Source organism: Oryx dammah, unplaced genomic scaffold, assembly GCF_014754425.2.
Source record: "Oryx dammah isolate SB20612 unplaced genomic scaffold, SCBI_Odam_1.1 HiC_scaffold_19, whole genome shotgun sequence".
In the NCBI taxonomy this organism is placed as follows: Eukaryota; Metazoa; Chordata; class Mammalia; order Artiodactyla; family Bovidae; genus Oryx; species Oryx dammah.
In genome coordinates this window covers 73,104,405-73,176,493 of record NW_024070203.1, presented here as the reverse complement: position 1 = coordinate 73,176,493, position 72,089 = coordinate 73,104,405, and the positions used below count along the sequence as shown (strand labels likewise).

The following is a 72,089-nucleotide window of genomic DNA, read 5'->3' as shown; positions in this document are numbered from 1 at the left end:
TGAAACAATCTTCTCTGCTCTCTGTGATCCTTTCAGTTACAGTTGGTGTAAAGAATACATGTGTCTCAAAATCTTCAAATTATCGCTTAAAGAATTCAATGTGTAAAATATTTTGACATAATATTTCTTTGTTCTCTTTATTCCCTGGGCTGCAGACTCTAACAAACTGGGATAATCTCAGATGCCTTGATAATTTCAACCAAGTGAGAAAAGAGAAGCAACTCAAAATTACTCTGGTTAGGATAGAGGTGAAAAAATAAATAAAATTAGTAAGAAATACTTAGTTAAGTGAAATTTGGGAATGATAAGTCAGATTGAGACAAATCTTGGGGAGTTGAGGGTGAATTCCGGTTATCCCCACAATGCTGCCTGCCTCAGCAGTTTATGCCCAAGGAAGAACTGAGACCGTCTTTCCTTTCCTTCCCAGACTGAAGAAGATGAGGTTCTTGTACCTTCTTGCTCCTCCCTGAGGTCAGTGCTCTGCCCACACTGAACAGGGTAGAGGGACTATCAGCAGTAACCTAGGCGTTAGATGCCCTGGAGAGCCACAGACATGTGTGAGCTTCGCTCATTAGGTTGGTTTCCAGTGGACGTCCCTTTCTGATTAAACTCCGTTCTATAAGAAAAGATTCAGTGGGTCTCCACCAAGCTGTTCTCTTCCTATAATCCAGGGGTGGCAGACAGAGCATCCCTAAAGCTGCCGCAGAGGCTGAGAGGCAGGCTGAGTCCCAGTGCTCACTGCCCCTAGGCTTAACTCCAGGGCTAACCTCACTGTGATGAGGCTGGGGAGGCGCAGGGGGGCCAGGAGTGGAGGGCTGTGAGGGGTAGTCCATTCCTGCACACTTTCTCAGAGGGCCGGTTGTATTTTAGAGTCAGAAATCTGAGCATGGAAGAAATGGGTGAGCCTTGGAGAAAGGGAAATGAGGATCCTGTGTCTCTGCAAACAGCTGGAAGCTAAGAAAAATCAGACTGCACATACTTACTGACCATGAGGCAATGGGATCTTTTTTTGCCAGCTACCAATACAGGCTGAAAATGTCTTAAATCCAAGAAAATTTCCGACAAAGCAGGGAATCTTCCCTGCCTTTACTCACTATTGCCTGAATCCCTTCAGGGAATATAGTGTGTATCTAATCAGCCTATTAAAAAATACTTTATTTTTATATTTACATATTTTATATATTTACTATTATAAACAGTGCTGCGATGAACATTGGGGTACACGTGTCTCTTTCAATTCTGGTTTCCTCCGTGTGTATGTCCATCAGCAGATGAATGGATAAGAAAGCTGTGGTACATATACTGAATGGAGTATTACTCAGCCATTAAAAAGAATAAATTTGACTCAGTATTACTCAGCCATTAAAAAGAATAAATTTGACTCAGAGTGAAGTAAGCCAGAAAGAAAAACACCAATACAGTATATTAACACATATATATGGAATTTAGAAAGATGGTAATGATAACCCTGTATGCGAGACAGCAAAAGAGACACAGATGTATAGAACAGTCTTTTGGACTCTGTGGGAGAGGGAGAGGGTGAGATGATTTGGGAGAATGGCATTGAAACATGTATAATATCATATACTAAACGAATCGCCAGTTCAGGTTCGATACATGTTACTGGATGCTTGGGGCTGGTGCACTGGGACAACCCAGAGGGATGGTACGGGGAAAGAGGAGGGAGGGGGGTTCAGGATGGGGAACACGTGTATACCTGTGGTGGATTCATGTTGATGTATGGCAAAACCAATACAATATTGTAAATTAATTAACCTCCAATTAAAATAAATAAATTTATATTAAAAAAATAAAATACTTTGAAAGTTCTATATAAGGATTAAGATATAGTATTGTTTTTACATTATTAAAAAATTTATGAGACATAAAATTAATATACAGAAATCTGTTGTGCTTCTATTCACTAAAAGCAAACTATCAGAAAGAGAAATTAAGAAAATAATTCTATTTATAACTGCATCAAGAAGAATGAAATACCTAGGAATAAATTTAATCAATGAGGTAAATGACCTGTACTAGGAAAACTACAAGATGCTGATGAAAGTAATTGAAGATGACACAAACGGATGGAAATACATACACGCTCATGGACTGAGAGAATTAATATTGTTAAGAGGACTATACTATCCAAGGCAATCTATGGATTCAGTGCAATTCCTATCAAAACACCATTGGCAATTTTTATAGAACTAGGACAAATAGTTCTGACATTTTTATGGGAACACAAAGCACCCCAAATAGTCAAAAACAAGCTTGAGCAAGAATAAAGCTGGAGGCATAATACTCCCTGATTTAAAGTTATATTACAAAGCTACAGTAATCAGAACAATACGATATTGTCACAAAAACAGAGGCACAGATCAATGAATAGCATAGAAAGCCCAGAAATAAACCCACACGTATATGGTCAATTAACCTATGACAAAGAAGGCAAGAATAAACAATAGGGAAAAGATAGTCTTTTCAATAAATGGTGTTGGGAAAACTGGATGGCTCCATGCAAGAGTCAAACTGGACTACTTTCTCACACCGCATACAAAAATAAGGTCAAGATGAATTAAAACTTTAAATGTAACACGTGAAACAATAAAATTCCTAAAAGTAAACATAGGTGGTACAATCTTTGACATTTATCTTGGCACTCTATATATGTATTTGGATCTGTTTCCTCAGGCAAAGGAAACAAAAGCAAAACTAAACAAATGGACTACATCAGACTAAAAAGTCTTGCACGGTGCAGGAAACTATCAAAAAAAAAAAAAGAAAGAAAAGGCAGCCTACTGAATGGAAGAAGATATTTGCAAATGATATATCTGATAAGATACTAATATCCAAAATATACAAAAAATCTCATAAAAGTCAACATCAACAAAACAAAAACAGTTTAAAAAATGAGCAGAGGGCCTGAATAGACATTTTCCCCATGAAGACATGTAGATAGCCACAGACACATGAAAAGATGTTCAGCGTCACTAATCGTTGGAGAAACGCAAATCAGAATCATGAAGAGGTATTACCTTACACCTGTCTGAATGGCTATCATCAAAAATAGAACATATTAAAGACTTCCCTGGTGGTGCAGTGGATCAAAATCCACCTGCCAATGCAGGGGACATGGTTTCTATCCCAGGTCTGGGAAGATCCCACATGCCTTGGAGCAACTAAGCCCATGCGCCACAACTACTGAGCCTGTGCTCTGGAGTCCGCGAGCCACAACTATTGAGCCTATGTGCCCCAATGACTGAAACGGCTGAAGCCTAGGCACCTAGAGCCTGCGCTTCCCAACAAGAGAAGCCACCGCAATGAGAAGCCCCAGCCCCACAAGGAAGAGTAGCCCCACTCGCAGCCACTAGAGAAAGCCCATGTGCAGCCAGGAAAGCCCAGGGCAGCCAAGAAAACAAAAAAGAGACAACAAATAACAAATGCTGTCGAGTGCACAGAGAAAAGGGAGTTCTTGTGCGCTGTTGGAGGGAAGGTGAATTGGTGCAGTTACTATGGAAAACAGGATGGCAGTCCCTCAAAAATATAAACTGGAATTACCATACAACCCAGCAATTTCACTTCTGGGTACTTACCTGAAGAAAACACAAACGCTAATTCAAAAATTATATGCACTCCAATTTCTGTGGCAGCAGTATTTACTATGGCCAAGATACAGCAGCAACCTGAGAGTCTATAGATATATGATATATATCTAAGAGTCTATAGATATATGACATATGAATGGATAAATAAGATGTGATATATATATATATATATATATATATCATACACGGTGGCTTCCCTGGTAGTTCAGTCAGTAAAGAATCTGCCTGCAGTGCAGGAGTCCTAGGTTCAGTCGCTGGGTGGGGAAAATCCCCTGGAGAAAGAAATGGCAACCCACTCCAGTATTTTTGCCTGGAAAATTCTAGGGGCAGAGGAGCCTTGCGGGCTACAGTCCATGGGGTTGCAAGAGTTGGACAGAACTTAGCAACTAAACCACCACCATATCATACATATATGGAATGTTACTCAGTCACAAAAAATTAGTCTTGCCATTTGCAACAAAATGGATGCATCTAGAGAATATTATGCTTAGTGAAATAAATCAGATAGAGAAAGACAAATACTACATGAGCTCACTTAAAGGTGGAATCTAAAAAAGCAAAACAAACAAACAAAAAACCCCCAAAGCTAAAACAGACTGATAGATACAGAGGACAAAAGAGTGATTGCTGGAAAGGAAGGGGTTCAGAGGGTGAGTGAAATTGGTGAAAGAGATTAAAGCATAAACCTTCAGCTAAATAAAATAAAATAAACCTTCAGCTATGTAATAAATTAAGTCACAGGAATGTCATATACAGCATAAGGAATATGGTCAATAATATTGTAGTAACTTTGTATGGGAACAGATAATTACTAGACTAATCATGGTGATCAGTTCATAATATATGCAAATATCGGATCACTATGTTATATACCTGAAATTAGCATAATATTGTATATCAATTATATTTCAATATTTTAAAATTTACCTAAGTGATATCATAGTAGATATATTCTGAAACTTTCTATTCAATGACTTGATATTATGGTTGGAGATTTGTATTGAGATCTGGTATATTTTATAAATTATATATTATATTTCACCTGTTTTAATTAACTGTATGGTATTGTAACTATTATTATACCACAGTTTATCCTCTTCTGAGGGACATTTAGTTCCAACTTTTGCTATTTCAATTTTTCACTATTAAAATTCTTTTATTTACATCTTTGTGTTTTCTCCTTGAGCACAAGTGGGAAATTTCCTCTGAGATTTATGCCTAGACATTTTGCAGTACATCTTAACTTTTTTTTCCCTAAAGAGGGAATTCAAATATCTGCCGAGTGCATGGAACAGCTGTTTGGAACAGGTAACTTCATGAATGGGATTTCCCAGGTGGCACGTGGTAAAGAATCTGCCTGCGCATACAGGAGATGCAGGAGACACGGGTTCGATCCCTGGGTTGGGAAGATCGCCTGTAGAAGGGCGTGGAGACCCACTCCAGTATTCTTGCCTGAAAGATTTCATGGAGAGAGGACCTGGCGGGCTGCAGCCCATGGGGTTGCAGAGAGTCGGACACACCGAGTGACTAAGGGACTGCTTGCACACATTGCAATGCATGCACGCAACCTCATAAATATAAATTGCTCACATTGCACAAATACACAACATTCACAACTTAATACAGTGGTCTTTGCAATGTGGGTTACTGGAGATCCTATATTTAGAGGACTATCAGCTTTTTTCCAATGATAATATCTTTACCATCAGAGAACGAAAATTTTTCAATTACTTCTAAAATAAAATTGAGGAAATTCCCTGGTGGTTACAACTCTGTACTCTCATTGCTGGAGGCTGAGTTCGATCCCTTGTTGGGGAACTAAAATCCTTCAAATCTTAATGTGTGGCCAAAAGTAAGGAAAACAAAATTGAAACATGAAGATCACACAATACTTTTAAGTCAACAAGGTCTCCAGATATGAACACATATTGTTGGAGGTCAAGTTCTCCGGAAATTGACACTGAAATGGAATATGGGGTATAAGATGTCTACCAGGGCTTGAAATATAAGCAGAGAAGCAGGACCGGGCAAAAGGAGTTGAACTGTGATGTAGCGCCACAAAGCCTTCAACTCGGTCAAGAGCCTGAATGTGCATATTGCTCATTAGTGACCCGCGACAGAGTGACAGGGCTGGGTTTTTATTTGCTTGCCTTACTAGGTCACTAGAGAAAGGTGTGAACTCAGGCGAGGTGTCTCTCTGCAGCTGTGGTAACCCTGACAACTGGAAGCTGTTCACTGACACCTCTCCCGGCAGTGGGGTAGCGTGTCCAACCTTTCTTGAAGGGAGGTCCTGGGTTATGCATCATCATATCTGCTGTAGTCCACTCCTTGTGCTATGGGATTCGTTCTTCAAGGGCGTTTTCTCAATAGTGGCCTCTCGGTAAGGCGTATTTTTGAGGGATAAATTCTGCCCCCCATCTCTGGCGTTGGTCTCCAGCTACAACTGACTCACATACCTTCCTTCCTTCACTATCTATTTTCGATCTTCCTTTCCCTTGGCCACCACCTCTTCTGGCCTTGGAGTCTTACCCAGTAGCTTGACCTAGACTCTTGTCATTGAGGGGCCTGAGCCCTGCTCACCAATCCCTTCTCAGGCCAGGCTCTTGTACCTGTCCATTTACAGTCATGATTGGGCAATGGAATGCTAAGATATATTCAAGGAGATCATCTGAGTTCTACGCCTATTTCTCCTGTCCATTGTGTAATAGTAGCCTGCTAGGCTCCTTTGTCCATGGGATTCTCCGGGCAAGAATTCTGGAGTGGGTTACTGTTTCCTTCTCCAGGGGATCTTCCCGACCCAGGAATACAACCTGGGTCTCCTACATTGCAGGCAGATTCTTTACCAACTGAGCTATGAGGGAAGCCTAATAATAGTCTTACCCCCTCCTGATGTCCAGGGTCAATTATCTCTGCCAAAATGGTGTCTTCTTGCCTGATAGTACCTGGACACAAGAAACCCAAATTGCCTGGGCAGCATCTGAAGCTTATGATTCAGTGCACTCCTGCTGGGTCCCCTGGAACAAGCAAGTGGTCTTTGGGGCCAAGGACTTCTAACCCTGCAAAGTTTAGGGGTGTGAGGACAGGAAACACAAAGTCCCCCAGAAGCAGTCACTGAGAATGATAGTAAGTGAGGTCATCTGGACTTATTTATTCTTCTTATTGGGGTCACATAGCCAGCTGAAGACTTCGGTTCAAGGTACACATATTTTCTCTGGAGGCCACATCCTCACAGAGAAAACTCTCAGAGTTGACCCTTTAGCCCTGTCTTTAGCAGGCTGTTCCAGGACCATCAGCCTGGCAGTTTCTGGATGGTATGATCCATGGAATCCAGTCATGGCCCCTTTCCACACCTGCCTTCCTGTTGAGTCAGTCTCCTGGTCTGACACCATACTATATGGGATCTGGTGCTGGTGAGTCATACTCTGTAAGTCCTCAAACAAGTGGTGCTGGGTGAGACTCTGCAGGAAGGAAAGGAGAGCTCATACCCAAAACGTATCAGAGCAAACTGCCCACCTTTCCAAAACGGAAGAGGCCTAATGTGGCAAACCTGCCATTCAGGGCCAGTTGGTCTCAATGAGGGACAATGTCACATCAGGGGCTGGTATCAGTCTCTGTTGCAGGCAAATTGGACACTGGATAGTAGCAGCTAGGTCAGTCATGATAAGTGTTGGAAGAACAGTTAGTTCTGGCTTTGCACAGTTCCAATATGCACAAACTTCCTTATCATGACTTAGTTATAGCACATCAGTCCCCCAACAATTTCGTTCAAATTTCAGTTATTACAGTGTATTGTGTGTGCGGTGCTAAGTCAATTCAGACGTGCCTGACTCTTTGCGGCCTCATGGACTGTAGCCTGCCAGGCTCCTCTGTCCATGAGATTCTCCAGGCCAGAATACTTGAGCAGATTGCCATTCCCTCCTCCAGGGGATCTTCCTGACTCAGGAATCGAACCCAGGTCTCCTGCATTGCAGGCAGATTCTTTTCTGTCTGAGCCACCAGGGGAACCCATAACAGTGTATTAATCGTACATAACTGCATAGGGTACAAAGCTCCCTGTTAGCTCTTTGGTTTACAAGTCACTATGTAAATTGATGATGCGTGTCATGATCGGTAATCAATCACATCTCTTCTTTCAAAGTTGGTCGGTGACTGGTCACAGCACATCTTTGTTCAGCTCACACAACATAGCCAAGCATCTAGTTGTGTTTCCTGTTTCTTTGTCAATAAATCCATGTGACAGTTTATAAGAATGAACACTAGAAAGAGGAATTAGCCAACAAAGATGAAATTGCAGCAAAAAAAAAAAATCCAAAAGGGGGTAACAAACTGCAAGTGAAATTTGAATGGAATGAAGGTGTAGAGAAAGCAGTTGACGGTGGGAACTTGGACACACTACCCTTTGGAAGACCTTAGATGGGCAGCAGAGGAACTCTGAGGACAGAGCTAATGACGTAACTGAGAAAGTGGTTGTAGATAAAGACGAAGATGATACAGAGGAGGTGGACCTCCAAAAATCTCATGTTGAAGCAACTCTTGGAAAATGTTCACAGTTTTGAAAGCATAAAGGATCATATGTTGGAAACTGATCCAGAATTAGGAAGATATGCAATTCTCCATAGAGGCATAGACGGGACACTCTCTCCGTATGAAAAATAATGCAACAAGAACATGAGAACTGTCCAAACTATTTTCTGGTAAGTTTACTTAACAAGAATTTTCACTGTTTCTAATATTTTAAGTTGTAGTGTACGAAGCAAATATTAGTTGCCCCGTTGTTTTTCATTCCCCTATAGTAAATCTGTTTTAATATTCCATCTGCAAACTAATTGAAGAACCCCAAAAAGCTAGAAAATGGGCCTAACAGCATCCATCTCATCTGAGACTGAAAAAAAGACACTTATTCATAAATTTTTGGAAAAAAGCCATTCTTCTCTATTACTTAAGATGAATACTTACAAAGAGAATAGACGTTTATGTTTCCTTCTTTTGCAGTCTTCTAGTAAAAAAAAAAATGTCGAATGATTTTTTCCTTTCCAGTTTTGTTGGAAAAGCAGAATCATCCAGTAAGCCCTGTTACTAACATATAGTTAGACTGTACAAAATGAAACACATCCCACATGACTGTCATGAGTTCCTCTGAAAAGCTGAATCATATGTACAAGAGCAATCTACCTCCCCCGGCCCAGAAGAATAACAGAAACATGGAGAACGAGAGGAAGTCTTGCTGCTAGAGACCCAGCAGGAAAGGAGCTTGGAGGCTAGCCATGACCTAGATTCCTATGGTGCTGAAATAATAAAGTGATTTCTGTCAGCCCACAAATGTTTACTTAGCATCTTCAGTGTTGTCTCTAAGGTTGCACGCGGTTCCGAGGGGAAGCTGAGGTATCCATATGGAAACAAAACAGGAAAATCAGAACTCTACACTGTTTCCTTTAAAAGCCTTCTTCATGTTCAAGATCACCCTGGCAGATGCTGTCAGTGTGGTTCTGGGGGTGCTTTCCACCAGCAGCCAGACCTTCTCTGCCATTGCTTTGCCTGTTGCTCCTAAGAGAACCAACTTTCCCTGGTAATTCTGCCCCTGCACAACCCCCAAGAGCAGCCCTCAATCAACGGCTGGCCAGGCCTGGCAATACAAATGTTCCCACCACTTTCCTCTGATGAACAACGCTGAGATGTGACCCAGCCCCTCTTCAAATCACCTCTGCTTTGTGTTACTTCCATACTTGGTCCTCTCTTCTTTCCTGCCCCACTTCCTAACTCTCCTAGTGATTTTTTCCTGAGAACACTCCCTAATGCGTCATTTTCCAATGGGTATTCCTTGTCTCAGAATCTGCTTCCAGGGAAAGCAAAAATGGAAAACCACCAATTCTGTAATAATAAGAATAATTATCATTTAGTTATTATTGTTATTATAATCACACTTTTTTGACCACCTTCTGTGTAGAGATGGGCATCAGGGAACCACAGTTAAAATCTCGGATGCACTACCGACTCATTTGATTTCAGACATGTTATTGAGCCTCTCTTATCTAAATTTCCTCCTTTGTAAAACATGCAAAATAACCTCTCTCTCTCCAGGATATGAAGTGCCTCTTTTTATACGGGTGTGGGTTGGGGCCTGACACTCAGAGAAGCGGGCCAGGTCAGTGCTTTGGTATCTAGTGAGGCTGCAGTCAAACGAGCTGCCCACGTGTTTATCACTGATGCCAGAAACCACAGAGTGAAAAAAATTATTTCCAAACCTGGCTGATCGGTGGGACCAAAGCAATGGCATTTTTTTGTATCTTTCATGGAACTAGAGCCTTGAGAGTTTGTAAGAACCTGTTGACACCCTGGAGAACACAGCTAGGTCAGCTCCCAGAGTGGGTGGGGGTTTTGTAAAGGACACAATGAATGAAGAGCAGAAGAAGGCGAAGGGGAGGGAGTGGAACAGGCACAAAATGGAGCATTTAAGCCTGACAGCAAGGAGGAAAGGCCGCCTGGACCCGAGGCTGAAGATGCCAGAGGAGGATGGGATGGGAGCCGGAAGGCCTGGGGCATAGCTGAGATAGATGGAGCTGGATGGGGACGCAACACAGAAACACACCCAAGGTAGAGAAGCTTCCTCTGAATTTCCAATCGCTTCCTAACTGCCAGGCAATATGGTCAGAGACTTATGGCTAAAAAATTCACAACGCAGCCTGTCTGTGTAGGAAGAGCCTTCCCTGGCCAGCTGCAATGACTAGAATTGCTATGATTAACCAAGTCATTTGATTAAGGCAAGATTTCTTAACCTGAACCCACATTCCAAGGACCTTGAATTCAGGGAGTGCATGAACTTGGAGGAAGGGAAAATTGAATTTTTATTTTCATTCTTGTCTAGCTGAAATTTTAATTTTGAATATCAGGGAAGCCCAATTTTGAATATAGAGAACAAAACTTAGCACTACCTAAGACTTGGTCACCCATAAAAATCATAGATATTTTCATATAATATTACAGTTGCTGTGACTATTTCAAAACACTGTGTATACTCATCCTACTTTGAAATTAAGAATACTCTTAGGACTTCCTTGATGACGCAGTGGATAAGCATTACCTGCCAATGAAGGGAACAGGGTTCAATCTCCGGTCTGAGAAGATTCCACATGCTGTGGAGCAACTAAGCGCGTGCACCGAACAATTGAGCCTGTGCTGGAGAGCCCGTGAGCTGCAGCTACTGACGCCTACTCGCCTAGAGCCTGTGCTCCACTGTAAGAGAAGCCGCTGCAATGAGAAACCCAGGCAACAAAGGAAGTGTAACCTCCACTCGCCACAACAAGAGAAAGCCCGCGCAAAGCAACCACAACCCAGGACAGCCAAAAATTAAAGGAAAAAATGAAGATAAAAAAGAACATGACTAAACCTGCCTCTAGATCTTATTTTCTAATGTATTAATAAAGAAGAACATGTATGTTTTATATTTCACATTTTAAAGCACAGTTTGAGAACAGTTTTTCAATATGATTGGTTTCCTTTTTATTTTATGCATTTGAAACCATTACTCTGTTCTGAAAGGGACTTCCCAGGCGATGCTAGTGGTAAAGAACCCGCCTGCCAGTGCAAGAGAACTAAGAGATGCCAGTTCAAACCATGGGTGGGGAGGATCCCCTGGAAGAGGAAATGGCAACCCACTCCAGCATTCTTGAGTGGAAAATCCCATGGGCAGAGAAGCCTGGAGGGCTACATACAGTCCATGGGGTTGCAAAGAGTCAGACACGACTAAAGTGACTTACCACACTCTTCTGAAGAGGGGTCCATGGAATGAGAAAAAAAAAAAATTAAGGTACTGCAAGTCATAGATAAAAGCTCTCATGAGTGATGGTTATCATTTCAACGTTCATCAGATGAGCTTCATTTCCCAGTGAAGAAACAGTACAAGAGAAAAAGAGAACAATGATGAGCAAAAGAGAAGAGACAGAGGTGCAGCAGAGGACGGATGTTGGTCCCACATCCGGGCCGTCTTCAGCACCCTGGAAGGAAGTTTTAAGAGAAAGCCAGAGGATCTGTTACCACAACAAACAGACAAATGACAACCAGCTTTCTTGATGCCAAGTCATTTTGAATCGAGGGATGTGTCAGTCAAAAGGCAGGTGTTCATTCAAAATACAGATTCTCAGACCTTGAGCTGAGCATGGGGATACAGTGTTTTATTCATGTATTTATTTGACTCTGCTGAGTGTTTGTTGCTGTGTGGACTTTTCCCTAGTTGCAGAGAGCAGGGGCGACACTAACTGCAGTGCACGGGCCTCTCACTGCGGCGGCTTCTCTTGTTTCGGAGCATAGGCTGGAGAGCATTTGGGCTTCAGGAGCACAGGCTCACTTGCCCCGTAGCATGTGGGATCTTCCTGGACTGGGGATCGAACCCATGTCTCCTGCGTTAGCAGGTGGATTCTTTACCACTGAACCAGCAAGGAAGCCCAGATCTGTACTATTTAATAATCATCCCAGGTGATCTGGGGATAAAATGTAAGCTAAGGGTCTTGTCTACATAAAAATGTTGGGACGGAAGAAAATGCTGTGACTTTCCAAGAGTAGCTCATCTGTCCTTGTCATACTAACTTATACTGAATTCCCTGAGAAATGGAGATTGCAATCCCTGTGGCTTATAATCCAGCCCCTTGCTGGGGCAGGCAGTGACTGGGGGCCAAGGCTCTATCTCTAGGAATTTTAAATCCTGTGTCATTCATAAATGTGTGATGCCTTATTTTTCAAAGCAGCACTTTACTTGGACGAAACGAGCTGTTTTAAGTAGGTCTGAGTTCTAACTACTCTTCTCATCTCAGTGAAATATTTACTTATTAACAGATACTTATGTAAATTGTAACAGACACTTATGTAAATCATACTTATGTCCTAACTTTAGTGTAACTGAATGCAGTTCGGAGATTTTGGGGGAAGTGCTGAGAAGTAAATCCACAGTAGGTTTCAAAGAGAGATTTCCATTGTTGATTTCCCAGAGGTGGAATGTAAGGACTATGATGGATTCAGCTTGAAAGCCATGTATTTAACATTCCTCTGCAGTAACTGTCTCTTAAATTGCATTTTGGTTTGAGAAGCAGCAAGAACAAATACAGCATGAAGGGGGAATTTTGTTGTTTATTTTAACGGGGATGAAAATGAAGAGCTTCTGCTCACAAGGAAAGAGGTTTCTCTCGTTAGTCTCCCACATGATTTTGTACCTCTGGTCACATCGGAAAGTTCTTTTTTTTCCTAATGCTGTCTGAGTTCTGCATTTTGGTGCCCAGAACAAGGAAGTGTGGGATATATAAGACACACACATAATAGATATATAAAGAACAAGTGGGCTTCCCTCGTGGCTCAGTGAGTGATAAAGTCAGAGCCTGAACCAGGATAGTGGCTATAAGAACAGAAGGAAGGGGCGTGTGTGAGAGAAATTATGCAAGAGGACTTGTTAGGACTTGGAGCTAGGTGAAAATCATGAAGAAAATAGAGAGGATCTCAAGGTCTTCATCTTGATAAAATTATGGTATCATTTCCAGAAAAAGAAGATGGTTTACAGATGTGAATTGGTGCTTCTGACTTGGAACACATTGCTTTTGATTAGAGTCAAATGTCTAGGTGAAAGTGTCTTCTAGGCAGTTGCAACATGGGAGGAGTAAATGACTTAAACTCTAGCTGAATGGAAGAAATGGAGAAGGGTGTCTTCATTCTTTGGAAAGACCTGTCTTCTGTGGGTAGAGGAGGGAAGGAGCCATTGAAGGAGAGAGAGGGCAAGTTGGATGAGCGAGAAGAAAGTGATGTAATAAGCAAGGGTCAGGTAAGCCTAAAGAGGAGACAGGCTGAAGCCAAGGAATGAGGGATGGTCAAAAAGGGAGAGGACAGGACCTCTCTGGCGGTCCAGTGGTTCCTCTGCACTTCCACTGCAGGAGGTGCAGGTTCAATCCCTGGTCAGGGAAGAGCCCACATGCGGCAGGGTGCGGCAGGAGAAAAAAAAGAGGACACTGTTGGCCACCAGATATTTGTGGGGTCCACTCTCATTCTCCTTACCTTCCTGCTTCCGGATGGCTCATAAGGAGGTCATGTGGGCTTAGGAGAAAGAGGGTGGCTCTGTGGAGTGAAGACTATAGGTCTTACACCTGTATTTTTATTCATAAATAAATCTGATCGTGGCCGGTGGCACCATCCTGGGATAGAGCAAAGTCCACCATTTTGATTTTTCACATCATTGTCAACATCATCGTGAACTGACATTTTCTGAGCAACAGTGAGGATGCTTTGGCTGCAAGTTCAGAAACACATACTCAAACCAGTGTTAACAATAAATTGGAACACTGAGGTGGACAACCAACAGTGAATGCCTGGTTGATCGGTGGCTCAACAAAGCAAGGACCCAAGTTTTTTCCATTCTTTTCCCTGCTATACTCAGTGGAAGCTTTTTCCTCAGGGAAGTAACAAGATAACTGTAGCAGTTCCGGGTATCACAGCAGAAGTCCATGTAACTATTTGGAGGAAAAGAGAGACCCCCTTTTCTTGTCTCTTTCTTCTAACAGTGAGGAAACCTCACAGAAGCTTCCAGCCAACTTCCCCTCATGCCTCACTGGCCAGAATTAGATCACATATAAATTCACAACACGGTCATTGGTGAGGGAAATGGCATTGCCTTCAGAGGCAGGAGACTCATCTCTCACTATTTCCACTGAAACCGTTGGCTATATGGTTGGGTCCCTAAACAAAACTGCTGCTGCTGCTGCTTCAGTCGTGTCTGACTCTGTGCAACCCCATAGATGGCAGCCCACTAGGCTCCCCTGTCCCTGGGATTCTCCAGGCAAGAACACTGGAGTGGTTTGCCATTTCCTTCTCCAAAGCATGAAAGTGAAAAGTGAAAGTGAAGTCGCCTAGTTGTGTCCGACTCTTAGCAACCCCATGGACTGCAGCCCACCAAGCTCCTCTATCCATGGGATTTTCCAGGCAAGAGTACTGGAGTGGGGTGCCACTGTCTTCTCCAAACAAAACTGGATTCTGTTAGAAAGGCGAAAGGAGTTGAATGGGGGGAATGTTATCAGACTCTAGGATTACAAAGAAATGTTTACACATTACAGTGTTGGTCTCATAGTAGGAACCTAAGCATATTGCTGCTGCTGCTGCTAAGTCGCTTCAGTCGTGTCCAACTCTGTGTGACCCCATAGACGGCAGCCCACCAGGCTCCCCCGTCCCTGGGATTCTCCAGGCAAGAATACTGGAGTGGGTTGCCATTTCCTTCTCCAATGCGTGAAAGTGAAGTCGCTCAGTCGTGTCCAACTCTTAGCTACCCCATGGACTGCAGCCCACCAGGCTCCTCCGTCCATGGGATTTTCCAGGCAAGAGTCCTGGAGTGGGGTGCCATTGTCTTCTCCGATGGTTGCATAAAAATTATATAGTAGTACACCCTTAGTCTTAAATGAGTAATAGAGCCAGGCCCTAGAGTTTCAGAAGAAGGACTGCTAATGGGTTCTAGTTCAGTGATTTAGTAAATACAGTATTGAAAGTGTTAGTCTGCCCGACTCTTTGCCACCACATGGACTGTAGCCTGCCAGGATTTTCCAGTTAAGGATATTGGAGTGGCTTACCATTTCCTTCTCCAGGGGATCTTCCCAACCCAGGGATCAAACTAGGGTCTCCTGCACTGCAGGCAGATTCTTTACCAACTGAGCTAGAGGTTCTATTAAAATGCAGATACTCAGGCCACAGCTCCCAGACTTCATATTCAATGTTTTTCGTGGGTCTTTGAATGGGTCATTGGAATTTTCCGCAAGAATCTTAGGAATTTCCAGGACAAGCTCAGTTTGTGTTAGGCAGAGTAGCTCTAAGGGTGTGGTTGAGGTAGGTAGGTAAAGTAAAAAAAAAAAAAAATTTAATGAATCATCAAATTAAACTAGCAGTTTACTTTCTGATATTGTAAGGTGGTTGCTAGGATCCACAGTTCTTATCAAAGAGTCGTATGTACAAAGGGAACTTACGCAAAATTTCCCTGCTTGGCCTAAAATTGACTGATGAGGAAAAGGTGAATTATGTCTTAGCAATTAAACAGTGTTTCCAAGTTTGAAGATATCTGTTTATTTTAGAGTATAATCACAAAGAATTATCAGGGTTCATATTAATAATGAATGGAAAACATCGGCTCATGCTTATCCCTCCCCAACCCCAATTTTTCCACCCTAGATTTCTTTATAATTTATCATACCCAGCAAATTTATAGGTCCTGGGAGAGACTATTCTTTCCTCCTTGATTGAAAAATTTATGTTTATGGAAATAAAATGTTCGTTTGCTACAGCTCTTATTTAACTGTCTAAAGTGAAGAAATGGAATCTGAATTTCAACCAACAGCTTCACTCATTCTTGCTTTCATGTTATCAGTGCCATTTTCATTTATATCCCATGAATATTTATCCCCCTCTGTTAATTCACCCTCTTACTTCTGAGGCGTAGTCACTCCCTTTGCTTGGGGTGTACATGTGTACATGTTACGTATTTTATTTTCTCAAAGAATGCACTGGTATTGACACACCATTTTGGATTGGATATTTGTAAAGCCTAGCTGGAAAATGTATATAATGATCATAATCATTACAAAATTTATAGGTTGCAAGTCTAATTTCAAAATCAGGTTAGGAAATTGATTTTTTTCCGAGGTCATGAAGGTAGTGGAATCAGGAAAGAAAAACAAAGATTTGGTATGCCATGTTGGATTTGGTGGTATCATATAAACTGGATTTGATTTTTTTAGTATTTTTTTTAACCGGTAAGATCACCTCATATCCCTTCATACAGTATTAGCTATATCCTTGTGCTCTGTAAGTAAATCGATGCATTGGGTGTAATACTAATGTCAGGGATTTTTTTTTGATGCAATCTGGTATTTAGTGATATTTTAACTTTTTTTTTTCTTTTGATACTTTAACTTTTGAAGGTGAAAAGTTTTATAAGTTTTAAATGTTTGTGTGAGTAGAAAATAGGTTATGATCATTCACTTGCTTCTTAAGACCCAGCTTGTGTTTAGTTTCTTCTTAAGGATGGTTTTTAATGTGGACCATTTTAAAAGTCTTTATTGAATTTGTTACAATATTGCCTCTGTTGTTTATGTTCTGGTTTTTTGGCTAGGGCTGCATATGGGATCTTAGCTCTTAGATCCCTGACCAGGGATTGAACTCTCAACCTTTGCATTGGAAGGGGCAATCTTAACCATTGGACCATCAGTGAAGTCACATGTGCAGCTTCCGAGGCAGGTGTTTTCTGGAGTTTCAGGGCTCTGTTCTCATCTATGAGACCAACAAGCAGGGAGCGGATGTGACGCCCTCCAGCTCCCCATGCTGAGATTCATGACCACCATCCTGTGCCTGACTGGTAACTATTCCAGTAACTTGGCTGCAGCCTTTTTTGAGATTCAGTCCCCTTGTTTATGTTTCAATTCTATTCATAAATAATAATGATCATTGTAGCTAGCAGTTAGTGGAAAGTCACTGGATGCCAGGGACTTGTTTAAATGCATTATCTCATTTAATTCTCCTAATAAGCCCATTGAGGGGTAATAGATGAGAACACCCCAGAATCATACACAATGGCGAGTGGTAGACCCAGGTCCAACGTACTCATTACATGGAGTCTCTGCCTGATATCCAGTCCCTCTAAGACTGTACTTCACAATCCTCCTTCTTTTTATCCAACTCATGCTTATCCCTCACAGTCACAAAACTTTCATGGCCCCCAAGAGGAGCAGTTATACCAAGAATATTTTGTCAGATGTTAACTCATATTAAAAACATTGTGCCTCCCCACCCCAACAGAGTGATAATAAGATATTAATTGTACTTTTCAAAGCCATCCCCAGCCTGCTTGAGGGTTTCTACTTTGGGATTCAGGTCCCATATCACACATGCCTTTGGGAGCTGTACAGCTCAGAAGCTGAAAACCTACTGCTGAACTTAAGACCAAGAGCCAAGATATCTAAGCAATCTAAATATCCATTGACAGAGGACTGTATAAAGAAGATGTGATTCTATTTATACAGTGGAATATTACTCAGCCATAAAAAAGGATGAAATCATCCACTTGGAATAACGTGGTTGGACCTAGAGATTATCATACTAAGTCAAGTGTGAAGTAAGCCAGATAGAGAATGACAAATATCATATGACCTCACTTATATGTGGAATCCAAAAAAAAAAAAAAAGACACAAATGAACTTACATACAATACATCAATAGACGCACATACATGGGAAAAAAGCTTATGGTCACCAAACAGAAAAGGGAGAGGGGAGATAAATTAGAATTATGGGATTAACATATACACACTACTATACATAAAATAGATAACCAACAAGGACCTAACCTACTATTTAGGAAGGGGACAATTCTCAAATTTTATAATAATATATAATGGAAAAGAATCTGAAAAAAATATATACATATGTATGTATGTATAACTCAATCACTTTGCTCTACACCTGAAATTAACACAACACTGTAAATCAACTATATTTCAGTAAAAATAAATACTAAAAATTACAAAAAAAAAAAAGAGCAAGGGTAATTTTGGACTCACGGGCCTCACTTGGTGGCTCCTGGATTGCCTGTCCCTGTGCTCTACTGAGACGGCTTGCAGTGCATTAAGCACTCCTGATGTGCCCTCCTGACCACAGCACTACCTGAGGGCTCTTCCTATCTCCTCTGGACACCAGGTTCTATCAATTGGCCTACCCTCCGCCCACACCTCAGCTCCTACCGGTTCAATTCTCCCAACAGTCCGCTTTCTCTACCATTTACCCTTAGAATTGACTTACTTCCCTGGGCCTGTAGAGTATCTTCCATTTTCCTTCAGTTAATAGACAAAGACTGACTGATCTGACCACATTCTCTGCAGATACCAGCCTGACCTCTGACCGCAAATATATCTTACACAATTGTTCAAATAAATCATTAGCCCATTTTAGTTCAGTTCAACATATATTTATCAAACAGGAAGCTGTTCCACATATTCGAGGAGTTGAGCTGGTGGAGGGCAGAGGGGGTGGTCAAAAACGTGAGGGGTTTGGGATTTCACCCTGGTTTGCAAGCTAACAAGGTAGCCTGCCATATTTTCATGGATGCTGACATAAGACACAAATCTCTTAGGTTAGTGAAAAAGGACTTTATTACTCCCCACACAGTAAGTGGCATGAGCATACTCATATGTATGTCAGTTCCCCTGCCTCAATTCCTACAGGATGGATGTGGACAGACAGAGCTGGATGCCCAAACACACAGAGGGTTCCATCACAGAGAGGATCCTGAACTTAGAGAACCCATATCTCTCAGACTAGACCGTATGAAAGCTTACCTAGACAAATGTACCAGGGAAGATCCTCTGGAGAAGGAAATGGCAACCCACTCCAGTATTCTTGCCTGGGAAAACCCATGGACAGAGGAGCCTGCCAGGATACATATGGTGTTGCAAGAGTCGGACACGACTGAGCAACTAAACCACCAATAACAGTAAACGATGATGACCATGGTGAAAACTGAGTGTGGGGTTTATAGGAATTCTCTGCTATCGTTACCACCTTTCTGTCAATCTAAAACTATTCTAAAATAAATTGCTTACTTTGCCTTTGCTCTGGAGGGTGGGGGTACTATTAATATCTCTACTTTCTGACACTGTTTGTTATACAAAACACTCTCGAAAAGAGAATCCAGACAAACAGCAGAAACGTGAAGAATCCATGAAGCATTGTCTCTCAGCAATACCCACCCATTGTTTCTACACCATCTTGGTTTCTGGTGAATTTTTCCCATAAATAGCCACTCCACTGGCTGCTCTGATTAACTGACAGAGACTGGGCAACAAATCTGTTCAATTTGTCTCATACAGCATCTTATTAAGGTTACTGTGATCAGGAATCTAGCATCACGAGGAGGCCTTTCTGTAGTATTGTCCTCAGTTATAACCCCCAGGGTCTTAGAATCAACCCATTGAACAAATCCCCCAAACTACCAGGGTCTTAAGAAAAGTCATGGAGCTCTCTCCATAAGTTTCTCTATTTATCTCTCCCCTTGGCCCAAGGCATTAATACAAGCATGGCAGGATTTATTAGCAAGCCTAGAAGCAATCCTATAGACTCTGCCATGGCACAAGGGGAAGAAGTTTAAAGCAGTTCTACCGTCTATAACATCCCTGACCAGTAATCTGAGTCAGGGACAAATTTTGTACTGTTTTTTTCTAGTTGGATGACTTCCACTGGAGGAATAATTGGCCACAAATTGTGCATAAATAATGAGTCAGTTATCCCTTTGGGAAGCTCTTCCATGTAATCAAAGGAAGCTTCATTGAGGGCTCTCAGTTATTTGAGGGCTATGTGGCCTACTAGTGGTATTTCCTTAAATACTTGAAGGTCTCTTGTAATCTCCTATAAGGTGCAAGTCCCTGTGTTTGGGGGAGGAAGTTCAGATAACGCTTGGTTTCCATGCAAGCGTAGCACTGAATAGACAGACTGGCTTACTATTGGCGGCGCCCCTCAGGTCAGACCTCCACTGTTCCAAGGACACAGGTTGGCAGTATCAGCAACACGGCCTCTCTACCAGCTGTTAAATCTTGGCCTTCTCAGGTTGCTTTGAATAATCAGGTCTGGCCTTTGTTTATGGAGGAACTGCCTGATTGCAGTCAGACTAAACTGCTGTTTGTCCCTGTCACCAGGCGGGTGGCAGTTTTTCCACCCCAAGGAATGGCTGAGCAATGGCTGTGGAATGGGGCTGGGGAAGACGTCTAGAGGTGTGGACAGGGGTTTTGTGTGGGAGGTGCAAGAGTTGGGACACCGCTTGCTATTTCAGATAGATGTTTTGGATAAGTTAAGGCAAATGGGGGTCAAACTTCAAACTGTGTTCAGAGCCATCTGGCAGGGGATGGCAGACCCAGCCAGCAGTGATTTAAATCACTGTGCTTCCAAGAGTTTAGCAGGACCATGCTAAGATGTTTTCATTCCGAAAGAAGGCTCCAGGGACAATTCCAAAGGGTTCTTGCTCACCCACCCTGGATGACCTGCTGAGGTCTAAGTTGTTATTTGCAAAGGTGGTAGGTTGCTGTTCTCCTCTCGTCATCACATATTCTGTGTGTCCTATTCCAGTAGCTGTACCTTTGCCTCTCCCCAGTCGTTCCCTCCTCTTACCCAGACCTTTCATCTCTGGGTCAGGCACGAGAGAGAAGGCATTTTATGAACTTACAGTGACTTGATGATGTTCCCACTTTGGCCCATGAGCCACTGTAGAGAGAGTTGATGAGCAGTGTATTGAACCAAATGGTCACTAGCCATATGCTGTCTATCATTGTTGTTTGACAGGCTATGGAAACTTCTGCCTATCCTGGACAAATATTAGTACCAGTCATTACAAAGGGCAGACCTGAGACTAAGCGCCAGAAATGTAGGAAGAGAATACTATAGCAACCATGACCACATTTGGAGTCTTTGAGATGACATAGCCTGCAACCACTTCTCAAGTTTTCCTCATTTACAGGCAATTACAATTCAATCCCTGGTGGCTCAGACAGTAAAGAATCTTCCTGCAATGCAGGAGACCTAGGTTAGATCCCTGGGTCTGAAAGATCCCCCTGGAGGAGAGCATGGCAAACCACTCCAGTATTCTTGCCTGGAGAATCCCATGGATAGGGGAGCCTTGTAAGTGACAGTCCATGGGGTTGCAAAGAGTCAGGCACAACTGAGTGACTAACACAGGCAATTAAGCAGAAGATCATTTATTGCTCAGCAGACCATACAATCTAGCCTACAACTGATTCCCAGAAACTGTACAATTGGGTTTACTATCAATTTCCATGGACTTCTTGCAAATTCCATTAATTGACCTATGCGATGCTCATCCCTTGTTTTCCAAAAAACTCTGTCTTTGATATATCACATCCTTGTCACCAACATTACCAAGAACTGGGAAGGGTTTAAGATTTTACCCAACAAGTTAGCCTGGCCTGTCACGATTTCATGGATGCCGGTAGTGGACACAAAACCCCTGGGTCAGAGACAGAGGATTTTTTAAGTCTTATTTATCTATTGACATATAGTTGATTTAAAATGCTGGTTTCAGGTATACAACAAACTGATTCACTTATATATATGCATATATATATATCCTTACATATATATGCACATATATATTTTTTCAGATTCTTTCTCTTAAAGGTTATTACAAAATATCAAGTATATTTCCCTATACTATAGAATAATTCTTTGTCAGTTATCTATTTTATGTATTGTAATGTATATATATTAATCTGAATCTTCTAAAATTTATCCCTTACCCCCTCCCCCTTTGGTAACTATGTTTGTTTTTCTGTCTGTATATCTATTTGTTTTATATGTAAGTTCACTTGTTTTTTTTTTTAGAATTCCACATATAGGCAACATAATATATTTGTCTTTGTCTGACTTACTTCATTTAGTATGATTATCTCTAGGTCCATCCTTGTGGCTGCAAATGGCATCATTTCATTCTTTTTTATGCCTAAGTAATATTCCACTGAGGAGAAGGCAATGGCACCCCACTCCAGTATTCTTGCCTGGAAAATCCTATGGACGGAGGAGCCTGATAGGCTGCAGTCCATGGGGTCGCTAAGAGTCGGACATGACTGAGCGACTTCACTTTCACCTTTCACTTTCATGCACTGGAGAAGGACATGGCAACCCACTCCAGTGTCCTTGCCTGGAGAATCCCAGGGACGGGGGAGCCTGGTGGGCTGTCGTCTATGGGTTTGCACAGAATCAGACACGACTGAAGTGACTTAGCAGCAGCAATATTCCACTGAATATATGTACGACATGATCTTTATCCATTCACCTGTCAATGGACATTAAGTTGCTTCCATGTCATGAAGAACTGCAGGAACATACATTGTTTGTCAAGAAATTGGGACTCTGAGAATATCCCAGGTCTAGTACTAGGGTTTTCTGCCTCAGGACTACTGACATTTTGGATCAGATGATTCTTTGTTGTGGGGCTGTCCTAAACATTGCAGGATGTTTAGCAGAATCTATGACTTTGGCCCTGATTTCACTAGATACCAGTAGCATCTCATTCCCCACAGGCTATGACAAACAAAAACATCTCCAGACATTGCCAAACGTCCGCTAGTTGAGAACCACTGGTCTAGTGTATCTTATTATTATTATTGGCTATGCTCTGCAGCTTGTGGGGGGATCTTAGTTTCCTGCCCAGGGATTGAACCCAGGCCCTCGTCAGTGAGAGGACAGAATCCTAACCACTGGGCCACCAGGGAATGCCTTAGCATATCCTATTCATTAACCCGAGCATTAAACTCTAAAAATTCCAGATGTATCAAATAATTTTTAATGCTTTACCTTCAGAGTAGGCTTAGTTCAACTAAATCTTTAATGTTGATGATGAAAACAGATATGATGATGTAATGAACATGTTTTACATAAGTATTTTCTTATCTTTTCCCATTATTTCCATCCTTATATGGATGAAAATAGAATGAGCATTTTTTAGGCTTCTCATCTATACTGTCAAATTGCTGACCATAAAAACTGTACCAGTTTACAGAACCACTAGCAGTATAAGAAATTCTGTCTTATCATATTGTCACCAGCATTGGCTATTATGTATATATTCCTGTCTTTGCTAATATAAGTTATTATTCACATTTACTTTTATATATTATTTATTTTGATAAATATTTATATGTATGTTATCTTACTTATATCTTTGAGCACTAGTAAGAGTGTGCATTTCCCCATATGTTTTACTTCAGCCAGTGGTATTTCCTTTTATCTCAATTTTTTGTGCTTTTTGCTCATTTCCCAGTTAGGATCTTATTATTGTTCTTATTAATTTGTCTGTGCACTTTACATAATATAAACTGGATACCATAAATTTTTACCAAAAAAAAAAAAAACAGTTCATGAAAGCATTTGAGTTCATTAAAGGTATGAGCAGATGGCAATGAATTTACATTACAGCAATTAAAGTGATCTCAAATGGGGTTCTAAGCAGACCTAATTTCACAAGTTCTTTATCATGTGGCTTTCTTTCTTCTCTGCTCCCTATGCCTTATGCATTCCTTGCATGCCTTCACCTGCTCCTCCCGTTTCCCTTCCTTTCCAATCTCAATTGGAAACTAGTTTAGACATGGCTTTTGTTTGTCTCCATGTAGCCAAGCTCAGCTTATCTTCAACTCTGCTAGTTTATCTAAGTATTTTCCTAAACAAGGACACTTCCTTTTCTAAGAGGAATATCAGTGCCACCTTTCAATATATTACAGTTGTTGTTGTTCAGTCGCTTAGTCATATCCAACTCTTTGCAACCCCATAGACTGCAGCCTGGCAGGCTTCCCTGTCCTTCATCATCTCCCAGAGCTTGCTCAAACCCATGTTCATTGAGTTGGTGATTCCATACAACCATCTCGTCCTCTGTCATCCCCTTCTCCTCCTGACTTCAGTTCAATTCAGTTCAGTCGCTTGGTCGTGTCCGACTCTTTGTGACCCCATGGACTGCAGCATGCCAGGCCTCCCTGTCCATCACCAACTCCAGGAGTTCACTCAAACTCATGTCCATTGAGTTGGTGATGCTATCCAACTACCTCATCCTTTGTTGTCCCCTTCTCCTCCCGCCATCAGTCTTTCCCAGGATCAGGGTCTTTTATAATGAGTTAGTTCTTCACATCAGGTGGCCAAAGTATTGGAGCTTCAACTTCAGCATCAGTCCTTCCAATAAATATTCAGGATTGATTTTCTTTAGGATTGAATGGTTTGATCTCTCTGTAGTCCAAGGAACTCTCAAGAGTCTTCTCCAACACCACAGTTCAAAAACATTAGTTCCTTGGTGCTCAGCCTTCTTTATGGTCCAACTCTTACATTCCTACATTACCACCAGAAAAACCATAGCTTTGACTATACAGATCTTTGTCGGCAAAGTAATGTCTCTGCTTTTTAATATGCTGTCTAGGTTGGTCATAGCTTTTCTTCCTAGGAGCAAGTGTCTTTTAATTGCATGGCTGCAGTCACTACCTGCAGTGATTTTGGAGCCCCCCAAAATAGAGTCTGTCACTATTTCCATTGTTTCCCCATCTATTTGCCATGAAGCGATGGGACCAGATGCCATGATCTTAGTGTTTTGAATGCTGAGTTTTAAGCCAGCTTTTTCACTCTCCTGTGAAAAATTATTTTGATTCCTATTGTGCAATTAATTTCAAACGCTTTCCCCACTTAGTTTCATTGAAACATTTATCTTTTTCCCTTGAAAAAAATTATGAGGAAAAAATAAATCTTCTCTATGCATTTTTTTCAGTGCTTTAAGCTTAGAAGGTGCTTTAGGTACGTGGAAATGCAGGAAAACGCGTGTCATGCCTGCTATACATGCTTAGATACCTATGATGCTCCTATGCACAGTAAGGAAAAGCAAGCATCCCCAATCTTTGTAAAACACATTCACTTCCTATCAGAAGCCACTAGAAAGCAAGCATGTCCTGCTTATTTTAAACATGTTTGCTAGATTTTTACATGAGATATGCTAGGTCTGATGATAACTGGAGCTCACATTTATTGAACAATGCTTTATACTGCCTCTCAAGTATAACATGATGCTTAAAACACTGCAAAGTGTCCAGACGTCAGAAATAGATGCACTTGAGTTTAAAAATTAAGAAACAGGCATGAGAATTCTGCCTCAGGGCCACACACAAGCATAAAGAAACCAAAAGGTTTCAAACGCAGACCCTAATTTTCACTGCCCAAAGCAGCTGTCACTAGTCTCACTGGTGGGTATTTAAGTTTTAATTAATGAAAGTGAAATAAATTTTAAAACTCAGTTCTTCAGTCACAATAGCCACATCTCAAGTGCTCAAGAGCCACTTCAGTCTAGTGGACACAATATGGGAAGCACAGATTAACATTTTCACCACCAAAGAAAGTTGCATTGGACAGACAGAGCTACCAGAACATGGTCTCTGGGCTCACATTATGATGCCAGATAAAGCCCTTGGAATTTCTGACGAGTTTCCAAAGCTGTGTTACAGAACCAGTTGTTGGAATTGCCTGAACAGCATCCAATATTAGTGAAAAACATTAGGTTGAAGATAGCTTGGTTGGTTGGTTGGTTGTTACTTTTTATTCAGATGTATTACTAAGGCTCTAAGAAATTCTGTGGTGAATTTCTGCATGGACACAACAGCCTGTAATTTTCTCTGGCATAAAATAGGTCAGAAAACCTGGGTCCTATATAATACATACTAATAACAGCAACCCTTCACTAGGCATTTCCAATGTGCCAGGCACTACGCTTCATTTAAGCCTTACAACACCCCTATCACATATATATTATTGCCACCAGTTTACAGGTGACACAGCTAGTCAGCAGCAGAGCCAGGACTGAAAACCAGATATGTCTATTCCCTTGTGCTAAACAGCTCTGTGATCTCTAGCTCTTCACCTTCCCTAATATAAAAATACTGAATTAAAAAATAAAAAAGTTTTTTATTTTTTTATGCATAGAAAAGATTGTTTTTTCCTCATAATTTCTTCAAGGGAAAAAGATATAATGTTTCAATGAAACTAAGTGGGGAAAGTATTTGAAATGAATCGCACAATAGGAATCAAAATAAAAACCTGAATTAAAAAGTTCTCTAACATTTCATGCAAAGATGGGCTCGATAAAGGACAGAAATGGTATGGATCTAACAGAAACAGAAGATGTTAAGAGGTGGCAAGAATACACAGAAGAACTGTACAAAAAAGATCTTCATGACTCAGATAATCACAATGGTGTGATCATTCACCTAGAGCCAGACATCCTGGAACACGAAGTCAAGTGGGCCTTAGAAAGCATCACTACGAACAAAGCTAGTGGAGGTGATGCTTTCTAAGGCCCACCAGTGGAGCTATTTCAAATCCTGAAAGAAGATGCTGTGAAAGTGTTGCACTCAATATGCCAGCAAATTTGGAAAACTCAGCAGTAGCCATAGGACTGGAAAAGGTCAGTTTTCATTCCAATCCCAAAGAAAGGCAATGCCAAAGAATGCTCAAACTACTGCACAATTGCACTCATCTCACACGCTAGTAAAGTAATGCTCAAGATTCCCCAAGCCAGGCTTCAGCAACATGTGAACCATGAACTTCCAGATGTTCAAGCTGGTTTTAGAAAAGGCAGAGGAACCAGAGATAAAACTGCCAACATCTGCTGGATCATGGAAAAAGGAAGAGAGTTCCAGAAAAACATCTATTTCTGCTTTATTGACTATGCCAAAGCCTTTGACTGTGTGGATCACAAACTGTGGAAAATTCTGAAGGAGATGGGAATACCAGACCACCTGACCTGCCTCTTGAGAAATCTATATGCAGGCCAGGAAGCAACAGTTAGAACTGGACATGAAACAACAGACTGGTTCCAAATAGGAAAAGGAGTACGTTAAGGCTGTATATTGTCACCCTGCTTATTTAACTTCTATGCAGAGTACATCATGAGAAACGCTGGGCTGGAAGAAGCACAAGCTGGAATCAAGATTGCTGGGAGAAATATCAAGAACCTCAGATAAGCAGATGACACCACCCTTATGGCAGGAAGTGAAGAGAAACTAAAAAGCCTCTTGCTGAAAGTGAAAGAGGAGAATGAAACAGTTGGCTTAAAGCTCAACATTCAGAAAACGAAGATCATGGCATCTGGTCCCATCCCTTCATGGGAAATAGATGGGGAAACAGTGGAAACAGTAGCTGACTTTATTTTGGGGGGGTCCAAAATCACTGCAGATGGTGACTGCAGGCATGAAATTAAAAGAGGCTTGCTCCCTGGAAGGAAAGTTAAGATCAACCTAGATAGCATATTGAAAAGCAGAGACATTACTTTGCCAACAGAGGTCCATCTAGTCAAGGCTATGGTTTTGCCAGTGGTCATGTATGGATGTGAGAGTTGGACTGTAAAGAAAGCTGAGTGCCGAAGAATTGATGCTTTTGAACTATGGTGTTGGAGACGACTCTTGAGAGTCCCTTGGACTGCAAGGAGATCCAACTAGTCCATTCTAAAGGAGATCAGTCCTGGGTGTTCTTTGGAAGGAATGATGCTAAAGCTGAAACTCCAATACTTTGGCCACCTCATGCAAAGAGCCGACTCATTGGAAAAGACTCTAACGCTGGGAGGGATTGGGGGCAGGAGGAGAAGGGGACGACAGAGGATGAGATGGCTGGATAGCATCACCGACTCAATGGACATGAGTTTGTGTGAACTCCGGGAGTTGGTGATGGACAGGGAGGCCTGGCGTGCTGCAATTTATGGGGTAGCAAAGAGTCGGACACAACTGAGCGACTGAACTGAACGTTTCTAAACTATGTTCTGAACCAGAATAATACCACCTACCTTCCTAAGCTAATGAAATATGCACGGCTCAGGAAAGCGGCTTGCTATCTTTTTCTCCCAAAGGATATGATTTCTCCTGTCCGTGCCTCTGCCCTGTAACCTTGTTTGGTTTTCATTTTTATCTACTGTGGTTCCAACCATCCGATGTTTATCACATGCCCCACAGACGCCCGAACTAGATTACAAGCTCTCGCCTGCAAGGAGTGATTCACGCCGGTAGACAATCCTAAGAAAATGAGCACAATGACAAGCGCATAGTAAATGCTCCAAGGACATGTATGGAATTAACTCGAAGTGGACTGGAAGGAAAGGTGAATCAGAGGCTGAAGGGAACTCTTAAGGATATTACTCAGAAAACCGGGCTGTCCGAACAAAATCCTGAGTGGAGAAGTCTGGAGGCAAATTCCAAGCCGCAGAAACGTGCAAAGAAGTGGGGTAACCTTAAGGATGGCAGCAATGAAATTCACAGGTTGCGGACGGGACTCGGGCGGAACTCCAGAAGCAGAAACCCCACCCACCCCGGAAGAGCTCCGCCCGCTCAGACTCTCGGGGAGCCTCCCAGCCCCGCCCCTCTTCCGTGGGCTCGGCCGCGGCGGCTGCGCAGTGGCGCGCGCATAGGCGGAGCGGCGCACGTAGGCGGGGCGGCGCGCGCCGCCGTCAGCTGACCGTCCCGGCTGGCACGTGACTTGCTCCGTAGGCGCCGGGGTCGAGGAAGCCGTGAGGCCGGAGCGTAGGTCGCGGAGGGGATGGAGCGCTGAGCCGTTATCGCCTGCCAGGCTGTCCGCCTCTCTGCCTGTTACTGCAGCCACGTCCTCGTTTGACACTTCCGTGGGTCAGTGAGCGATGGCTACCCCGCCTCGCAAACCCCGGCCGGGCCGAAGCTCGCGCTGCGGTCGCCGCTTGGGAGGGATGGGGGCGGGCGCGGGGGCCGAGACTGTGGCGTTGGAGCCGAGACTGTGGCGTTGGAGCCGCCGGCTGGGCGGCCGTGTCTGGTTTCTCAGCGGGAGTTTGTCGCCGCCGTGGGCCTGGGTTCTGTCTCTTAAGGGGAAGGGAAGGAGGGGAAAAGAGAAAGGGCCCTAGCGGCTGTTCTGTGGCAGAGGCAGACATAAACACTGAGGGTCTGAGGCGTTTCTCCTTGGGTTGGGGTAAGGGTCACAGCGAATCCTCGCTCAGGGAGACGAAAGGTAACAGTGGCCCAGATGAGGATCCGGGGTGGTGTGTGTGAGGTCACAGCGAGCGGGACAGACTCCCCTGGGCGTACGTGCTTGCGAGTAAGGTGATGGCAGTTTAGAGGGTCTAGGAGACCCTCACCGAGGATGCAGGGTCCCTGTGACGGGGAAAAAACGGGATTCCAGAGAACTCAGACCGTGTTTTTTTTTTTTTTTTTTAAATTAGAATGGGGGAAGAGTAGGCAAGAAACCGTGAAAAGGAACTGGAGGAGAGAGTCACACAGGCAAATTGAATCCCCTAGAAACAGAGGAGCAAAGGGAGAAAAGATTAGATTGTGTTTGCATCCCTCACTGAGGGTCCTTGTAATTACCCCCCCCCCCCCGCACCCAGCCCTGAAGTACACAGGAGATGTTGAGAGACTCCTTTGTGAAGATCTGTTTCGGCCTTCCGAACTTATCCTTTGGTACTCTACTCCCGAATACCTTTTATTGAACAACAGTCACAGGAATTAATTTTTGTGTGTGTGTGTTTTTTATTGCGCTGGGTCTTCCTTGTTGTGAGCCGGCTTTCTCCAGTTGCCGCGGGGGTATACTCCCTAGCTGTGGTGTGCAGGTTTCTCAAGCTGTGTGCTTTTTTGTGAAGCACAGACTCTAGCGGGCTGGCTCAGTAGTCGTGGTTTAGTTGTCCTGAGGCGTGTGGGATCTTCCTGGCCGGGGATCGAACCCATGTCGCCTGCATTGCGAGGCAGATCCTTCACCACTGGGCCACCCCGGAAGCCCCTTTCTTGTTTGTTTTGTTCTCACAGGTCTTTGAGAGGAAGTAGTTGAGAGTGCCATTCATCGTGTAGACCGGGACCTATCTAGGTAGACTCTTGGACCTAGAAACAGATCAAATGATGTGTTTTAAGTGTAGCATAACTTTTACTGTCTTCTGACTGCCAATTACCTGCCCAGTACTTAACCACAGTCTCTCTAGAGAGAAGGGTTAGTTTCTCCTAGTGCATTCTTACCTTTGATTCAGCACTTTCGGTGAAACTTGACTAGGACATCTTCAAAGGGATTCTGCAGCGGTGGTCAGTGCTTTAAAAACCGTTTTTTAGTTCGTTTGGGTGAAGCTGTTCAGTTTACAGTTCAGCTGGAGGAGATAATAAGCAGCAGGGTGGGCAAAAGGTGCTCAGCTTGTCAATCACGGTTCTCTGGCAACCAGCACGTCTCAAATTGTGCTCAACAGGGAACTTCAGGTTTATGTCTCAGAACCCCCGGATCTTTTTCTCTTTTGGTGTATCTTGCAGGGACTAGATAAAATCTAAAGAAACAATACTCGGGATCTGACTAAAGTAAATGCTGCGAGCTAGATGGTTCGTGTATAGAACTGGGCAGTAAATGATCGCTTTTATTTTTTGGTGTCAGTCTTCGGAGCCTTATTTACATTAGTTCTCTCTACCTAAAAAGAAACATTTGGGCTTCAAAAGTCTGATTGTCTGATTATTTTCACAACTTTGGAAATAATTGCATTGGCCAAAAAGCAAAGCTGGAATGCCAAAATAAACCTTTGCCAAAGGGTCTCCTTGTCCTCCAGTCCTTAAGTGATCAGTCTTCATTTTGAGCTTGAGTCTGCTTGGTCATGTATGGATGTGAGAGTTGGACTGTGAAGAAAGCTGAGTGCCGAAGAATTGATGCTTTTGAATTGTGGTGTTGGAGAAGACTCTTGAGAGTCCCTTGGACTGCAAGGAGATCCAACCAGTCCATTCTGAAGGAGATCAGCCCTGGGATTTCTTTGGAAGGAATGATGCTAAAAGCTGAAAGTCCAGTACTTTGGGCACCTGATGCGAAGAGTTGACTCATTGGAAAAGACTTTGATGCTGGGAGGGATTGAGGGCAGGAGGAGGAGGGGACCACCGAGACTGAGATGGCTGGATGGCATCACTGACTCGATGGACGTGAGTCTGAGTGAACTCCGGGAGTTGGTGATGGACAGGGAGGCCTGGCGTGCTGCGATTCATGGGGTCGCAAAGAGTTGGACACGACTGAGCGACTGAACTGAACTGCTTAGGGGTAACTACAGTTTGCACCAAATGTGTGTGTGTGCGTTCAGTCCCTCAGTCATGTCTGACTCTTTGTGACCCCGTGGAAATACATACCTCTTAGTTGAATTTTGTTTTTGTACATGTTCTAATCTGTCTGCCAGAGTAAACCTTTTTCACTCTTTGGCTGTGCAACTTTATACGTTTTTATTTACAATCTGATTCATGTTCAGCTCACATTTCACTGATATTTTAAAGACATAGTAGAAACCATTAGCATGGTGCTCTTGGAAAGACAGCTCAAGCAGTGAATCCAGGCAATCTAAATTTTCCTTTCGACATGAGTGATCCTTGGAACTAGAAAATTCAAACTCTATTCTTGATAATGAAGCAAAATTCTGTTCCACAGGTGTAGCAAATCTGCTGTATATTTATTGAGTTCCAGGAGGAGTCCTTAGGGCAGTGGAGGAGAGGTGCCTTGGTTCCTCTACTATATGTTGGGGGCATAGAGGTTAAGAGTCGTGTTTTAGTAAACTTGCATGTAAAATGTATGTAGTCACTAGCTCTGTAACCTTGGGCAAGACTTCATTAACTGCACCCTCATCTGCAAATAAGGGTGGTGATACCATCTTCCTCGAAGGAATCAAGTACGAAATTGCTTAGCATGTTGAGTGCTGATCACATAGTGCATATTCAATAAGTGGTTGTCATTACCAGGAAGCAGGATCTCAAGCTTACTTGAGTGATGAATTGAGGAGAGCAGACTTGTTCAAGTCTTTGGCTTGTTGGATTTCAGGCTAGAATACTTCGTCTTAGAGATATTAGCACCTTCTGGTCAAAAATGTGGTGGTGTGATCCAGTTACTATTATCAGATGCCAACCTGAAAGAGAAAGGAAGTAACATTTTGGGAGACAATTAGTGTAGAGTCAGGGAGTTCCCTGGCATGGAAGGAATTGTTTGCTCCCTGGGTCAGTGTTGAGTTGCCTGTGGCAGAGAGGAAGTGTCTGGGCGCTCCGAAGGTTCTGGTGATTCCTTTCAGTAATGGTACAGTGCCTTCCTTGCCTGTCTGTGGATTCAGCTTGCTTTAGCAGAAGTTGTAAGAGATTTTTTTTTAAACATTGTGTTATGTGTTGTTATCTTTCTGGCTTGTTTCTGTTTTTATGATGGCATCTATGCCTAAGTAAGGCTTGGCTTTTGCAAATGTATTTCTAGCCAGATACAGAGATGTAAAAAAAAGATGGCCATTTATAAAATAATCTGCTAAAGGTCTTTCACATCTCAGTATATTTATGGCAGGAAGTTCAGGTTCTCCTTAATGTGATTATAGGCCATCTATAAGTGCTGTTTCAGTTGAAGACAAAAGAACACAAAAGTTAAGATTCATTTAAAGAAGGTGTGTATCCCAACAATTTTAAACTTACATATAAATCACTAAAGTCTCCCTTGGGAGGTAAAATTCCTTGTTGTTATTGGAAGCTTTTATTTAAACAAGTTTTATTGTGAGCAAGCCTCTCCAACAATCCTAGTTAAGATGTTTCCTTGTTGGAGAGAATTTAGCATTCAGAATTATTCATTCATTCAGAAGTTATCATTCAGGTAATTATTCTTACCTTTTATTTGTGTGGTATTAAAATTTCAGGGGAAGGATTAGCAACCTTTTAAGATTGATGGATTGTGGCTGTTTTGCCCTGTGATCAGTTCTGTTTGAAGTTGATGTGTCACAGTTGGAAGGCTGTGTGACATTTCACAGGGAGTATTCCTCCTTGTGCAGGTTGAAATAAGCCACTTTAGTGAACAGCTTGGTTTTTTCAAGGACTGTAAAAGGATGTTTTTTTGCATGTAGACCCCCATCAGTCTTCATTATGGAATTTAAATTTACTGTGAAAGGTGATTGCATTTCAGAGACTGAGTGTTGATATCTTGAAAGCAGTTAAATATTGGAGCACTTACTGGGATGCTCTGTTTTCTGTGGTTGCCCCTGTCTTGGGTCAGGCTCTTACTTTCATCCACAAGAGAAGTGCTAGTAGCTGTTTTGAGTTTATTATCCTCACCTCTTGTGTTATCATGATAGTTGTTATTTATTCTTCTTTTGCGGTAGGGGATTTTGGGGATTCTGTGGGATTTTAGTGCTCCTGAATCCATGACCCCTGCAGTGGAAGCACAGGCTTAACCACTGGACTGTCAGGCAAGTCCCTGCTTTACTCTTTTTATTTCACATCATAATCACTTGTGGTTGGAAAATAATACACTGCCTTTAAATTCTTAGAAGTGGGTGATACAGTAGTGAAATAAACAGGCTCTGAGCTTTGAACCCAGGATTTCCTTTCTTCTTTCCTTTCCTCCATTTTGAAAAAGACTTGTTACTGTTTAAAAAAATAATTAAAAAAGCATACTTATTGCAGTCAGACAAGATAGAAGTGTTTAAGAAATTTGACTAGTGTTTCTCTTGTGCCTCCAGTGTAGTCTGCTTGACTTTTTTTTATCTCGTCATGTGCCTTGTTTTCTTTCTACTCCTTGGAGGAGGGCATGGCAACCCACTCTAGTATTCATGCCTGGAGAATCCATGGACAGAGGAGCCTGGGAGGCCACAGTCCACAGCATCACAAAGAGTTGAACACAACTGAAACAACTTAATATGCACAGCCTCCCATTACCTAGAGCAATTTTTTTTTAATTAAAAAAAAAAAAAAAAACTTGTGGCACCCTAGCTCCCCAATCAGGGCTCAAACCCCGTCCCTGCATTGGAAGGTGGAGTCTTAACCACTGGACCTCCATGGAAAGTACCTAGAGCAGTTTTTTTAGCCCTGGAAAAAATTTTCAAGAAGTTTTGGGAGTGAATCAGGACTCTACAATGTGGTCACAAAACCACCTATTTATATATATGCGATTTAAAATCCTCTATATTCTGTCCTTCACAAATGAAATAAAATTGTGTGTTTCTTGAGCAAAGCAGTAGTTTACCCAGATTTTGTTGTGTTTTGTACCTGATTTCATATATCATTTTGCTTTTCACTTACTTTTTAAGTTCATAAGCCGCCATAGAAAGCATGCGAAAAGTGGGTTGATACACTTAAAGTTTCTACATTCCATAGAACAAAAATCATTCCTGCATTATAGAACTGACAATACTGTGTGATTCTTGATAGTGATGATATGACATGTAGCCATCTTATTAAGGAACAGTTGCCATTTCATGTGACATTATTATATAATTCACTAAATAATCATGGAAATGCTTGTTTTACAACAGTGGTTCTAAAACCTGACTGATCATTTGATTTACTTGAAGGACTTAACAAGAAAATTTTAAAAAAGGGTCCTGGGTCTTAGCAGTATAGATTCATGGAATATAGGAGCAAAAAAGGTTCCTGGATGTGGGAATCCAGTCCTCTCATTTTGCAAGTGACATTTCTACAGACAATGACTTGCAGAACTGGGATGAGATTCCAAGTCTTCACATTCTCAGTGCAGTGCCCTGGTGGTTACGTTGCATTTCCTTTGGAAACTGGCCTTTGGATTCTTTATGGCTGCAGTTCCCAGTGAGATAAAAAGACCTTGCTCTCATGCTTCAGGCATAGGTAAATTCCAGCAAAAGAAAGACTAGAGAGCTTTAAACTAGACAGTTGGCAGAGCTCATGGTGCTGAAGGGTTTATGAATATCTTATGAATCCCTGGGGCATCCCGAGGAATCCCAGGAAGATCAGATCTTAACTGGTAGGGCTAAGTTAGCCCCAGAGTAAAGATTTAGACCTAACCTAACAAAGTATTGGGCTGGCCAAAATTTTCTTTTGGGGTTTTTCCTTAAGATCTTACAAGAAAACCCAAAAGAATTTTTTGGCCAACCCATTGTAACAACCAGCCTTGAATGAAACATGCTAAAAGCTTAAGTAACTTAACTGTCAGAACAAAGCACAACATACTTTTATTAATATTTATTTTTTTGGTTGTACCAAGTGTCTTGCAGATCTTAGTTCCCTGATTAGGGATTGAACCTGGGCCCTCAGCAGTGAAAGTGGAGTCCCAACTATTGGACCACCTGGCAATCCCCCCTTTTAAAAAAAAAACAAAACTTTTTTAAAGCATAACATTCTTTTAAATTTTTTAAAATTAGGTTTTATTGGAGTAGAGTTGCTTTACAGTTGTGTTAGCTTCTGCTGTATAGCAAAGTGAATCTGCTATATGTTTACATATATTAAAACACAGCATTCTTAAAGAACACAAAATCCAGTGATCAACAATTTAATGTTGTGAATTACAGATATGCTCAGGGATTTAATAGAAAACATGAAAATAATGAAGGAAGTTTTAAAAGACGGAACTTACAAGGCTGAAAAATACATCTAGAGTGAAAAATTCACTTCTTGAGACAAATAGCAGATAACTGTAAAGAAAAGGTCAACCAACCAGAAGATGTAGCAAGAAAGTTTCTAAACTGAAGTGTAGAGAGAAAAACAGTTGAAAAAAAGAATGGAAGCTCAGTGACCTTTGGGACAATGTCAGGTGGTTTAATATACATGCCATATCTATCTCAGAAAAGGGAAAGAGAAGCAGGAAAACACTTTGAAGAAAATGAATTTTGTCCTGAATTGTTGAAAACTCTAAACACAGGTTCAGGAATCTCTCAGAACTACAAGCAGGATAAATCCTTGTGACCCTGGGGTAAGTGACTCATGAAAAAAGTTAAACTGGACATCAGAATTGAAAACTTCTACTCAAGAGCACCATTAAGGAAAGGCAAGGCACAGAACACATGTTTTATACACACTCATATCTCAGAGAAATTGCACCAAGATCATACAAAAAACTTAACTCAGGTCAGTGCAAAAAAAAAAAAAAAAATGGACACAATATTTGAATAGAAACTTCACAAAGAAGATATACAACTGGCTGATAAGGTGAAAAGATCCTGAACTGTAGCCATCATGGAAATGAGAGCTACAACCCACTGGAATAGCTCAAACTAAGAAGGCTGATAGCTCTTAAGTGTTAGTGGACATGTGAGACAGCTGGAACCGTGTATCTTGCTAGTGAAATGCAAAATGCTTCATCTACTTTGGAAAAGTTTGATGACTTCTTATAAAGTTAAATATAGGTTAATCATTTGACTCAGAAATTCTACGTCTAGATGTTTATCCAAGATAAACGAATATGTATTTTCACAAAAGCTTGAAAAAGGAATGTTCTTTGGTGTTAGTGGCCCCAAACCAGTTACAATCCAAATGTCTAGTCAACAGGTGAATGGAACTATAGACCGTAGTACATTCATGTAACGGAACACTAAGAAGTAAAACAGAATGAATTGCTACACAGGACATGGACAACCAAAGCCATGCTGAGCAAAGGAAGCCAGATACAAATGAATGCAGTGTGGACTTCCATTTACACAGGGATTCTAGATCAGGCCCAATGAGCCTGAAAGTGAAAGTGAAGTCGCTCAGTTGTGTCCGACTCTCTGCAACCTGTGGACTGTAGCCCACCAAGCTCCTCCGTCCATGGGATTTTCCAGGCAAGAATACTGGAGTGGGTTGCCATTTCCTTCTCCAAGGAATTCTAGATCAGGCCCAATGAGCCTAGAGTGTGACAAAAAAACAGATTAGCATCTACCCAAGGTCTGCAGTGGGGTTGGGACTGACTGACCCTACATGTGAGGGAAGGGTTTGGGAAGACAGAAATGTTCGTAACCTTGGTTTTGGTGGTGGTTACACAGGTGTATGTGTTTGTCAAAAACTCATCTAACTGTGCTCTTGTGGGTACATTTTACTGTATATAAATGATATTTCAGTGAAATTGATTTTTCTTTTAATGTAAAGGAAGTAAAGGGGACCTAACCAATTTATAAGCAAGGTACTTTATTACCTTGTTTCATCTTCACTGTTACGTATTCATTCAGAAATATTCAACACATAGTTTTTGAGGTTTTGCATACCAGCTTCTGTGCCAGGTGCTGAGAATACACTTGTGAGCAAAAACTATCATGCTTTCCACCTCCTCTAATGTGCAGTTATTTGGCAGAAAGATATCAATAAAAAGTGTCTCTCAAGGAAATATTAAAAACGTGCTGTGAGGGCATATAACACATTCATGCTTAGCATATAAGCATGTGATATATGACACTCGTGATATATGACATGATAATGCACTATACTATATATCTCATAATTTATGAGGCATTTTCTGTGCCTTGGTTTCTTCTTTTATAACTACTGTCCATCCAGTATGCTAAATGAGTTAATCCATATAAACTGTTTTAACTGGTGCTGGTAGATAGGAAGTGCGCAAGAAGTATTGGCTGCTATCTGGATGACATTTGACAATTATGGTTGTCCAGTATTGCAGGGTACTAGGTGTGCTAAAGGAACACCGAAGTAGGACCAGGTTTGGGGGAAGAGATTAGGAGTTTGACTAGAAATGTTTTTTTTGTTTTTTGAGATATTCAGGTGAAAATGTCTTGTAGGCGAGACCTGTTGGGTACAGCTCTGGATGCACAGAGGAGCCTAGGCTGGAGCTAACAGTTTGGGAGTGTTCAGCATCTAAACTGGAATCACCTTGAGTATAAAAAAGACCACCCAGAGAGCAACCGAATACACACATGTAACAGAGGGACTTAAACCTTGATCTGAGTTTTGAGGAATGCCTTTTAAATCATTTTCTCTTTTGTTTAACATGTGATTTGCCTATGTTAATGCCTGACTTCCAGTATAGAAGATCGAACAAAGGGAAATAATTAGGCATAAAAACCAGTGAGTTGAAGCAGTCAGCAGAGTAGAAGTGTCCAGACTTTTTGGACAGGTTTGACTCTGTTTCTGTGCAGCTCAGAGAGAAAGAGAAATGTGTTTTGTAACATGTATTTCATTTTTTTACCATCCCTTTCCCCCTCACACACACACACATACGTTCATCTGCAGAGATTAGTTTGTTGGAATTGAGCTTAAATTGTACTTAAATTTCAAAGAGAAAATTTTTTATGTGACTTGTCTAAGTGACCGGAAAACAGGGGGCATTGTTTAAAAAATAAAGAATTTGTTTAAAATCAGAGATTTTGCAGAAGACTTACTGATACTTTTCTCATGAGCGGTTCTTACATTTATCCTTAGATACTTCAGCAGCTTGACTTTCCCATCAGGTTCCTCTTGTATAGTTAGTTTGCTTTGACCAGAGGATAGAAGAAATGAGGCCATTGCTTTGCCTAAAGTACTTGGAGGTTCTTTCTCAATCCCTCTTTTTTATATTTCTGTATTCACAGTTAAAATAATGAAAGACAAAGGGTTAGTTACTTGCAGCTTTATCAATTTTTAATGTCTATGTTACTCTAAGGTTGTTTTCTGAAAGACTCTTAAGTTAAAAAAAAGTTTAAATTTTAAATATTTTTCTTGGCTCTTATTTTTTTTCCTCCAATCAGATTTTTTGATCAGAGTCATTGGTATATTTCATTTTATCATAAAACAAGCATTTATAAAGTCCCTGATATTGACAGGAATTGCATGTGTTGGGCTTTCAGGGCATTAGAAAAGAAGGTATGATTTTGGTCCTTCAGGATTTTCCAGTCAGGTGGAGAGGAAAAAATGTTATGAAAAAAATGAAGCAGAATAGTGTGATAACTGCATTATAGTGGCATTGATAAGACAGTAAGTAAACAAGATAATTCCTACTTGGGATACTGGGAACAGCCTTTGAAGGCCAGAGGGGACTCTAGTTCTATTTAGAAATAACATGACATTATTTCATTCAACCCTAATGAAAACTCAGTAAGTCAGGCAAATATTTACTTATAAATGAGAAAGTGTGGTCCTCTTTCTTATTTCTTGAAATCTTTTGAAAACCTGTTGGCTGAAAAAGATTTTCTAGAACTCTTAAGTGGTATGATAGTGACATCTACTGTAATAGCTCATATTGTTACAGTCTTTGAAGAAACTGCAGTTTAGATAATTTAACAGTGTCATAAGGAGGACGTTAAAAATTGATTCCATCACCTGCCATTTTTCGAGGAGAGGAGGTGTAAAAATGTGTCATCAAAGACTGGTTTTCTGGCCAGGCTGAGTGCTTTGTCTGGGCCTGCCATCACTATAAAAGCTCTGTTTAGTTTGTTGGCCATTTGAGAGAGTGTAGTTCTTAGTGCAGCTTTTTTTTTTTCCCCCAGTAATGTTGGAAAAATCATCTTAGAGTAGGATTCTTGAGAGATTGATTTAGTACCGGCATCTGTATTTTTATCAGTCTCATCTCTCTAAGTATGTTTTTTAATCTGTAAATGGAAAGGATCATATGTATCTTATAGAGGTGTTAGGAAGATTAATTGAGATGACGATGTATAAGACATTTAGAGCAGTACCTAGTTTATGGTAGATGCTCTTGAAATGGAAGTTAGAAAAAAAACAAGTAGGATGACATCTGTGATCACCTTCAATTGTGTAATGACTGCTGCTAAGTCACTTCAGTCGTGTCCGACTCTGTACGACCCCAGAGACGGCAGCCTACCAGGCTCCCCCGTCCCTGGGATTCTCCAGGCAAGAATACTGGAGTGGGTTGCCATTTCCTTCTCCAATGCGTGAAAGTGAAAAGTGAAAGTGAAGTCGCTCAGTCGTGTCCGACTTGTAGCGACCCCATGGACTGCAGCCTACCAGGCTCCTCCGTCCATGGGATTCTCCAGGCAAGAGTACTGGAGTGGGGTGCCACTGCGTTCTCTGTGTAATGGGCTTCTAAAATTAGGAAAGTCCATTGTAATTAACTGTCATGCTTTATATTTTAAAGGAAATGTAAATTTGCAGAGTTCTTTCACATTCATTATTTGATTTGTTATCAGAACCACTTTGTAAGACAGTTAATCTTCTATCTAAGACTCCACATTTCAGGAAAGGTTTAAAAACAAGCTGTGGTAGTAGAAAGTTTATGTTGGTTATAATGAAAGCATATTAAAGTAGAAACAATGATACTGTTATATTGAGTTCTTTTATACCTGCTTACATTCCCAAGAGGTTTGGCTTTGGGCTTTGTTTTTCTGTGTGAGAGAGAGAGAGGGGAAGGAGCGGAAAGGGGAGAAGGAGAGAGGTTGGGGAAGAGGGTTGTGTGCTTAATGGAACTCTGAAAAGTGAGAGCCACAGCCTCTTACTCAGATCCAATAGTGTTGTATGTTATGCACCCCTCCCAGGCATGTTTTAAATAAAAGACTGATTGACAAGGCTGATTGGCAGTATTTTTTCGTGTGTGCAAATTTGTAAGCGGTTGATGGCCATTAAGTATATGCTAGGGATTGAGATTAGTTTGACTAGGGATTAGAATCTGGCTGACCATGTAGGATTTGCTAAACCAGATGTGGCAAATTTATTTGGTGGCTACTGTTGAAGTGCATTGATTCAGTTCTTTTTCAAAGGTCAGAGTTACGTATGGTTTTTTACTTCCTATTTAGGTTTTTTATTTTAAAAATTTGAGATAAACCCATTAATTGATGACTCTCCAACTTCTTTGGGGGATTGAAACTGTTGGGACTGACATTTTTGGTAGTCTCCCTTCTTGACTAGCTCCCATTTTAGGATGTTGGGTAATTTTTTAAAAATTGTGTACTTCATGTATTAGGTCTTTATCATCACTTTTTCCTGCTGCTGCTGTGTCACTTCAGTCATGTCCGACTCTGTGTGACCCCATAGACGGCAGCCCACCAGGCTCCTCTGTCCCTGGGATTCTCCAGGCAAGAATACTGGAGTGGGTTGCCATTTCCTTCTCCAATGCACTAGTATTGTAAATAAATCACTGTTTCCCATTTATATGGACTTAATAGCCAAGTAAGTAAATTTGACTTTGTTTAGGATTGTATGCCACTGTTGAATCAGTTTTGCAACAGTCTGTGCTTATCACTCTGAAATAATTTAGAAACAAGTGGTAGTAAATGTATTTTTAGTTTGTTTTGTTTTACATTTCAGAGTCTTAATTTTGGAAGATACATCTGGTAAACAACATGACTGAGTTCTGGCTTATATCAGCTCCTGGGGAGAAAACATGTCAGCAAACATGGGAGAAATTGCATGCGGCAACTACAAAGAATAATAACCTTGCAGTTTCTTCAAAGTTCAACATTCCTGACTTAAAGGTAAACCTGTGCTGTGCAGAGTAGTTCATTGTATAGGAAAGGACAGCTGTCTCTGCTTACCTTTTGGTCGAAATGAGATACCCAGGTTCTTTCGAGAGAAAATTCTATAGATTGGCATAATTTACAACTTACCTTGTTCTTTCTAATTTTCGGATTTTAGATACCAAGGAAATAGAGGTTTCTTTGAAGAAAACTACTAAAAGTAATATTTTCCCCTAAACTTTTGTGCTTTTCCAAATTATAATTTAAATTTTAATGAGAAATCTTATGAAAATACTTGATGTGTTACTTTCACAAGGAAGAATTTTAGAAGAAATCTTAGGAATATGTATTCTTAAATATCACAGTGATTATGCTTTTCTGTTATTCATGTAATACTGATACTGTAACTGTTCTACCATTGCATCTCTTTAAATTATTCTTGGCAAATCTAGTTATTTAATGTTTATTAAACATCAGTAACCTAGCAACCTCTAAGTGAAGCAGACTGCCAGTAATCAGTTGACTGAACTTTTGTAATAGATGGAAAAGATCATAAGATTCATATTTTGCTGGTTAACCGAATGAAACAGTTATACACAGCACTCATTTAAGAAATACTTAAAGCCCTTTGATACACTCCTATAGACTGTGGGCATTTCTTCTAAAACGTGCTCATTTATACATACTTGGTTTTGTGTACAAATTAAATTACAGGGAATTCTCTGGTGGTCCAGTGGTTAGGACTCCGCGCTTCCACTGCAGGGGATGCAGATCTATCTGGGGTCTGGGAAATAAATTCCCACATGCCCTGTGGCGTGGCTAGTAATAATAAAGATTCCTTTAAAAAAAAGACCAAAAAACCTAAATGGAACTAAAGACCCTCTGATGCACAGCCCTGGATCCGCTTTTGAAAGCTGCTAATGTAAACCACAACTTCACGTGAACCCTCCCATTGGGCAGGACAAGTAGAGGCACTTGCCTGCTCTTGTGGAATCTTCACATCTAAATGGTGGTCCTCATAAATTAGAGGATTATCTTGTACAATAGCTTTGAAATGTCTTGCATTTTTTAACCATATTTGCATATTATGAAATAAAATATGGAGAACTTAAGATCTGCAGGCCTTTCAAATCAAGATGCTGTATTACCTTGTTTTTTAAAAGAAGGATGAAATCTAAGTAATAAAATGTTGTATTTCCCTTCTAGGTTGGCACACTTGATGTCTTGGTTGGTTTGTCAGATGAACTGGCTAAACTGGATGCATTTGTAGAAGGGTAATGTATTTATTTATATGCACAGGCTAGAGCAGAATGAGAGTGGCTATTATCAGGCTCCCTGTGATTGGGTTTATTATTATATATATACATACTCTGCTTATTGGAATGAATTTTGAGATCAGTCAACTTCAGTGCCTTTTCATCCCCCTTCTGTTATCATAACATCCTATTCCCATTAGCAGTTATCCCCTCCCCCCACTATCCACTAATCTGCGTTCTGACACTATTGATTTGCTTTTTGTGGACATTTCATATAAATGGAATCGGAAAACACGTGGTCTCTTATGACTGGCCTGGCTTCTTTGCCTTATAGTGTTAGTTGCTCAGTTGTGTCTGACTTTCTGCAACCCCATGGACTATAGCCTGCCAGGCTCCACTGTCCATGGGATTTCCCAGACAAGAATACTGGAGTGGGTTGCCATTCCCTTCTCCAGGGGATCTTCTGAACCTTTACCATCTGAGCTTCCAGGGAAGCCCTTCTTTGCCTTAGCGTAATGTTTTCAAAAGTTTATCCATGTTTTAGCATGTATCAACATTTAGTTTCTTTTTATTACCAAATAATATTACATTGTACAGGTAGACTATATTTTATTAATCCATTCATCAGTTGATGGACATTAAGGTTGTTTCCACATTTTGGCTAATATGAATAAATGCTGCTGTGAATATTTGTGTGTAAGTATTTGCATGTTCATATGTTTTCATTTCTTTTGGGTATGTACCTAGGAGTGGAATTGCTGGGGCATACGGTAACTATTTTCAGCATTTTGAGGAGCTGTCTGATTGTTTTTCAGAGTTGGCTGCACTATTTCACAGTCTTACCAGCAGTGTAGGAAGGTTGTGATTTTCCCACATTCTTGATGAGACACTCATTACGATCCATCTTTTTGATTATAGCAGTCCTAATGGATATTAAAGAGTATTTCACTGTGTTTTTGATTTGCATTTCCCTAATGGGTAATAATGTGTTCAGCATTTTTCCATTTGTTTGTTGGCCATTTGTGTTTCTTCTTTGGAGAAATGTCTGTTTGGATCCTTCGCCTGTTTTTTAATTGACTTTTGATTATTGACTTGTAAGAGTTTTTTATATAGTCTGGATACAACTCTCTTATCAGATAGGACTTGCAGATATTTTCTCCCATTCTCTGGTTTTTCTTCACTTCCTAGATGGTGTCCTTTGAGGTACAAGATACTTAATTTTGCTGTCCAGTTTATCGTTTTTTGTGGCTTACGTTCTTGTCCTTGTATCTAAGAAACCATTGCCTAATCCAAGGTCACAGTTTTGTGTCTATTTTCTTCTAAGAGTTTTCTAGTTTTAGCTGTTATATTTAGGTCTTTTTAATGGGAAATAGATGGGGAAACAGTGAAAACAGTGTCAGACTTTATTTTTTTGGGCTCCAAAATCACTGCAGATGGTGATTGCAGCCGTGAAATTAAAAGACACTTACTCCTTGGAAGGAAAGTTATGACCAACCTAGATAGCATATTCAAAAGCAGAGACATTACTTTGCCAACAAAGGTCCGTCTAGTCAAGGCTGTAGTTTTTCCAGTGGTCACGTATGGATGTGAGAGTTGGACTATAAAGAAAGCTGAGCACTGAAGAATTGATGCTTTTGAACTGTGGTGCTGGAGAAGACTCTTGAGAGTCCCTTGGACTGCAAGGAGATCCAACCAGTCCATTCTAAGGGAGATCAGTCCTGGGTGTTCTTTGGAAGGACTGATGCTAAAGCTGAAACTCCAATCCTTTGGCCACCTCATGCGAAGAGTTGACTCATTGGAAAAGACCCTGATGCTGGGAGGGATTGGGGGCAGGAGGAGAAGGGGACGACAGAGGATGAGATGGCTGGATGGCATCACTGACTCGATGGACGTGAGTTTGAGTGAACTCTGGGAGTTGGTGACGGACAGGGAGTCCTGGTGTGCTGCAGTTCATGTGGTCGCAAAGAGTTGGACACGACTGAGCAATGAGCTGAACTGAACTGAATTCATTTTGTTACTTATTGTATATGGTGTGAGGTAGAAGTCCATCTTCATTCTTTTAACTGTGAATATCCAGCTGTCCTAATGCCATTTGTTAAAAAGACTATTCTCTCTCTGCAGTGAATTGTCCTGACACCCTTGCAAAAATCAGTTGAACATAAATGTAAGAGTTATTAACATTTCTGAACTCTCTTTTGTGTTCCATATTCCTGTCCTTATGCCAGTACCACATTGCCCTCTTTACTGTAGCTTTGTAGTTAGTTTTAAAATCAGAAACTGTGAGTTCTCCAAGTTTATTTAGTCTTTTCAAGATTGTTTTGGTTATTCTGATTCCTTTCATTTCCATTTGAATTACAGGAACACTGTCAAATTTCTGCAAAAAGTCAACTGGAATTTCAGTGGGGATTGTGTAGAATCTGTAGATAATTTCAGGAGTGTTGCCACCTTAGCATATTAAGTCTTTGGTTGGTGAACAGGGGATGTTCTGCCATTTATTGAAAGATTTATTTAGTGATGCTTTTGTGTCCAAAATTCAGTTACATTAAAAGATTTTCCTAGATTACAGGTTTAGTTACTTAGAAAACTCAGTTTCTGTGTATTTTGGCTGAAGGTGGGTATGGGATCCTTAAAAACTTTCTGTATCTTGATTAATTGACAGAATCAGTCTACAATCAAATCATTTGAGTCTTGAGATACAGAGCTTTTAATACTTAGGGCTTAGGTAAGTAGGTGTAATTAGTTAAAAAAAAAAAAGAATTTTGGCGAATCTTAAGAAGTGTATATCTGATTGACACTCTTAAGGAACAGGGTTGAATAGAGGGGAACTTATTCTCCAAATCTATGCAGAAGGGTCTTCCCTTCTGTGTTGTTAGACTTTTCTGAATTGATAGAACCTCATATGCACTGGCTCTGGTAATAGAGGCTGAGATGTTTCAGATCTTTCCACATACCAGCGTGTGCTAAGGAAATAAATAGACCTAAAGATGTACTAGGCTTCCCAAGTAGGGCTAGTGGTAAAGAACACACCTGTGAGTGCAGGAGATGTAAGAGACGTGAATTTGATCCCTGGGTGGGAAAGATCCCCTGGAGGAGGGTGTGGCAACCCACTCCAGTATTCTTACCTGGAGAATCGCCATGGACAGAGGAACCTGGCAGGCTGTGGTCGATAGAGTCGCACAGAGTTGGACACGACTGCGGTACCTTAGCACGTATACACGCGAAGATGTATTCCTGAGTGAAAGGCCAGTTAAGAACCAGTTTTACAGTCGAATTAGGCAAGAAATAATGAAAACCCCAAGTAAGAGGAGGCATTAGGCAATAAAAATGGAAAAGAGAGGATGAAAGCACGAGTAACAGATTTGCTTTTAAAGGGTTAATAATTCCTTGCATCGGTATAGAGCAAATGTGAAAGTAATTATTGATGCTACTCTGAAAAAACTGACCGATGGTAAGAACTGTCTCTTGGTTTCTTAATGTAAGTTTTTAATTAAGAAAAGAGTTTGAGGAAACTTTCTGTGGTTGCCACCTTGAGGTGATTGTCTTTCCTGCTCTCCCACCTACCTCATTACAATGTTAAGTCATGACAAGGAAGGAGACATTGGGGAGGGAGGCTCCTGAAAATATGATTATCAGCACTTATTTGGAGCCTTATTCATCACCTTGATAGTTGTCTAGATTTTTCTTTAAATCATCAGCAGGATGTCCTGAATACAGTATAAGATTGGTGGACATTTTTTAGGAAAGTGCCACACAGATGCAGCTCTTAGGCGCTGCTGTGCACCATCGGTATCTTGCACTGTTAGGCAGTCATATCTTTATCAGTCTCCCTGAAAGATCTGAGGAATTTAAAAAACCATATGGTTCTTAGACTTTGGTAGAATTGATAGATGCTAGCTTATAGTGTTCGGAGAAGGCAATGGCACCCCACTCCAGTACTCTTGCCTGCAAAATCCCATGGACGGAGGAGCCTGGTGGGCTGCAGTCCATGGGGTCGCTAAGAGTCAGATACGACTGAGCAACTTCCCTTTCACTTTTCACTTTCGTGCATTGGAGAAGGAAATGGCAACCCACTCCAGTGTTCTTGCCTGGAGAATCTCAGGGACAGAGGAGCCTGTTGGGCTGCCGTCTATGGGGTTGCAAAGAGTTGAACACAACTGAAGTGATTTAGCAGCAGCAGCAGCAGCTTATAGTGTTACAGTTTTTTAAGTTTGAACATTGTGGTGGAGTAAATTATAGTTTGTACTTTTTCAGTGTTCTAACCTTTAGAGCTGTTTTTTTTTTTTTTTTTTAAGGTGACCATATGTCATAGATACTCTTGCAGAGATGCAGAGGGAGATTTTGAATTTCTGAGTTATGTAAAGTTAAGTTGATAAGTTTGATATCAGGCAGTTTTACACTCTGAACTATTTTCTGTGGTTAACCTGCACTTTTTTTTTTTTAATTGAAGTATAGTTGATTTGCAGTGTTGTGATCATGCCCATTTTTGAATGTTCATAGCACATGGTTCTGTTTACAAGATGCTCCTCAAGTTATATGGGAATAGTGGTTCATCTTTGAAGGAATGGGTGAATTTTGGAGATACAGCCAGGTGTATGTACAGATCCCAGGTTTAAGCATATTGAAAACTTACAGTTTATATCATTTTTTTCTGAATTTGTTGCACTTTCTTAGAATTGAGGTCATTCAGCCTAGGTTTGCCATTCACATTTTGTCCTTCTGTCACCTTTTCCTGGCCCTTCTTGGTTCCTGTTGCAGGAGTTTCTTAATTTGTCTTCCAGTTTACACTCCCTGCCATTAAACACAAAAGTCCTAAGAGAAATTGTCCCAAGTCCTGACCACGTTACCCCTCTTCCTGCTGACTGCCATCAGAGGCAATCCACATGCAGTCTGACCCCAGCCTGCCTTCCTAGCCCAACCTCCCTTTCTCCCCAGCATGGCACTCGAGACTGACTGTACCCCTCCTCATTCATTGCTTTTCTCTCTCTCCAGATCTTGACTCATACGATGCCCTGTGGCAAGAATATACATTCTTCATGCCTAATCAGCCTTTCAAAACCATTCCTGTCCTTCACTGCCCTGCTCTTGATCTATTATGCTTTTTTGATTACAGTCGCTGGAAGTGATATCTTTTTCCTTTATGCATCTCTGTCTGTAACCTGATCATCTCAGTTGGCACTCACCACAGATTTGCTTTGAATTTAGTCATCTTGTCTTTTTTGGTATTAATGTTTCTTCATTTCCATTTTAAGCATTGGGAAGCTAGACGGTTTTGTCATATATTTAGGCGTCTCTTAATTTCATGGCTGGTGATTGCAGCCATAAAATTAAAGACGCTTACTCCTTGGAAGGAAAGTTAACGACCAACCTAGACAGCATATTCAAAAGCAGAGACATTACTTTGTCAACAAAGGTCCGTCTAGTCAAGGCTGTGGTTTTTCCAGTTGTCATGTATTGATGTGAGAGTTGGACTGTAAAGAAAGCTGAGCGCTGAAGAATTGATGCTTTTGAACTGTGGTGTTGGGAAGACTTGAGAGTCCCTTGGACTGCAAGGAGATTCAACCAGTGCATCCTAAAGAGGATCAGTCCTGGGTGTTCATTGGAAGGACTGATGTTGAAGCTGAAACTCCAATACTTGGGCCACCTCATGCGAAGAGTTGACTCATTGGAAAAGACCCTGATGCTGGGAGGGACTAGGGGCAGGAGGAGAAGGGGACGACAGAGGATGAGATGGCTGGATGGCATCACCAACTCGATGGACATGGGTTTGGGTGGACTCTGGGAGTTGGTGATGGACAGGGAGGCCTGGCGTGCTGCAGTTCATGGGGTTGCAAAGAGTCGGACACGACTGAGCGACTGAACTGAACTTACATATCCCACTCATGGACCATAGGTGGACAAGGAATGGGGTGGGTTGGGGAAGAACACAGAACGCAAGAATCAGGATGACAGGTTTCTCCCACCTCTCTGCCAGGAACTGGTTTCGTGACTTTTGGAACTAAATCACGCACTGTCCTTACACTTGGGTGTGTTCGTAAAGTAAAGGGGTTGGCAAGGTGATGCCCAGTTGCTTCAGTAGTTTGGCACCATGGCTTGTTTCCTCTTTAGCTGAGCAGGAGATCCTGTGGACAGAGGAGCCTGGCGGCCTATAGTCCTTGGGGGTCACAAAAGAGTTGGACATAGTTTAGCAACTAAACAACAGCAAAACAAATCTCAAATAGTAGATCCTCAGTAAATAGGTAATTAATGAATAGTGTAGGACTGCACTGTTGGTTGTATTCTGTTGCCTGTGGGATCCCTTTTGTCCTGAGAGGAAGTATGCCTCTGATGAATGCAGGCTCCTGTTTCCCACTTTGTTCTTGCAGGGCGGCGAGGTCTGTTGCACACTCTTTCAGCTTACCCTCGCCAACTTTCCACTACTTTCTTTCCAGACTTGATAAACGTATTGCAGGTGGTCTCCTTAAAACTACAGTTATTGAGTTGAGTTTTACATATAATAAAATCTTGGTTCAGTTTGTCCTTAACATTATTTTAGAAGTTAGGACCCATTGTTTAATATTATTATACAGGTAGTGTAATGGAAACAGAGTCAAATTCATGTGTTCATGTTACGTGTTCATTGTGTAGCGTGGAATTTAGGTTGTTTTCCTGAAAGTGACCACTGATTTTTTTTTCTCCTAAGGGTGGTTAAGAAAGTGGCTCAATATATGGCTGATGTATTGGAGGACAGTAAAGATAAAGTTCAGGAGAACCTGTTGGCCAATGGAGGTAAGCTAATGTTTCATGATTTGATATTGACTTTAATAAAGTGAACGACATAAAAAAGATCTATGGATAAGGGTATCAAATGCAGTAGAAAGCCATTAAAATAGGATGATTATTAACAATTTGGTTATACTGCCAGTTACATTCTGTCCTCTGAAACACAACCTCTCATGAGACAGTCCTACATAATGTATAGTTTTGTTTTTTTTTAAATACGGATCCTTCCAAAAGCAGTATCATAAAGATTTACCTTAGTTCTTTCCAGGATCTACCTGTCAGTTCCACTTAAAAGTGTGTTTCTGAGTTATGTGTTTCAGCATTGTTCCAGGTGAATCCTTGAAGTTTTCTCTAGCTTTTTGTATGTAATTGCATCCAACTACAGAAGCTTTGGAATAACAATTATTAATCTTATTGCAGAGTAGTGCCTCTTCCCCTCAAATTTCATATGGCATTTCTTTAGTACCCGTAGAATAGTCCACCACTGACCTGTCTGTAGCTAGAAGCTAACATTTACATAAAGCTGTTTCTGTGTAATAATAGCTTCATAAAGATGGTTTCAGCTGCATCATTGTCACTTGTCCTTGCATTTGCTGTTTTCTCCTGAAATATCAGTTTAGGATGTGTTTCATTTTCAATTCAGTTCAGTCGCTCAGTTGTATCCAACTCTTTGTGACCCCGTGGACTTGCAGCACGCCAGGACTCCCTGTCCATCACCAACTTCCAGAGTCTACTCAAACTCATGTCCATTGAGGCCATCCAACCAGCTCATCCTCTGTCATCTCCTCCTCCTCCGGCCTTCAGTCTTTCCCAGCATCAGGGTCTTTTTCAGTGAGTCAGTTCTTTGCATCAGGTGGCTAAAGTATTGGAGTTTCAGCTTCAGCATCAGTCCTTTCAGTGAATATTCAGTACTGATTTCCTTTAGGATTGACTGGTTGGATCTTTAGTGATATGTCATTAAAATAAGAAACAACCCTTTCCTCTCTTTCTGTCCTGTATAGCCTACTATGGTAGGTCACTATGATAAATTAACACTGGTTAGGTAGAGCCTTGGGTTATCATAGGATGGTGAGCCACAGCAACGAATGACCACAGGGGAAAGAGAAGTAGAGTTGTCTATTACTCACAGATCCTGGAGGGAGGGGAGCAGTGCAGGGAAGTTAGGGCAGGGTGCAGACAGGAAGAACAGTAGGACCTGGGGCACATGCCTTGATTAGAGTCCATGGGTGGAGTGATTCAGGATTCCCAAGCCAAGTCTTGATTGGTTAATTCAAACTAAAAAGGGGAATTTTGATTAACTTGAGACCTATGCATGCTCAGTCGTGTCTGACTCTTTGCAACCCCATGGAGCCCTGCCAGGCTCCTCTGTCCATGAGATTCTCCAGGCAAGAATACTGGAGTGAGCTGCCATTTCCTGCCCCAGGAGGTCTTATCTAAAGGGTCCACAAACAGGGGAAGCCCTGGGCAGCAGGGGAGACTGCTTATCACAGGTTGGTATCGGAAATCGAACCAGGAACTGAGCTTACATTTACTTGTGATCGCAGCCTTGTTATCTAGGGCTGTTAGCCAGGAAGGCTGTTACCTAGTGTGATTTCTAGGCCCCTGCTGGCTACTTGGCCATGTAAAATGGATGTGGAAGCAGCAGTATAGAGGTTTGGCTAAACTCTCAGTGGTCACTGTATTTTAAATTCAGTGCTTCTCTAATTTCATTTGTTTCCTTTGCAAATCATAGATGTTCAGTAAGTACTTAATCAGTTTAAAAAAATTAGTAATTTATTTTTGCTCTCTGTTAAAATAGCAACTGTGACTTGCTTACTGTTTCTGTTAATGTGTGGCTGGGGCAGAAGGACAGGAGTTAGATGTGTTAACTTAGGTGCCTTTGCTGATCTCTAGGTACTTGATGAAGTAGGGCAGTCAGTCTACTTGGCAGAATGGGGAGGTGACAATCTAGGGGACATTGCATCCAAAACTGCTTTTGAAAATACCAGATATGTTGCTGACTTGCTGGTATTCTGTCGGGAGAAGTTGAGGAGAGAAGATGCTTTGATATGAATTACTTTCACCAATTAACTATAATCGACATTTGATTTCCCTGACCTTGATCATCAGCCTTGAGGGATAAAGTCATCTTGACTACCAGACTTCCAGGGAATTAGTTCTTGAGTTTCTCTTTGGCTTTGTATTTTTTATTCTTTTCATTTGAAAGTGAAAAGGTCCATGTTTTGAATATTACTGAAATACAGACTCCTAGAAACAGTCATCACATGGGTTTAACAGACAAGTTCATTTTCAACTTGTTTGGGTAAGTTGCAAAGAAATAACATACTTTTGTCAAATTTTTCTTATTGAGGAGACACTTTGCAGTAGCTTCTCAATCTCTGTCTCTCTCTCTCACCTTCCCATGTATCATGGGTATGTGCATATTCCATTTATTAAGTCATCAAGTTAGAAGGAGCATTTTAATATATATATTAAATTTTGAGTAAGGAGAAGAGAATTCAGTCAGATAACAGGTAAAAATTTTGATTAATCCATGTTACCTAATACAGTCCCACATTTATTTAACCTTCACAAATGATATCTTTACTGATTTTCTTAATGCCCATTTTGGCATTACTGTATAGCAAACTATAAAAAATTCTATTGCTTCTCCTCAGTAATTAATTTCTTCCCTTATTTCAGTTGACTTGGTTACTTATATAACAAGGTTTCAGTGGGACATGGCTAAATATCCAATCAAGCAGTCCCTGAAAAATATTTCTGAAATAATTGCCAAGGTAAGATAAAAAAATGACACAGGTAGGACACATTGATTTATAGTGATTCTACTTATTTTATAAGTATTTAGCTATTAAGTTCTCTAATTTAGGTTTTGACAAGGCAACTTAATTATATGTGACATTTTGCAACTTAAAAAAGAAAGTTGTCAGAAAAGGATAACACTTTCACATGCACATTATCCATGTGTGTAGTTTGTTTTTTTAAGTAGTTAATTAAAGGTTGCATCAACAATGTTTGACTAAGAAAAGTAACTTTAAAGTTATAAATTTTAAGCATAACTGAGATCACATAAAATTAGAAATTGGAATTGATTAGAGATTTACAAATCATTCAGATATGTGATAGTGGTCACTTGAGTGTGTTTATGTACAGTACTGATTCAGATTAAACTTTTTGGGTTTTCTGACGCCTTCTGAGGTTCAGTATTGATTCCCTACCCAGAAAAATTGCCCGTATTCTCATACTCTGTGATTCTATGAACAGTTTCAGGGAGTCCACAGGTGTTGAAAGTCCATCCATGAACTCACTAAACTAAGAGTTCCTTTTCTGTTGCAAAGTCCTTGAGCTTGAGAGAAAAATGTAAAACTGAAACTGTAATGAGGCAATAGACAAGGACGTATTCACTGACAACATATCTATGACCTGGCTGGCTGAACTGTACAGTTTAAATCATTTGGACAGACTTCCTTAGCATCCACTGACTTTATTTGTACATTGTACTCTATGGTTAAACGTAAACAAATGGTCTATCAAGGATTTTAACTCAGGATTAAATAATTTCATGAAAATGAGTAATCAGATAATATAAAATGGTGTTCTTCCTATGACTAAGCATTATTTTCTTTTAATCCTTATCAAGGATTTAGTCATCTTCTTCCTGATACTATTATAGATGAGGAAACAGGCTCAGAGAGGTGAAGTGATTTACCCCAGAGTGCCACATGGCTGATAATGGTAGAGCTAAGTTGAAATTAGTTCTTCAAATGTTAAATCTACTGCTTTGTGTTTTCTCCTTAAATTGTTAGTAGTTTTAATGATATTTTTGAAAAATCAGCTTGTGTAACATTTATAAATAAGTTGAAGCAAAATTTTAATTTCATTGCAAAAATGTTTTGTATAAGAATGGTGGTGGTATAAACAACAAAACTCTGTATGATTTCATTCCTTTGGAAATTAACTCTTCAGACTTGTGTATTAAAACCTTTCAATTAGTCATGTCTTTAATTAGTGTCCTAGATTTCATTTACATGGTTTAAGAATATAGTAACAATAATGAAAATACATGTAGACTAAAATATTATCTTTAGTAGAAAAGATTATATGAACATTCCCATAGTTATTAAAAATGAAGTAGGTTATTTTTTAATGACCTTTAAAAATAATGCCTTTAAAATAATAGAATATTCTTACATCAGAAACTAGTGGTGGGTTTGTTTTTTTTTAAAGTTTAAGCACAACTACTTTAATTGTATTAGTAGAGGCAGATTTAGGAAGATTCTCCCTATTTCTCTTCTTTCTTCTATAAAGGGTGTCACTCAGATTGACAATGACCTGAAATCTCGAGCATCCGCATACAACAACCTGAAAGGGAATCTTCAGAATTTGGAACGAAAGAACGCGTAAGCATGTCAACTATATGTGAATAATTTAGAATTGGAGAAGCACTGTGGCACAGGGGTCCCCAACCTCTGAAATCTAACGCCTGATAATATGAGCTGGAGCTGATGTAATAATACTAGAAATAAAGTGCACACACAATAAATGTAATGGGCTTGAGTCATCCTGAACCACCTGGCCCCGCCTCCCTGGTCATGGGAAAATTGTCTTCCATGAAACTGGTCCCTAGTGCCGAAAATGTCAGGGACCACTATGTAGCCTACGTTGCAGATAAACCGTTGTTGGGGGTTTTAGTAAGTTCCAGTTTGTGCCGTTTCTATAGTCAGATGGTGTTTTTTCACTTCATAGAAAAACTCATTAATTCAGGCTAGTCAGAACAGATGTGAGGCTGATTTATTATGCTCGTTTCATACATAATACTTCTGAGCTGGGTCTTGATTTATCCTTTATCCATCTGATTTTTCACTGTAAAAATTATCTAAAGTTAATTGTTTTAAATTAAATCATAATTTAATTACATAGCAATTATCTGCTGCTTAAAAGGATTCTATAGAAAAATCCTTTTTTATGTAATTCTCATTCTTTAATTTATGTTTTTATGTTTCAGTTTTTTATGCTAGGTTTTCTTAAAATAGAACACTCTTCTTTTGGTTGATCTCACTATAGTATGACTACTACAAGTGTAGCTTTAAGCACTTAACTCTTCAAGATATACATTTGTATCCCAGAGGCAGAATTGACTTGTCCTGTCAGGGGTACATACAGGGCAAGTCATTTTCAGTGTGAAATCTACTGGGAGACCAAATGAAGACTTGTATTCAAAGAGTTGATTGTTGGGTTAACTAACCAAAATTGATACCCAAGGAGAGGGAGGAAAATCAAAGGTTGTGCTTAGATGATACGATTTCATAATTATGGTGAGGTAGACTTTAATTGATGCCTAATGAGTAACACTTTCCCAGTCAAGACATTATATATATATAATCAAGAGAAGAGCTGAGTTATAATAATTAAAACAAATGCAAAGAGAAACACCAGAAGCAAATTCTGATAAAATTTTGACATTTCTTTGGGTTTAGATATGGGAAATATTCAGCTAAATTTTGGCTTCTTGCTATATCAAATAAAAATGTTAACTCAGGCTAATCCCTCTCGAGATGTATGTGTAGTATATATAACTATACTTCGCCTCCTGTATCTTTACTTGTGTTATGGAACCACATAATTATCAGCCTAATGACCTTTTTCTTATTCCTCAGAGGGAGTTTGCTAACTCGAAGTCTAGCAGAAATTGTGAAGAAGGATGACTTTGTTCTTGACTCAGAGTATCTCGTCACGTTACTGGTCGTAGTTCCCAAGTATGTCTTTTCATTACAGAAGGTTTTTACTTACTAAAATACAAGAAAAATGTTAGTGTCTGACACTGCAATTTGAAGTTTTCCACAAAACCCGAGTGTAAATGGAATATCACCTTGTCATTTGTTCTGTCAACCAACATATACTCATATGGCACATAGAGTGAAATTTAGTTCGTAACCTGGTAATAGAGATGTCAGTTATAAATTGAGATTCTAAATCAAGTTCAACTTAGTAGAGTTGACCCATTAAAAAATTAACGCTAAACTATTGGATTTTTAAAAAAATACTGTTTTTAGATATTTCAAAATAAGTTCTTTTTCTGAAAAATCTTTATGATTGATTAGGATGAATTAAACCCTCTAAGAAGTAAAGGATTGGATTAGATCAAGGGTTAGCATATCTTTTATATAAAAGGCCAAATAATATTTTACTCTTTGCAAGCCATATGGTTTGTGATACAGCTACTCAGCTCTGCCACGTCAGTTTTGTGGTTGTAGCTGAAAGCAGCCATCCCCAGTGTGTGTGTGAGGTAATGTGGCTGGTGTCAGTAAAACTTTATTTACAAAAACAGGTACAGGTTGTGGGCATAGTTTGGGTTGGATAATTCTTTGAACTCTCCTCTAGATTAGGCCTTCTGTATTAATTAACATTTGGGCCTAGTTAATCTTGATAAAATGAAATCTTTTGAAGGTTAGAATTCTGTATGTGTGGGTGGGTGGCGGAAAACACTGTTAATGGTTTCATTTCTGACCTGCACTGAAATCTTAGCATCAGGAAATCATTGGGGGATCCAAACTGGCGTGGGAGATTTGGGGACGCTTCTCAGCATTATTCATAAAGTCTTCTTTTGATGTGCTCTCCATTTTTATCTGGCTAGGAAACTGGGAATATAGGAAAATGATGCCTCCTGGAAAGGGGTGGGAAAGCACCTCCGTTTAATTTACAGTGGTGACAGTATCATCTGATTTTTGCCTTTCTCTGCTTAACTGCAGAATAAGAAAACACTTGATTATTTCTGAAAAATTTCTGTGTATTTGTGTTTTTACACTATGCATGGAAATAATGTTTGCCCAGCTAAAAGATTTGTCTTATGCAACTTTTGTTTAAAATTTGTGTTTAAGACAAGAAATTTTCATGGTTTCCTGTACACTGTACTTGAAACCTAGGGTCAGACCTAGGGTGCCTTGTATAATGGCTTATTATCCTGGCTACAGTACTATCAATCCAGTTCTTTATCTTGTGTTGCCACACCCACGAAAGCCAGCGGCCTCTAGAGAAGGCTGCTGTGCAGTGATCCGTGGCCGCCGGGTTGACTCAGTGCTTCCTGGTACCCTGTGCTTGCTGTACATGTGCTTTCACCAAGCGCTTCTGAACAGCCACGGAATAAAGATATTAGTGATTTCAGCATGGCTTCTCTCTCTCTCTCTCTCATTTTTCTCTCTCTTCCTGCTTTGCTTTCTTCATTTTTTTTTTTTTTTTAGTGATTTAATATAAATTAACCCTGAAGTTTGAAAATAATTTCAAATCTCCATTTTGCTTTGCTTCTTTCCCAAACCGAGTTCTAGGGTGTGCCTCTTTTGCAGTAGTTATTGGATGTAAGAGATGGTGAGTTATGTTTCCTCCTTCACCACTCAGTGTGTTTGAATTCATTCTCTGTAGGAAACTTGATTTTTCTTTTGTTAGATAGATTTGAGATATACTTACTATAGTTGAATTTCCTATTTGTTTGATAATTTTTTTTTCCTCTTTCTGGGTTTGGCAGAAAGTAGGATTTGTTTTTCTCTTCTAGTAACTTAATTGTACCTTTTCTGCAGGTTAAACCACAACGACTGGATTAAGCAGTATGAAACACTAGCTGAAATGGTAGTTCCAAGGTCTAGCAAGTAAGTAGTAGACTTAAAGCCTGCTCTTGCCTAGAATTCCTTTGATAGTTCGGGTGTTGGATTAGGAAATACCTTTATCTTTTCTTTGTGGTAAATTTTATAGTTTTGGAACCATCTTTTTCACTTAATAAATGAATTATATTAGCTCTAGTTTTTATAATTTTAGACTTGGAAGGGCCTTTGCACAGTCTCACCAACCCACTCATGTTGATAGATGTGGAAGTTTGAGGCCACAGAGCTGAAGTGGTTTGCCCAGAGTCACATATCTCATATGTGGCATAGCTTTAACCAGAACCCAGGTCTCCTGTGTGGTACTTTTTCTGCTGTACCACCTTCTCAAGATCCTTCTTTCAGTACTTACCTCATACCTACTGTGTGTCTATAATTCCCCATTCATCTTGTTAAGGAAGTATACCAAAATGGCTACTAGGGTACTGTGTTGGTCTGCAGATATTTACTGTCACTTTCCAGTGAGCATAGATTCTACCTAATCTGTACTTTCCTTTGGAAAAAAAAATTACTAAGCATTTTTGAACTTACGGATTAATATTCATTGTCTAATTTGATATTTACAACAGTTCTGTGAAGTAGTTTGGGCAGTTGTTAGGCTTTTTCTTATAGATGAAGTAAAAAATGCAGAAGAGTTAAGTTGTGGCCTCAAGCGTGTGGCCATAACAGTGTCAAACGGCAGAGTCAGGACTAAACATTCAGGTCTTTGCACTGCAAGCTGTGCACTCATGACACTACAGCGTATCGTCTTTTCCTGGATTCTGCCTTTCCACATGAGACGCTTGCTAAGAAAATGTAAGTGCAGTGTGCATGCGCCCCCAAGAGCTCTTTGTGTGTGTATCCCTCAAGAGGTATCAGCATGATGAAAGTCTGGGAGGCAGTAGAGAAGTGGTGTTAGTAAGGCCAGGCCCATGAAATATTTTCTTTTCCAGTTTCATTGTGTCATATGGGAGGTAGCTTAGTATAATGGAAAGAGTCCTGGACCCAGGAATCTTGAGTTCTTTTGCTGGTTCTGCTACCAACTTGCTGTGTGACCTAGGGTAAGTCTTTAAACTTCTCTGGGCCTCATTTTCTTTGTAAAATGAGCATCACGCCTTTGCTGTACACATTATGAGGTCCTTTTAAGACTCGATGAGATATATGAAGTAGGAATTCCCTGTTGGTGCAGTGGTAAAGAATCCACCTGCCAGTGTGGGAGACATGGGTTCAGTCCCTGGTCTGGGAAGATCCCACATGCCATGGAGCAGCTGAGCCTGTCGCCACAACTACAAGCTCACACTGTGCAACTGGTGAAGCCTACATTCCTAGAGCTGGTGCTCTGCAACAAGAGACGCCATCTCAGTGAGAAGCCAGCGGACCGCAATGAGGAGTAGCCCCTGCTTGCCGCAGCTAGAGGAAAGCTTCACAGCAGCGAAGACCTAGCACAGCCAAACAAATAGATGAGTAATTTTGAAAAGATATGTAAAGTAGAAGGTAATATGAATCTTGCAGTTTCATAAAGGTTGACTTTTTTTTTTTTGAGAACAAAACCACAAACTTGTGCTCATTGTGAATTTTTTTCCCATTTTCGGGGAGTGCTTTCCATTCACACTGGCCGTTCACATTGTAAACTGAAGATTGAGGTTGTGTCTTGATACTGGTTTTCCTCTGAAGCTGTTTATCTGGACGGATGACACGTTCTTAAACCTTGTTCTTTGGAGCCCATTAAAGCCGCAGAGATTGGCTTGACATTCGGGGGTGGGGGCGGAGGAGAGTGAGGATGCGGTGCGCATGGCATGCCCTCCGGCGCTGGGGTGAGCCAAGCCCGAGCCCAGGGGAGTGGCATGTGAGCCCAGGTTTACTCAGGAAGAAGGACTTTAGAAATATTCCGAGATTTACATCTTTTGAAAATCACTTTAATAGTTTAAAGGAAAAAATTTCAGATGCTGCCAGTTGAGTATAGGTGATACCTATCTTCTGAATGACCCCCAAGTGTCCACTGACCGCCTGAGCACCTCCAGCTCTTCCTCACTCAGTGAAAACATCTGTTCATCTGTTTAGCAGTTCTAAAGACTGATTTCAGATCACCTCCTTGAAAATGTATTTGAGTCATTAAGAACAGGGCAGTAGCTCAGCCAGCCCTGAAGAGGATGGTTAGTTTATGTGAGGCAAACAAGTTTTAGTGAGTCGATCTGAAATTCTATACACTGTTTAGGAAAGAGCTCTATGAGCTAATGCTGGATTTTTTGATTCTCCTAATAACTAACATTTTTGAGTAATTACTATGTGCTAGTTATTGTTCCAAGTGCCTTATTTTAAAGTGAATTTTAAGTAGCAACATTGTCACTTGTTGCTTTTTGGCACAGTACTTGAGTGATTACTCTTGGAAGCAGTGAAGATGAAAGTGGACTTTGGGGAAGAAGAATAGATTGAAAAAGACCATCTTCAAACCTAAAGAAATAAACACACAAAATCTAGCTATTTGCAAAATGTTCTCCATAAATCTTGAAAGATTGGACCATGTGAAATACTGCTGTCATTGGGTGGCTAAGTGCCGCATCAGAGTTCACACAGCCAAAGAAGTGGAAGCTAGACTATTGTTCTGCTTCTTTTTGTTGGAAAAACTGTTAAAAAAGAGGTGCTTTTCACTTATACTTTCACAGTTACCCCCTAGCTGTTTGTCTCTACTTTTGCTTGTTCAGATAAACTAGTTGGGTCAGATCATTGGTTGATTCTGGCCTTTTCTCTGTTGTGGGAAACAGCACCACAGACTTGGTGCTTCACAGAAGCTTTTTTGTTTGGGGAGCTGGAGTTCTAGATGAAGCAGAGGATGCTAGCAGGGAGGACCTAGAAAAAGATGACACTAGCCATTGTGCAGAGAAAAGTTTCATCTGTGCTTGGAGCCGGGTTTGCACAGATAACTTATGAAGAAAAGCAGGAAAGATGCTTCGGCAGTGAAATGGGTCAGTTGATTGGAGCAGAGCAGATGGCAGAACTGAGCCTTGGGAGAGAGGTAAGAAGAGAACAGGAAGAGCTTGTAAGCTCCAGAAGCACTGCCACACACGTGGGTGACTGAAAATGCCACGAGACAGCTGAAAGCACTGACTTGGTTTCATCTTGGCTTGGTTACACGGGTGAGAATATACTGTTACTGCTTGTACACAACAGCAGAATTGAATGCAGAGTTTGGAGACTCAGACTTGCAGCTCACAAACTGTTATCCCCGCTTGATTTCTGCCTTGGTTTTTAAATGAAGTTCTGCCCACTTGGTAGCTGCCTTGCTTTGGATTTGATGGGCACTGGGTGCAAGAACTAAGTGTAATAGTCTCGAGAGGGCACAAATTAAAAGGGGTTGGGCAGGTCTCTGGGGGCAGGGTGGGAGAGAAGAGGAGAGAATTCAGGTTCCAAAAGAGAAGAGGGTGTTTAGCCAGGAAGCAGGGAAGAGTCTGGAAACCAACCAGCTGCTGGACAGTTTGTCCTTGGCTGGCCTGCTGCTGATACAGATTGAAAATCATGGTTCTTAGAGTTTGGAAGCTCTTCTCGAGTTAATGCTTAATTTTGTTGGTTAGGAAGAAATGTACAAGGGGCCTGTTAAGACACTGTAAGTAAAAACATAAAAGAGTGTGTGTCCTCAGTGTTTGAGGCAGTACAGCTGAAAAGCACTGAGGGGGTTCAGGAAGGGCTGCCATACCTTTCCATTTGTTCTCCTCCCCCTGTTTCTGAATTCTGCCCTCAATATGAATGTGAGCAATAAATATAAAGCTTTAGATGGACTTTGTCTTTCTCTCTCCAGTGTTCTCTCAGAGGACCAAGACAGTTACCTATGTAATGTCACCTTGTTTAGGAAGGCAGTTGATGACTTCAGACACAAAGCCAGGGAAAACAAGTAAGATGACTATTAAAAAAATTTTTAATTTGTTAGATTACCTATACTTCCTGTGGACAATTTTGGCTTTCTTTTTTTTCCTAATTTAGATTCATCGTCCGTGACTTTCAGTATAATGAAGAGGAGATGAAAGCAGACAAAGAAGAAATGAACAGGCTTTCTACCGACAAGAAAAAGCAATTTGTATGTGTTTTTAGTATTTAATATTATCAGTGTTAAGCAGAAGAAAAACTGGTACTGCTTTTCTTTAAAAGAAAAAATTTTTCTGATTTTGATTTTAGTTATTTTTTTCTATTAAATAGTCAAAATGAGTTTTCTCTAAGCAAGCTGAGATCTGTGAATTGTTATCTTAAAATATATATTTTAAAATTAATCCAAGTCTGCTGTATCAAAAGTTAATTTTAAATACAGCATTTTGATTAATGCCCTTATAGTGAGGGGTCATTTTAGTTAAGTAATTGTTCTCTCTTTTCAGTAAGAAATTTCATTTTCTTGAGGCAGAATTTTTTTTTTTTAATGCTGTAGTCTTTTACTGAAGGAATTTGTATTTAAACCATTGGTGAGTTAGTATGTTCTAGGCACAGTGGAGAACAGGGATGGAATTGTGAGTGAAAGATAGTGTTGACTTTCTTGCCATCCTCAAGTAAAGGATTTTTGTGAAGATTAAAGAGTGTATGGAAGGGGAAACGTGATGAGTGAAAATGTGTTTCTCTTATAATGTAAGAGGAAACAAAAGCACATTCCATTTACAGCTATTTCCAAGTACTTTATAAACCGTAACATCTCAGTTGGAAAAAACTAACCCTAATGAAGTAATGTCAGATAAAACCAGCCGGTTGTGGGGGAGATCCAGTACCCTAAAAGAACAGATATTTTAACCAGAGACTTTCACTTTGTTGTGTTGTTATCCTTTTTGTGTAAATTGATTGCTATATCCAAATGAGCCTAGTAATATTACCCAAATAACTGTTAGCTGAACTGATAGTGTATGTCTTTTGAGTATGGAGAAATGGTAATAAGTTGTTTGAAGTTTGTTTCTTTAAAGAAGTGTTTTGGTTTAGTACTAGGAACCATACTGAATAGTTTAATAAGTTCATAAAGAATTTATGCTGTCAATATATAATAGAATCATTAAGAAATTAGAACATAATGAGCAGGTTTTGGAGATCTGAGTCAACCCCCTGATTTTACAGATGAGAAAAGTAATACTTAGAAATATTAAATGACTTAAAAAGTTTTGTAATTAAATTCTATTTTGAATGTATTAAATGCTTAACAGTATTGGATAGTAAATTTAGATTTTTATACTTTGGTTTTCAAATCTATAGGACACTTCTATATTCTGTATCATTTTAAATGACTTTCACTATAGTATATGCCTTTTGAGAATTCCCTGGCAGTCCTGGTGGTTAGTACTACACACTTTCACTACAGGGACCATAAGTTTGATCCCTGATCAGGGAACTAAGATTTGCAAGCTGCACAGCATGGCCCCCCAAAAGAAAAATACACACACATACATGCCCTTTTCTGTGTAGTGAATAGAGTCAATGGATATTTGTATCTACTGAGGTTACACAGTAGTAGCTAACCTTTTCATCTAATGTAAGGTAAAGTATGCAAGATATGAGAATAATGAAACGTTTTTAAAGTGAAGTACAATGTGATTGGGGCTTTCCTGGTAGACCAGATGGTAGAGAATCTGCCTGCACTGCAGGAGACCTGGGTTTGATCCCAGGGTTGGGAAGATTCCCTGGAGAAGGGAATAGCTACCCACTTCAGTATTTTTGCCTAGAGAATCCCCAAGGACAAGGGACCCTGGCGGGCTACAGTCTATGGGGTCACAAAGAGTTGGACATGACTGAGGGACTAAGCACACAGACACATAATGTGATTGAATTCTCCTTAAGATTCTCACTGGATAGTCACGCCTTTAAAAATACTTGATTTGTCTGATTTCTGACTGCCATTTTCAAGACCAAATTTGTGGTGATTCTTTTCTTTTTTGTGGTGATTCTTTCCTTTCTTTCTTTCTATAGGGACCACTGGTACGGTGGCTGAAAGTGAATTTCAGTGAGGCGTTTATTGCATGGATACATGTGAAAGCTCTGAGGGTTTTTGTTGAGTCTGTTTTGAGGTAAAGAAAGCTCATTGAGAAACTTGGAACTAAAGAATGTGTAGATCCCTGGGCATTGCACCTCTTTATTGAAACACAGTCTGCTAATAGGAAATTGATTTGGGGAAACCGAAGGGCTACTTGTGAGGGAGAGATTGTCAGTATCATACTGCTTATGACGTGCATGTTGGTCTTGCCCTTAATACCGAGTTTAGAAAAAGATCATGCTGCTGTGCTCTGGTTCTTTCCATATTCTGTGCTTAAGTTAAACGTAGGTTATATTAGTCAGTGTTTGTTTAAAAGACCTATCACGTATTTTACATGTAGTTTGATACACAGTATGCCTCATTTGAAGTCCTTGTTTCATAGTAGCCTAAAATATTTTATTACTTTGAGATACTTGAAATCTCAACCATCTTGTGATGCTTTGTACATGTTGCTCATATTAGAAATAGTTCAAAATACTTATCTGCCATCATGCTATTTGTAAATTTCTAGTAGATGGGTAATCTCATGCCTTTTTCCCCCCTATATTCTTTATTATCATAAAGGAATCAATAGTTGACTGTCCATATTCTTGGGTTCCAAATCCATGGACTCAACCAACTGTGGATTGAAAATATTTGAACAAGAAATTCCAGAAAGTTCCAAAAAACAAAACTTCAATTTACTGGGCACTAGCTATGATTTTCATAGCATTTGCATTTTACTTACAACTAATTACATAGTATTTACATTATATTATAAGTAACCTAGAAATGATTTAAAGTATATGGGAGGATATATGTAGATTATACCCAAATCTTAACACCATTTTATTTAAGAGACTTGAACATCCTTGGATTTTGATGTTCACAGAGGTCCTGGAGCCAATTCCCTGCGTATACCTAGAGACACTGTATTGTTTACATATTATCACTGTCTGCTGAGGGTGGGCATGCTGCTGCTGCTAAGTCACTTCAGTCATGTCCGACTCTGTGAGACCCCATAGACAGCAGCCCACCAGGCTCCCCCATCCCTGGGATCCTCCAGGCAAGAACACTGGAGTGGGTTGCCATTTCCTTCTCCAATGCATGAAGGTGAAAAGTGAAAGTGAAGTCACTCAGTCGTGTCTGACTCTTCGAGACCCAATGGACTGCAGCCTACCAGGCTCCTCCGTCCATGGGATTTTCCAGGCAAGAGTACTAAATTACCTTAAAAATTGGAGACTAATTAAAAGTAATTCCTAGTAGACAGTTGGCTCTCATTTTAAAGATTTCTAATGGACGGTGAGGACCAGAGAAGGTGTTGAGTTTTCTGAACTTGTAAAGGTGGTTATTAAAATGAGGCACCCTCTCCCCATTAACAGTGATTAAAGAAGAGTATGAGAATACTTGCTTTTAAGCAGAAAATCTCTGCATATGTTTGCTTGTGTTACGTCTGTATTTCTGCTTCCTTATAAGGTATGGCTTGCCAGTGAACTTCCAAGCAATGCTCCTTCAACCCAATAAGAAAACAATGAAGAAACTAAGAGAAGTATTATATGAATTGTATAAACATCTAGACAGCAGTGCAGCAGCTATTATTGATGTAAGTATTTATTAGCCTGGTAGAATAGGAACTGGATGAATTTCAGAAAAAAAATTATTGGAAGAAGATGTTATTTAATTGCTTTAAGATTCTCAATTTGTTAGTAAATAATTTACCTTGCTTACTCCATTTTATAGTAGTTGCTTCTTGGTATTTCTAAAAGCCAGTCATTATCTTGCTGTAGATCTGATGTTTATAGCTGCAGAAATACCCACACAAGCAATGATACTAGTTGTTTACAAGAATTACAAATTGCAGAGAAGAAGAAAATAAGTTATTACTGTAACTTTATTTGGTAGAAGTAGCAGAGTCAATATATGAGCATTTTTAAAGAGAATTATCATTTCTCTAAAATGGTGTATGTTTATATCTTTTTTAGAACAGAAATGTATGAACATTTATGCATACAAAAGCATACAAAAATGTGTGCTTTTTGTTGCTGCTGTTGTTTAAAATTGTAGCAGGCTTTTATATTTTTAATTTCAAATAGCTTGCTGATATTTTCTCTCTAGTTTAGAATGGCAGTATTTCACATGTGCATTAGTTAAAACCCATGGGAGAAAAATCAAGGTTTCTTAATGGAAGAAAATGCAGGAATGACTCTAAATTTTCATGGCATTGTTGATAATATGTAAAGTCTAACTCCCATGCATAATTTCATACCAGTAAATTCTTATAACATGCATACATACTAAGTGGTATCAGTAAAAATCACAGTTGGTTTATTTTTATCCATCATTTTATAAGCCTTGTATCTCATAAACTCAATACCCCAAGCCTGAGACTAAAAAAGTAATTTTATACAGTATGCATAGAAAAGGATGGTGGAGTCATGGTTAAACCCACACAGGCTTTGAGGGCAGAGTACTTGAATCTGGCATTACTACTCACTTACTCTGTTTCCCAGGGCAGGTCAGCCTTTCTGAGATTGTTTCCTTATTTGCAAAGTGGAGTTAACAATGTCAAACTCAGATTAAATTAGGAAAAATGTATAAACTTAGCCCAGTTCATTAAGAAGGTACAAGCATACCTCATTTCATTGTGCTTCATTTTATTGAACTTTGCAGATACTGCATTTTTTTTTTTTTACAAATTGAAGGTTTGTGGCAACTGTGCAGTCAGATGATGGCTCTCATTTTTTAGCAATCAAGTATTTCTAAATTAAGATAGGTACATTGTTTATTAAGACAGAAGGCCATTGCACACTTGGTAGACTATAGTAAGTGTACACGTATCATCAATATGCAGTGGGAAACCAGAAAATTCATGTGGCTTGGCCTGTGGTAACACTTGCTTAATTGTGGTGGTCTGGATCAGAATCTGCTATCTCCAAGGTATGCCTGTGAATGGTAGTGTTTTTTTTCTTTTCCTTTTTTCATTTCTCTAAGTACTTAGTTGAATAATCATCTGACTTTTCCGTAGGCTCCTATGGATATTCCAGGCTTAAACCTGAGTCAACAGGAATACTACCCCTATGTGTACTATAAGATCGATTGCAACTTGCTGGAATTCAAGTAAAATGAGCCCTCCAGACAGCCCTGTCCTCGTGTCGTGTCAGTGTTTGCTAACAGACATAGGCTGCAGTAGGGCTGCACTTTTAACTCTCTTTTACCCCTTGCTTGCTTCTCACCTCCTCTCCTAGGCGCCTTCTCTGGTACAGGTCCATTTCGCAACATTTTCTTTTTAAAAGGAAACTATATGTCTTGTTTCTTTTTATTGATCAGGTCTGTAAATGTGTACTGAAAAAAAAATCAGAGTTTTTATTTATGAATTGAATAGTTTATTTAAAAAGAAGGTCTTTCCTCATCCATATTGTGGTATGCATTAATTCCATTTGTTACTATTGTGACAAAAGCCTTGTTTACAAGGGAATGGTGTAAACAGTTATGCCATTTTGTTCACTGTATTTAGTAGACATAATTGTTTAATAGTTACTGAATCGTGATGTAAAGAAATGTGACAATATTCAGGTATGTGCTTTCTGAATGTTTCAAATTACAATCTCTGAGCACTGTTGACACCCACAGGAGAGAATAAAATTACCTGTGCAAAGGTGGGTTGTGGTGTGCGTAACTTCCAAGAGTACAGTTCAGTTTGAGAGCTTAATAAATGGTGTCATGGCTGACGCCCTGTGCCGCTTCCAGGATTGTGCTGTATATACCAAGAGGTGACCATCGTGGCTGACTTTCATGATGATTCAAGTGTGCCAAATCTGGGTCAGAGCACCAATTGGAAGATTATTTTTGAACATGTGATGGGTATTTATATTTGCACACTAGACTTTGGGGTATCTCAATTAGGAAGTAGGGCCAGTTTTGAATAAAGTTTAGTAGAACTCTGCTGCTTTAGTCGTTTGTTTTGTCTTAAGTCCTTATTTTATGTTTGTTTTTTAAGATTGTTAATTTTGCCCTCATCTTGACATCTGTGTTATTTTTGATACAGTTTGAAAAGAGGCCTGGCTAGCCTTATAGATCTCTGGAATAAGACTTCCGTTAATGTCCTGAGTGAGCTTTTGGAATCAGGTTTTGTGGCAGTGCTCCCTTTATTATGCCCTCACAGGCTTGTAAATGAAAGAGGTTTTTACATTTTAAGGGCATTTCTAAACTATCATATTCCACCTAGAAAATTAGCCTCCTAAATCCGTTTGGTTTCAAATTGTATACTGTTAAGTCAGAAGTAATGCTTAACTTCAAACAAATCCAGACTTCTATAAAGTAAAATGTGAGGCCACCCCTCCAGCCCCCTCAGTTCCTTCTTTTCAGGGAAGTTTTTACATAGTTTTTTCAGGTTTTCTCCTATATCTCTGTAACATACATATCCACACACAGCTTATTTTTAAATAAAAATAGGATCATCCCTCACACACTCTGTCGCTCCTCATTGTCTGGACACTCGGCCATGTCCATCTCTTCAGAGCCTAAGATTTCTGACCGCCTGGCTCTTCCTCTTTCCCCCACGCCCCCAGTCTCTAGTAGGCGCTGAATAACTGAGGCAAGCACATTCCATAATCTCTTTTCAAGATAGACAGTGATGTGGAAGAGGCATGGAGTGTGGGTCATCAGACAATGAACCATGTCACTCTTTGGCCCAGAACATTTGGACGATGTGGCCAGGTGTTCCGTGCTGGGTGTTATAGCCTACGTTATTCAGCCTGGAAGATTTTCCTACTTGATGGAGTCGCCCTTAAGCAGATGCCGTGTGTTCTGGGTGGAGCTTTCTGAGTGAGCATATATCAAGCAGTACGTTTAAAGTAATATTGTGTATGGAACAGATATTCAGCAGATGTGAACTGTTCTCTGCTCTCACTTAAAATAGCCCCAAATGTTGGAAATTAATATGTACACAGGGTTAAAATGGCTTCCCGGGTGGCGCAAGTGGTAAGGAGCCCCTCTGTCAATGCAGGAGAAACTGACTCGGATTATGTCCCTGGGTCAGGAAGACCTGGAGGAGGGCATGGCAGCCCACTCCAGTATTCATGCCTGGAGAATCCCATGGACAAGGGAGCCTGGCAGGCTACAGTCCATAGCGTCACAAAGGGTTGGACATAAATGACTCAGCACGCACACGAGGTTAAAAATGGTATACACAAATACTATGAAACAACTTATAAGGAAAACCTTGCTGGCCTTTAGAAGAAATGTGGTTCTTGTTTCCTTTGCATTAGTAAAGGATGGTTTGTTCTAGAAAGTCTGTAACAGTATTGTAGAGGAAATGTGTTGAAAACTTCCCTAATTTAGTTCTTGTCTCTAAATTGAAGTTTACCCATTTCAGTATTGTAAAGTTTTTTTATGGTCTTTATTTTGCTAGCATGGATAGCTTTATTTTAACATATGAATGTAATTCTGGCCTTTTTTAAAAAGGGTAATAAGACATATCAGAACTATTTTATTTACTGGCAGATTAACCCATAGAATATTCTTAGATCCAAGTCCAGTGACTTGTGAGAGGAAAAAGGAAACAGAATAAAACTATGGAAGTGATTAGCAGTAGAGAATACCCCTGGGATTGTTTAGCTAGATTAAAAAAATGAAACTGAGGGGAAACAGGACAACACCCTTCATGCAAGAACGGTCAAAATAACGCAAGAAGAAAAAAGTTTACAACGAAGCAAAAGGCAGGCAGCGCACACAAGCGACATTTCCTAAGAGTTGTTCAGAATTGAACTTACGTCCACAGTGGTTCTTTACCTGCAGAATTTAATAAAAATGCAAATTCATTGCTAAATTCTCTAGAGCTGTGGTTAACAGCCTAAGGAGTACATCTGAGGAATTACCTACAAACACACAAGAGGCTCAGATGCCAATGTCAGCCAATTGCAATCTGAGACTGCTTTTTAAAGATTCATCTTCTGAACCCCTCCACCCAGATGGGCTTGTTGACTTAAAAATTTGTGAGCTTCTTGAGGTCTCATTCAGATAGTGATTCTTCTCTATTTCACACAGACCGCACTTAATAGGATCATCATGGATAAGTCAGCTTTTCCTACCTGTCAGCCAGACCAGCATTCTACATCTCCATGGATCAGGAGAAGCAGAAAGCTGTGCCTTGGCTAGAACTGACCAGTGTCGGTGTCCATTGCCCTTGCAAGGCCACAGAGTATCAAGTTGAAATTTGCAAAAATCATCTAAAATGATCAAAGTCCCATCTTTAGTCTTTTAATGGAAAATCCACTGTGGGTATGACTTATCACTACTTATAAAGTGTAAAAGTACAGCCATAACCGAGTTTCAAAGAATGGTTTCTATAAACAACAACAAAAAGGATATCAAAAGTGAAAAATAAATTGGATACAGCAAAAATTTTTGTTGATGTTTGCCCAAAAGTGGAGTAAACTATGTGCAACACTGCCTTAAACCTGACAGTAGTAGTTTTCTCTTTTTAACTAGAGGATTAACAAACCAGAATGCCAGACCTAAAAAGCAGTTCTCATGGGTCTCACTATTTCCTAGGTATGTAGATGACCTTGTTGAATAGTTCTCTGACAAACCATTCTTAATTATCTTTTTCACCAACACAACTGGCCAGATTTTATAGTGACCGGTATACATATTTGGGCTGATTCTCAGAATAATTGTCAGTACAGGTTTTAATGTGTTACTAGAAACATGATTTGTTTTTTTTTAAAAGTTGAGACCACACAAGTACTTTATTTTCCCACAAGAGGGCACTCTGGTGCCGTTGAAAAGCTAACTCTCTCCCTGCCCCCTTTCACTGCCCCTCAGGGTAGTTGTGAAATACAGTTTAGAGAAGCCAATTCTGATTTGTTATATTTTGTTACAAGTATTTATTCATGTAAAGTTCTCAGAAAATGTTAGATGACTCATATTCATTTTGTGATTTAATCCAGCCGTGTGTGTGTGTGTGTGTGTGTGTGTAACCCAGACACCTTTCAGGTCCCCGCTAGTGACAGTTTTCACGAACAATAAAATGAAAAAAATAAGGATGTCTGTGTGTGCCTGTATAATCACTTACTTAGCAGACAGTTATTGAGCACATTCTAGGCACCAGGCATTGTTTTAGGTACAGGGCATATGCTGGGCAGTAAAAAGGCACAGTGCCTGCCTTGGTGGGCCTTAAAGTCATCTGGTGGCAGCCTTACTTGACAAGGTATAAACTTGGCAACCCCAAATAAGAAAAAGGTATTTTACTGATCTGTGAAATCCAAAGTCTGAAAATAGTTAAGGATATCGGTCCAAAAAAGTCAACCTGTCATTTCTGTCAGTGGGTACAGAATAGACTAGTCTTTTTTTTTGGGGGGGGGGTATTTTTTAAATATAAATTTATTTATTTTAATTGGAGGCTAATTACAATATTGTATTGGTTTTGCCATACATTGACATGAATCTTCCACAGGTATACACATGTTCCCCATCCTGAACCCTCCTTCCTCCCTCCCCAAACGTCCCTCTGGTCATCCCAGTGCACCAGCCCCGAGCATCCTGCATCATGCATCGAACCTGGACTGGCGATTCGTTTCACATATGATAATATACATGTTTCAATGCCATTCTCCCAAACCATCCCACCCTCGCCCTCTCCCACAGAGTCCAAAAGACTCTTCTATACATCTGTGTCTAATTTTTTTCTTTTTTTTTTTTCAGATCTGACCACATGGTTGGTCTGGTTCAGCACTGTCCAAGAGATTTTCCTATGGTGATGGCCATTCTGTGTCTCTGCTCTCCAGTGTGGTGGCTTCTATCACAGGTGGCCACAGGTCACTTTAAGTGTGGCTGGGGTGACTGAGGGACTGCCCTTGTGATCTTATTTGAATTTAGTTAACATGGACAGCTACAGGTGACTGGTGGCTGGCACACTGTGTCAGGTTGGACACACTGGAGCAATGAGCTGTTCTGCCCTTGATGTTCTAACATGCTGCATGTCTGGTGGCTCTCTTTGTCTCTTAACTGGCAGAGCCAGCCCAGCTTCTTTTCAATTTGATTGCTAGACTTGATTTCCCAAGAGTGCAAAGGCTTGCTTTCTAGGTCATTGTTGATGGGCCTCAGACTGCTACACGAGACAGCTTTCTCTTTGATCACAAAAGACAGCTACGTATACTTTGTGCCTTTCTGCGCACGAGGGTAAACCCGTTGTAGTGTTGAAAGACCAAAAGCTGTTTCTGATGGGAAATATTGAATCAGCGGGATTGAAAACACAGCTGGGTGGCTCTGAAGGGAGTGTGATTTCTCCTGGCAGTCGGCACTCACTTGGCACTCATTGTGGGCAGAGCGGCTGCCATGCTAGGCTCTGGAGGGAGACTTTGAGGGGACGTTCAGTACATGTTCTTGAAGGACATTGGTCTCTGTTGACTCTTGGAGGTATTTAAGAGGTTCATAAAATAGCGAACAGCTCCGGTTTTCAGCAAGAAGTCTAGCAGTTTACAGGGCAGCCTTGGAAAGAGGCAAGTTGTGTACACAGACATTTCCCTTGTGTTCGGGTGGTTTTCACCAGTGATGTGTTGTCACAGATTTTGCCTCCTCCTTGAACCCAGTGGCAGGATAACTGGCCAAGGGAGGAAAGAGTGACATCCAAACTCAAACCTCCACACCTCCTTACTCCAGCCTCACACCCACCTCTGTTCTCTGCTCCTTGTCTCGCCCTTTGCCTCCAGGCACTCCAGCGTTTGGGGTTCCTCCTCCCCTTCTCCACCCCCAGTCCTGCTCTCTTGACAGCCTCCTAACCAGCCTTGTCCCCAACCTTGCTCCGCCTCAGTGTGCCCGAGCACTGCTGCTAGAGCAACCTCTGCTCACAGATCTGAAGAGCTCACTTACCCACGGAACAATGTCCCTTTGTGCAAAATGGATGCTTTCCTTCTTTTTAATTTAGCTTCTCTGTGTGGGTTCTTAAAGCAGAATATTATTTTATTATTGTTTTATGTTTGTTTTCAACTTGACCATACTCTCTCTGATGGGGAATTTAGGCCATGGGTGCTGGTGAGGAATGCCCCAGCAGTCTGCGGTCTGCTGGCCCCTTGGAGCTGGACATGCCTGCCACGTTCAGATCTCTGTGCTCTCTTCTTGTGTGGTCTTGGGCAGCCTGACATCCTGGGGTCTGGACCCATTTCTTTACCTGCAGAAGAGGGATAATTATAACAACACTCTAGGATTATTGTGAGAATTAAACCTCATGGTGTGTACCAACTTCCTAGTAAGA

The 72,089-nt window shown here is 40.5% G+C and overlaps 1 protein-coding gene across 1 annotated transcript; it reads left to right on the top strand.

Annotated features, from left to right (window-relative positions):
* Window positions 1–28,571: 28,571 nt before the first annotated feature.
* On the top strand, window positions 28,572–66,779 carry ATP6V1C1 (ATPase H+ transporting V1 subunit C1). The gene is made up of 13 exons (XM_040261963.1): window positions 28,572–28,803; window positions 41,077–41,243; window positions 42,432–42,499; window positions 49,161–49,246; window positions 51,923–52,017; window positions 53,549–53,640; window positions 54,898–54,996; window positions 56,812–56,880; window positions 60,662–60,754; window positions 60,844–60,937; window positions 62,794–62,891; window positions 64,313–64,439; window positions 65,862–66,779. Exons 2-13 carry the CDS (start codon window positions 41,112–41,114, stop codon window positions 65,955–65,957), a joined length of 1,149 nt encoding a protein of 382 aa, XP_040117897.1. The 5' UTR covers window positions 28,572–28,803; window positions 41,077–41,111; the 3' UTR covers window positions 65,958–66,779.
* The last annotated feature ends 5,310 nt before the right edge of the window (window positions 66,780–72,089 follow it).

Excerpts from the sequence above, each read along its gene's own strand:
- ATP6V1C1 (XM_040261963.1), top strand. The coding sequence starts at position 41,112 with ATGACTGAGTTCTGGCTTATATCAGCTCCTGGGGAGAAAACATGTCAG. Across the intron at positions 60,755-60,843 it reads CACAAAGCCAGGGAAAACAA|ATTCATCGTCCGTGACTTTC; the intron begins GTAAGATGACTA and ends TTCCTAATTTAG. Across the intron at positions 62,892-64,312 it reads TTTGTTGAGTCTGTTTTGAG|GTATGGCTTGCCAGTGAACT; the intron begins GTAAAGAAAGCT and ends CTTCCTTATAAG.